The sequence below is a fragment of the Daktulosphaira vitifoliae genome, unplaced genomic scaffold, assembly GCF_025091365.1.
Source record: "Daktulosphaira vitifoliae isolate Bord-2020 unplaced genomic scaffold, ASM2509136v1 Scaffold_2, whole genome shotgun sequence".
In the NCBI taxonomy this organism is placed as follows: Eukaryota; Metazoa; Arthropoda; class Insecta; order Hemiptera; family Phylloxeridae; genus Daktulosphaira; species Daktulosphaira vitifoliae.
The window spans coordinates 23,168,104-23,240,192 of record NW_026099573.1 but is presented as its reverse complement, the minus strand read 5'-3'; the positions used below and the strand labels follow the sequence as shown (position 1 = coordinate 23,240,192).

Below are 72,089 nucleotides of genomic sequence, written 5' to 3'. Positions count from 1 at the left end.
AAAAAAAAAATCTAAGATAGCTATTTTGTAGAGTAGAATTTAAGAAAAATTTTAGTAAAAAAATATCTTATTAATATTCAGTAGTAAATATTCTGTAGCGTTTTGAAGTTTGTGAAAATTTGAATTTTCATGTATTATTTTACGGTATTAAACATTGAAATACGTATTGAGAAAAGGACAGAAGAAAACGCTATCATTTCAATATACTTTTGAATGAGAGTGATAAGTAATAATTGCCTTACAGACAGTAAAGGTGGTAATAATTTAACAAAATAATTTTTAATCAAATTATTATGTTATTAACTATAACCAAGTAATAGCTGTGAATATTAAAAGAAACCCAGCATAGTGGAGTCACGGCACAGTGGGGATGTGGCATAGTGGAGTCAAGTATAATGATATCTGACAGTGATTAAAATCACTATCATAAAAAACGCTTCCATGCAAATCTTTAGATGTTTTTAATTTTAAAAAATTGGTGGATTATTCCAAAAGCTACATGATCTGCTATTTCCTTATTTATATCCTGATTAAGATAAAGTATGTCAAATGAAAGAGGGATATAAATATTATTTCTCATAAAAAATTGTATTGATTTGGTTATTTTTAAAAAAGTTATGGCAGTTTAAATAAAAAAAAAATTCAAAAAATGTCAAAAATTTGCGATTTTTATTTTTTTTTGGAAATTTAACGGGGAAAGAGGGAAATTTTTACAATTTTTTAGGGTAATGTCTTTGACTAGATACGATTTTTGATCTATTGACGTATCGTTTAAAGAAATCGGTTCGGTGAAGTTGAGAAAAAGAGGTAACAGACACAAAAAAAGTAAATAAAAAAAATTAAAAATAAAACACATCATAGTAAAACCAATGCCTTCTTAGATTCGCATTGAAGCTAAAGGTAAGGTGTTCGGACAAATTTCTTTTTTTTTTACTTATTAAATGTAATATAAGCTTTAATTTAAAATATGTTTGAATTCTGGAATATGTCTTGAATATTTTTAATAGTAAAGTAGAAAAGGTTAACTTTTCATGTACAATTTTGAATGCCTCTGTGTAAGCAGGATAAGGATCAAATTTCTAAAAAAAAAGTATATCAAATGAAAAGGAAATACATAAAGTATTTATTAAAAAGATAAAGTATGATTTATTTATTTTCAAAAAGTTATGGCAGTTTTAAGTAAAAAAATCGGATGACAGTATTTAACTTTTAGAAGGTGATGGATTATTTCAAAAGCAATATCAGCTACTATTTCCTTAATTATACCATGATTACAAATTTTATTATTTATATGTATAATATAAATGTATTATTTCTTCATATAAATAAATACTCATTGTAGTATATATATTAAATATACAATTGATAGTTAATAATTTAATTTTCACGGAGAAATTATTAAAAGTTTAAAGTTGTTGTATATTTTGTTACCTCTTATATTTAACAAAATTGATATACAAGAAAGTAGGCTTTCTTAATTTAATTATGCTAATCTTTGTGAGTTAATTGTTTTTTCAATTATAAAATTAAAATTGTAATTAATCAAAAGAAATTGACAGTTAGGACAATTTTAGCATGGACAATCCCTTTCTTTTAATATACATAATGGATTAACACTAAAAGCTACAAAGATATTGCCTAAAAATATTTATAATTAATAGTTAAACCATTATTATTATTATTATTATTATTATTTATTTATTTTTTTTTTTTTTTTTAAATATATAATTGTATATGACTATACTGTTTAATCTAAAATATAGGCACAAATTATTAACAACAAATTTATGTAGAAAATTATATCAATACAAAAAGATGTTATTATTATTCTTTTATTTCAATATATTTTTTCTAAGAGTAATCTAGTAGTCAATGATAAATCAATCATCCTGAAGACTACATAAGTGAAGAAATATTAAAATCAATGAAATTCCAAGGGAACGTTATTTAAAATAATATATGATAGATATGAAAAATTGTTGATTTTCAAAGATTTTGAGAAGTGCTTATTGATACTATGCATCAAAAATATTAACGAATATAATTCACAACTAAATAAGAAAAATAAATAAATGACAACTTGGAGGAAGATCAATTCGACTTTAGAAGGAATAAGAGACTAACATAATAACGACTAACGGTAATAATAAAAATAAAGCTAAGATGTAGACCAAGAACACCTTTTATGAAACGAACTAATGAAGTCTTAGTAAAATCCAAAATTCAAAAAAATGAAAGTAGCTCTGATGGGTAGAAACGAATAGATATCTATTTAAACCACTGAACTAATGTAAATTTTTATAAAATTAAAAATTAATGTTGTATAATTTTATTTATTGATATTATCATCAATGGTATATTACTAATTAATTGAAAAAATTAATATAGATATACACGTTTATACACAATATACACGTTTTATTATTATTGTTACTAGGTGTTATGTATATAACATTTAATTATCAAATTAAATGACCAGACATTTGTAAAAATATAACAATATGCTATAATATAACATATTATTATACATAAATGTATATACAATGTTCATTAAGTAAGAAAACGGGTTTCTTTTGTATTCATTGTTTGTAACAATTGACCTGTTTCATTACTTACTGAATACCTGTATATTACATACTTTTGAATGTTTAAAAATGTACCAATGTAACTTTGTAAAAAAACATTTATTAATTATATAAAATAAACAGGAAATAATAAAAAATATGTAATAGTACTATGTAAGACATAAGGTATCAAATAATGTGTAAAATAATATGGAATACACAGTATAACATTATTCACAAAAATGTAATAAATTATTGCAAACGACTAATAAAGAAATAATAGTCGCGTCGGTGATTACTTCTCGTCTTTGAAAATGCCCCCAAAATTAATATAAAAAGCCCAAATAATTGCTCCGAGTCATTCTCTGTTCACACTTTATCTTGAATTCATTTCTCAAGTGTCAGCAATCAAAATACGTGCAAGAAGTTATCGGCTGCGTTCGTATTAGTCATTTCATAAGAAAAGGAATGTGTATTTATTTTAGAGTACTTTATAGTGATGGGTATTTTCGAATATTTTAAACTATCGAATAACTATTCGAATTGTTTCTATACAACCTAATAATTTATTTTTAGCATAAACTATCAAATATTTAAAAAACTATTGAATAGTTCGATAGTTACTATTCGATATTTCCCATCACACACGACATATCTCTATTCCATGTATCATTGGTAACCATAAATACTTGTGGCATTATTGATATTAAAGAGTGTGACAAATGATTACATTTTATATAAATGAATAATGTTCATTATATTTTTCTATCACTTTTTTATTTTTCTTACAAACTCACGTACTCATACTCCGAGAGATAATATTAATAATAATAATATTATCTCTTGGAGTATAGTTTATTAAAAACAAAAATTAGTACCTCAACCTTTTTATATTTGTATTTTTGAGTTAGTATAATTTATTCTATTTTGTATAAATTATTATTTTTATTGCAGCTAATTTTTTATATTTATATAAATTTTATAACATTTATTTAAATATTTATATAAAATAAAATTTGAAATTAAAAATTTTGAAAAATTAATTAAATAGAAATAGCACATTTTTTTAGAAATTTCTTTAGCTTTACACAATATTAAATTTTTCCGAAATTTTATAATAAATTAGTTAAAGATTCAATATATTTACTAAATGAATTTGTTTCTTACTTATTATATTTAATATAATAAAATGTCCATATTAATTTTTTATAGAGAAAATTATACACAAGTTAAATCTAATTTCATATACCCGATAAAAAAGTTTTAAAAAATAAAAATAAAAAAGTCTAGCTGCTAGACAATTGTAAATATTTGCTAAGGGAAAACTGTTTAGTTGTCTGTAGTTATATACAATTTATTATAAATAGTAATAAACACTTATACACTTCATAAACACTAGGCAGAAGTTAATTTGGCATTTTAACAATATTTCGGATTTTTAGTACTAGCTAGTAAGCTATAAAAATTTATAAAATTCATTATCAGACATTGAACTAGCGATTAATATCATTCAATTTTTGTACATTCTAGACATTATAAGCGATAATATTTTGTAATTTTAGAATCTAAATCAAATCCATGTTTGATAAATTCTGTTTTACTTTGAAAAAGGAATACCTATTTTGACAATCCTTTTTGCTTAAAGCACTGAATATGATATTCAAACAAGTTCGAAACATATATGTGGTTCTTCGAAATCATCAAACAAAATAAATCACTTTGAGTTTCATTGAATGCGTAGAAGGTAAGTTTACTTTGCATAAACATATTTTATTATATACTATATTATAACAATAAACCAACTTAATTATATTGAAAAATGTACAACAATTTGTAGTATCAATTTGAAAATCGTATTAAATAAAAATGTTATTCTTTACTTTTTTTAGCTAAGGTATACCAGGATCAATATTAAGGACAGGTCCAGCTATAACTATTGTAGTTTAGACCTCTAGTACTGAGACTTGGTTGCTCAAGAGCATTTTGATGACATTTTTTTTTGTCATTTTTGAGAAAAAACATTTTGTAGTTCTGGTGCCTGGCTTTGATGACAAGCTCTGTTAAACCACTAAGCATACCACCGCTCTGTAGAGTATAATTAAATTTGAAATTTTAGCACATAATGTATATTGCTGAAAATAAAAAGAACCAACACAGAGGCACATTGGGGTCGGGCCACAACAAACACGTGGCATAGTTGGGTCAAGTATAGATTTGACAGCAATTAAAATCATTACAATAAAAAACTCTTTGATACAAATCTGTAGAAAATGTTGAATTTTTATAAAGAATTATTTAATTATTCAATAAGCAACATCGATTTCTAATTCCTTAATTATATCGTGATTACAAGTTATATGATTTATAAGTACAATACATGAATAAATACATACTATAAAAATTAAATTTAGAATGAAATTGTTATTCAATATTTTTATTGTATTTTTAACTAAATAATTAAATAAAAAATAATCTATTAAAAAAATAAGGGGTCAATAAAAACTTTTAAAATAGTACTCCGGAATGATAAAAATATCATAACACACTTCACTTCTATTTTTAAATAGTTATAACTTTATTTTGACATATGTTTATAGTTAATAGTATTTTAGGAAAATTTTCAAAATTTAAGTTGAAAATAATAACTTTTCATGCAAAAGTCACCATTTTGAATTTATGCTTGTAGGCAGATAAACAGTCAGATTTTTAACAATTTTATACTTAATGAAAGGAAAATACTTAAGAAAATTATTAAAAATTTGTTTTGATTCCTTCATTTTTTTTTCATGAGAGTTTTGACTGTTTTAAGTAAAAAAGATTTATAAATTTCGAAATTTATCGATTTCAAAAACAGTTATTTTTTGGGATTTCTACTATTTACAGAGAATAAGGAATAATTTTTGAGAGTAATATCTGCAACTAAAAACAATCTTTCGATCGTTGAAAAATATGTGAGAGCTGAGAAAAAGTGATGACAGTCAAGTACACATCGTGATAAAATTAATGGCATCTCAGTTTTGCATCGAAGATAAAATTCATAAGTGTACATTTTATTAATAAAATTTTTGCTCAAATTATTTTTACTTTCAAAAATTAAAAGTTATACTTATTATGTTAAAGTTTTTACCAATTAAATAATTATAAACGACAAATATTTATAAAGTCCATTATTATAAATTTTTTTAATATATTTATATATTAATTTATCTTGAGTCAGTTCTGTAAATATTTTACAGATTTTACTTTTCATAAATATTTTTTAAATATTTTTAAACATTTTTCTAGCGCTGTAAATTGTTACCACTAAAATGATAATTAATATTTATTTACCATAATTTTAACACAAGTTAGCCCAATTGATGGTATTATTATTCATTTTTATGCTGGATAAGTTTTTTTTTATAAATTAAGTTATGTTCTTGGAAGAATAAATTAAAATGTATGCACTTATTAAATTAGTTGTTGTGTTTACATAATTAATTTCTTCTTTTTCAGAAATATAATGGTCGACGGGTTGAGCGTTTTAATATTCTCTGGGTTTACATTAATTAGTTAGTCAAAAGCCATGACGTCACCGTATACATCTCTGAAATTTAAAATTATGCTCACAACTTATTAGGTAGTAAATAAGATTTTATCCAAAGAGCTAATGATTATTTATTCTGATATAAAATAAAAATACAAAATTAAATATTTAATTATTTACCCACTATTATCACTAGTTAAATAAAATCTAAACATTACTTTAACAATAATTATATAATCATTTAATGATTAACTAGCAACTAATTAATTTTATAGTGTAATAATTATAGCTCTTACTAATATATATCCTCAGTTTGTATCATTATTTTTAATCAGTAATTTTAAGTTGGACAAAAATTTACAATAATGCTTTATGTTACATTTAAACAACTTAGATAAATTGAATTAAAAAAATTAACCGTATGCCATAAAATCATTTTATTGTGTAACATATTATCAGTTATTATATTGAGTAGTGTAACCCTTAAATATAAAACATTTCTGAAAGAATTAAAATATAATTTTTTTACATCATCACTAATGAAAAAATCAAATTTCAACTTAAAACTTTAATAATAGTAAGTTATTAATGGGTTATAATATTTTGCCATAATATACACTCTCCTTTATAGTACCTATTATCAAAGGGGGACATTAACTAGTTAAAAAATCAATATTAAGTTAAATTATATTATTATAAATATAATTTATTTGATTCTCTACCTGTTTTTTTAAATGTAACTATAGATAATACAGTTAAACCAACACCAAATTGTTCAAATCGATGTTAAGCAACAAAACAAATAAGTATGTTTGTCATAACTAATATTTTTTTTTCTATTTCGTTTCAGAAGTTAAAAATCGATTCCCAGCTTTCCTTAGATTACTAACCATTAAAAAATCGATATAAAGTGATTTGACCAAAAAAATTATTAAGTTCTCAAATAATTAAATAAACTTATTTTAAAATAAGCTAAATTAAAAAATATTATCAATTTAACTTTTAACTTTGCTAGTTAAATTTATAAATTTTTGACTTTTAACTTTTAGATTATCGACGCTGTTTATAGTTAACTAAACTTAACTTGATTAACTGGCCCATTTCTATCATAACCATAAATTAGAAAATAGCGATGTTACACTTTTTTAAACTTTTATTACACCGTTTATAAATTGCGATATTTAACAAAATTAAATAAATTTAATTCCAATATGAGTAATACAAATTAAATGGGTTATCATGTTTTTGAAATATACTTAAATCAAATTTAGTACCAATGATCTTAGAAATTTTACTAAATTTGAACTTGCTACATAGATATTTGTCTGTATACTAGTTTTACGTATTAACTGAGGATTTTTACAGTTCACATTTATTAAACACGGTCTTCGTATTGTCTTTTATTTACTTTGATTAAAATTTATTTTTTAGTAATTATAATTTATAAGGGTAAATAATAATAATAAGAACAATCGATTAAATATAACTTGATAAAAATGGTATAAATTAAAATTAAAAATAACAACATTTAACTTCGAAAAAATAATTTTAAAACAAGAAATGTATTTTTTAACATTGTTATAAATTTTTTAACCTAAGTATTATAGAAATATAAAAAAATAAGTTATATGTGTGTGTCATAAAACTTAATGTCGATTGCAGGTAAGATAGATGTCTCTTTATAAATTCATTATACTATTTTTTCGACTATAATTTACATACTTAAGAAAAAAATTACAAACAATACATTTCTCGTAAGATAAACTCATAATTCAACTGTGTGGTAAGCTTCTTTAAGGTAACTGACGTAATATCGCTTTGCAATACGCATCATATATTTATCAATGAAAAATTTATAATCTGTATTTTATACCACTTGTATACAAACAAATAATTTATTTATCTTTCATAAAATATACACCGTTGTACACTAGTTTTCTATATGTATATACATGTTAAAATGATAATTTTATGCTATGGATATTATCTTAAAATAATAATGGTATTTTGGTATTTTTGAATAATAAACTAAAAATCATTAAAAGCGCCAACGAAAATATCTCAAGATGAAGGTAATTAAGGGTAATATAAAAAGACTTAGTCCTTCTTGCGCATCTGTGAGCAAGCAAGTCGGACTTTTGAAGCTCTGAATTCAATATAGAATTCAGAATTCTCTTGTCCAATTTGTTTTTCTCAACTAGCCACGGCCCCGTGTTGTCGTCGGTACATTTTAATACGATATTGAAATAAAGTTATTTTGCGTCGAGACTATATTTATTTATATAAAATGAAACATTATAGAATTTTCATGTGTGCGAATTAGAACAATTTAAGAAACAGTTTCGTACTTAATATTTTGACTATCGACGACCTTTACGCAAGCAATATAAAAGAAGTAAGTAAATTCACATTAACCTCATTATTTAGAATTAATAATCTAAGCAGAGAACGATAAAGCAATAGATCAATTATTACTTTTAATTTCAAAAGGTACTTTTAATAATTTGTTCACACTTTATACATATACAGGGTTTGGAGAATCGGATTACTGCCCCATGTCTGTAAAGAGTGTAGAATACCTAATGTGTGTCTGATCGTATTAATAGACACTTCGACTGGGTATTTGTGGGTCGGATTATCGCCTTGTTGCCTCAGTGTCCTATTAAAGGTGCTTACCAATTAATTAGTTTTTATTCTTCAATAAAGGGGATCTAAATTTTTTCTTTATATCTACTTGTCTTTATTGTTCTAAAACCCTTGGACTCTACAACCTCATTGCTCACCAATTGACCAAATCCCCAAACAACCAAACTTGGTCAATACACCCACATATACGGATATTTTTTTTCATTACATAACTTATAAGAAAAGAACATTTAAATTTCAACAAGGAAGGGCAAAATAATAAAATAAATTTAAAAAGGAATTAGAGAAGCCATTAGGGATTTTTTTCGATAGAATTATTTCAAACAAATAATCAATTAATTAAATATATGTTTTTTAATCATTCAAAATTTAAGAATCTTTTTTCTTTTAGTACTATATATATTATACAATCTATAAATATAGTTGATTTCTTTTGAAGATTTTAAGTTGTTTAAATTAAAGTTTCAGTTGTAACATTTTTATTACATCAAAGAATATTATCAGTTGTTAAAAGAAACAATTAATATTTGTATGGTAGAAGTGAATTTTGAACAATAAAAATATCGTTACTCACCGATAGAATACACAGCTCCATCCAATTTAAATACTGCATTTACATTGCCTTTAAAAATGTTGTCAATTTTTTTAGCTTCTTTACTCCCACTGTTTTTAGTATCCATTTTAATGATAAACAAAAATAACTAAAAATGTAAAAACAAAGTTATATATTTTTCGTGATATGCGAACGTAAACAATGTATATTTTTATTTTTTTTTTAATATAATGTATATTATATTATAATATAATATAATTTTTATATGAACGTCACAAAAGCCAGATCACGCTTTAACAAAGATTAAATCGCATACAAAACAGTCACGGTAAAAACTACGTCTAACTGGCGACCTATCCACGTGTCGAGTGGTAGGAAACTTGATAAATGCAGAGCCAGCAGCGGAAAACGTGAAAATTACCGGTGATAGACCAAAGGGCGCTAGTAAACGCCATCTTTTCTGCTGTTTGCTTTAAACTTTGCAATATTTGTAAAAACACTAACATTATGGTTAGACAGCGAAAAATCTACCATTATTAATAAAAAGTCAATTGTGACAAATTAGGTGGAATCCTGAAAGTCATTATACTGATATTTGCAAGTTCATAGTTTATACTCAATCAAACACAGAGGTAACAAGTATATTATTAATTACTGAAATAAAAATTGTACTCTCAATAAAATAATTCCTCTACCTAATCATGTTAACATCTTGAAAAATTATTAGATTTGAAAAATATGTATACAGGATAATCAGTTCATGATCCCAAGCATATATACTTGATATAAAATGTAATAGTAAACGGGATAAAAAGTCTACTAAAATAGAAGTTATGTAATATTTATCGATGAATCATGTTTTTGCGTGATAATATATAATATTTATTTTAAATTATATGAAAAATAAATTTCTAAAATCTATTTTGAAACAATTAAAATGAAAACCTACCAATCAATAAAAATTCTCAGGTCATTTTTTGATACCTAATTTTTATTTCATAACTTATTTATAGTAAGCTCAAAAACTGCTAAACCAATATTTTTTGTTAACAAAAATTATTTAATTTATGTAATATTATAAATTTATATAGTTTAAAATATCAAACTTGATAATAATTCCCCAGTTTACAATTGCCCCACTTCATCTTATAATAAAAGCGAAATGAAAATTACAAAAAAATAATCTACATTAGAACTGATTAATAAAGAATTTGATCCACAAACGTATGGGTTCCTCAAAATAGAAATGTATTCATCACTATCGTAATAATTAACTACTTGAGATATTGCTTTAAATGTTGAAGTTCTTTTTATTCGAGGTGATGTAGATATTATTGTTGGACATGTAATAGAAGGGGATTTTTTCATATTGACTACTTTCATGATAGTTTCTACCCAATATCGATATTGCCATAAGTACGTTAACTTTCGATCTTGTCCAACCACAGTACTAATTAATGCTATCAACATTGGTGGTGGTTTTAAACTATTATTATCAAGTGATTCAGACATCGGTGGACTTTTTATAACTGTGGTGTTACTCAATTGTAGACTGGAATTACTAGAACTGGTGGTATTTTGTTGTAATGAACTATTCACTGTCATGCTCTCTGTCAAGTTTGGCGTTACTGATGTTGGAGGCACTATGATGTAACATCATCGTTGAAACATGCTTAACTTTATTATATATACTAAAATTTACTAAGTTACGATATAGTTATATAATGTAATGTATTTTTTTAGTCTAAGATATAATTCTCATAATTCTAAATGGTTTTTGTATTATTACATTTATAGTTATTCTTATATTGTGAATAAAGATATACAAGAAAAAAGACAAATTTTAGACTTAAGAAGTTGATTACTCATAGAAGACTGTACAGGAGTACATTATAAATCTGATATGATTTTACTCATCATCATCTTCTTAATCTCTAACTCAATTATCCGGGCTCTGTTCTACTTAACAATGATTTGAAAGGATTTTTACGCTTTTTGACTGTCGACCTGGTGAAACATTATGGTTAAGGAAACTAGTAATAGGGTAAGGTGTGTGTCACTGTTTCCGTATGGTACCCCATCGGGGAACTAACATCAAGCAGCGCAGATTAACATCAACGCTAAGTTGGCAACTGAATGAATTACTGCTTTTACTACGTCTCATAAAAAAAATTTTAATTTCTTATACGTTTCAATATTTGAGACGTCCTAAAATATTTATAAATAAAATATTTTTTGTAGAAATCATGATTTTTTTCATAGTAGATCAATTGTTAAGACAAATTATTAATATTTGATACGGTCATCGAAAGAGTACCGGAAATCACATAAAAGAACGTGCATAATATTATTAAAAATTAGAAATTAGAACCCTCGACCCAACGCGTCATGGAGGCAAATCTTATGTTTAGATCAACTTGCAATACTGATTCACATCTCAATACATTTCCATAATGGTTGATGACGTAATGCACGATTGAGGGAGATATGGTATCATGTGTAGTCCTTACCAGCAGCACACAGAGGTACTACTATTGATGATAGAGTCTGATCATTATACGCTCTAGGAATAACACTCTCAGAAATGCATAAAAGTTATATGAATTGACAATTAGATCTATTCCATTATGTATAAAATGTCCTATAAGGTTTTGACAAATCCAAATTTTTTATAGTGATTTGGTATAACTCTATAAACTGAGACGTATTTAGAATTTTGACGCCCCAGGTAAAGTTTTATTGCGACCTCTACATACCCTTTATTTTATATATTATGGTTACGAAAAAACTCTGCCCAAAAAAAATTTCCATCCGGGACGATACCACCCACTCGTCCCCTAAATATGTCCCTACCTGTATATTTATATATATCCCTTTTCTTATAGTTCGAATCACAAAAAGTTATTGTTAAGATATATTTTGATAACCTTCTCTATATAACTAAAAGGGTTTTTTTTAATTTATATAAAATATTAGTTCAGTGACCAAAGACTCAAGTATTGTATATTCTTCTTTTTTTTATATCAAAAAATATTAATTTCGTTAATTTTTTATTTTAAAGTTCTGTTAGTATGGGTTTGAATTTAATCTGTTGTATATAAATTACTAAAAAAAAAAATTAATTATGAAAGTTCATTGTACTATAATAAAATCAACCAAAATTCTTAAAACTTTAGTTTCAGCTACTGTTGGGTATATTTAAAAGGAATTTAAAAAATAATAACATCAAAGTTTTCTTTTTCGAAAATTGTAGTTTAAACAAACTAATTTTAATTTGAGTTGCCATTCTTAGACTATTCTAATAATTATGCATAAATTCTCATTTATTTACTTAAAGTTGATAAAATAATATATATTTTTCAATATAAAAAACTTATTTTTTGGACGTTGTAAGGCAAAACATTTGTTATACTAAAATTTAATAGATGTCTATATATTAATATATTTTGTATATACTCAATACTGTATTGATATACGATTTTCATTGAAATTTTAGTAATGGTATAAAAAAAAACTATGAATGAAAATACTCACTTATAGTGGGAAGAGGTTGGGATCTTTGACTATTATCTAAAAATATTACTGGACCCCCTTCATCTTTGTCACATGTATTTGAGGTCTCATTAGCACACAAGAAATATGATAATCTATAAATTGATAATAATCAATAAAATGACTGATTTCGAAAATAATTTCTACTACTTAATTAGTTATTATAAGTTAAATTTAACAAACTGTGGATCTGTTGTACATATTAACAACTGTGCTAGGTCTACTGACATTAATTTTGGATCTGATAATTTTGCTTCCGTTTTATTATTCGTGGAACACCATCCAAACATTTTAGATTTAGTGTTGTTATTTTTATTAAAAAAAATTCGGGGATTTCCATCAATTTTAGGAAATGTGTAATTTTGTGTATCTGGAATCGGATCATCAAAATATAAAAGAGCTATATTATGCTTCAGGTTATGTTTAATTCTTCCAAATGGCGTTGTAAATTCATTTATCCATGTATAGTTTCTTAGCATCCTACTTCCATAAAAAATAGGATTTGGTAAGGTATCAGTGTCTTCTTCTAAATTGAGTTTCACAGAATAAGATGCTGTACTTTCATCATTTGTTGTAAAATTTTTAACGTACACCTCAAAAAAAAAAAAATTTAAGTATAATTTTTGTATAAAATGTCTTAATGGATATATCTTTTTTTACTTTACTGTTATACATTATATATATATACTTATTTTTTCTATTGTTTAGATGGTTAACACCGGCCAATTTTTAATTATTCGACTAGTGTATCTTAGGGTATTATTATTTACAGTGGTTTCCACTAGCCTTCTTTACTAAGAGACATAGTGTTTGCCACAATAGAAATTGACATTAGGTAACCCATCCAAAAACTTATAATGGCAGGTGAAGCTTAACTTCAGAGCTTGACAACTTCTGAAGTGTCCACTGTGCCACATTACGGAACTATTATATATTATAGTTAAATTATAAATTTTACTAAAATTGTATTTAAGTTATCTTGATTAACTTACTTTTATACTGTAAGGATTTATAACACATTGTGCAGAAGTTATAACAAAATGAGAACTAAGCATTGTTCCTCCACATATAACTATGTCAATTCCATCCCGACCATTGTCCAATTCTGATCTTATCCCAACTATATATGGGTAATTATTTTCTCTATCGTCGTTTGTTACTGTCAATCCGTTTACCATTCGTCCTATTCTCTTCAAACTCCATTTCCACTCTATTTCGTCACAAAAACATATTTTTACAATTATAATTATACATAAAAAAAGTGAGAGATGAAGCGAAAACATACTAACAAAAGTATTAAAAATTGTTAAATAAAAAAAACTATTATTTTAAATTAAATGACATTGTTGTTATGGAAATATTTACACAAACGCACTAGGCCATAGCTGGAACCAATTTTTAGAAGGGGGTGATTAAATCAAACATAGATTGGTAAGAAGGACAATTTTTTGATATGCTAAATTTAATTTTTCCCCTTTCGAAAATTAATTTTTATAAAACAATTCATAAAATTTAGTGAAATTTAGTCAAATTTCTGGGGAGCTATATTGTAAATTAAAGAGGCTGAATACTCCTTCTAGTCGTGCATATAAACTTCACATAATAAACAACAACATTCAATCAGGATTCGTGTTTGTATAAAAAAGTTTTGTAAATATAATTTTTCAACTTTAAAATCATTTTGGACGAAGCCTTGCAATCACGTCAAAACTAAATATAACGGTCATTGATATTATGAATGTTTTAAAGTTTAAGTGAAATCTCTAATTAGTTTACCATATAAATATTATACTTTTCTACAATAATATAATATTTGTTAAAAATAAATTATAAATAATTAATTATCTAAAATAATATTTCATAATAGATTTTATACAATAAAAAAATTATAAGACGAAAATAATTTATTAAATTTCTAATTGATTTTTTTTTTTTTGAAAACTGAAATCAATTGTTCAACACTATGGCTTTTTTAATTTTGGTATAATATTATTTAGAATGGATAAATTGAAAATCTTACTAAATAGTCAAAATACGATTTATTTATTTATATTTGCAGATGGTATACTATAAAAATTAAAATATTAAAAACATTGTTTATATTAGTCCGCAAACCTTATTTAAGCATAGCTTGTATTAAAAATAATAATTTCTTATTATTAATTATAATTATATAATACTATAGTTTTTAAAAAGATTTAACTGACAACTGATATAACTTAAGATCTACATTAGATTTTATACTTTTTTTTTAAATCAATCACAAGGTTTGAAAGTTTTCAGAATAGGGTTTTTTGATACATTAGTGGTTGTGTACCTCAACAAAATTGACCAACACAAAGAAATTGGAAGAATACCTTTGCTTCAATAAGTATGTCATTTTAATCTAGTGACCGGAAGGTTAAACCAACCAATTTGAGCCTAATCGGTAGTTGTGTGTTTAATCTAACACATTAAGGTGATAACTAGTCTATGATTTTCATTAAAACTAAAAACTCTGTCGTAATCGGAAAGTTATTCTTTCCGATTACGAAAGTTATTCTTTCTCAGTGGACAGCCACTGAGGATACTTGATAATTTGAATTGGATATTTCCATGACTGGAGTAGATGAATGACTTTTGGACAAAACCAATTTGTTTACTAGCCAGCAAATATAAAATTACATTGTGAATCGTTATCAAATAATAATCGAACTTGACTAAATGAGTTACATAGTCGTTGACAAGTATGACAGCTGTTGGCAATAATATAGGGGATGGTTTTACAACCAGGAATTTGATTAATATGATTGTGATTTCTGAACATGTGAATCTGTTCCAGATATTCTTACAGTAGTCATAGATGGATTTCGATGTAATAGTTTATAATGCTCACCCTTGCATTTTGGACACTAAGCTGCCTCACAGTGGACCATGGAGCAATACCCAAGAGCTAAACAATTGAAGCACAGTTGTTTCTCCATTACCAATCATTTGCATGCCCACTGGTCTATACTTAAAAACCATTTGCAACTGGTCATTGGATGTTCTTGATTGCAGACCACGCTTCCATTAATCTTTCTGACGGAAGCGCTATCGCATGGAACCACTCGAAACTTTGAATCACGTATAGTGGGTTCTTCCTTCGATAACGTTTATTTTTTTTAAGCCATATATTATAATTATGACTGTACATGAACCAATGCTTTTTTAGCTTAAAATCCATTTATAAAATGCATTAGGACACTAATTTATCAAAATCAATGACTTTTAACTCTTCATACATAAATTTAGTTTATGAATTCAAGGTACTCTCAAAATAAATTTGATGGTCGTATTAATAGTGTAATATTATGTTATTATTTATAATATTAGGATGTTATATGATATTATCTTTTGTACATGTATATAACATATTAAGAATATAAAAGATCACCAAAACAGGGTTCCCTTCTTTAAAACACAAAATAACCAGTTAACTAGGGAATTAAATCTGATTATTGTAAAGATTTAAAGTAAGGCTTATACGTAGGTTCTCAATTAAGTCCAGCCAATCGAATTTAACAATTAATTAACATCTACAGCTTCCAAGATCACGCTAGGGATCGCTAGACTACCCCTTCTGACTATAAAAAGCCATTTTTCCCCATCAAAACCAGTTCTTTCGGTAATTTCAAAATACACTAAATCTACGATACTACTCAAAATACTCACTCTCTGAAACTTAGTTTTTTTTTTATTTTAATACTTAATATTTTTAAATTTAAAAACATTTAGTTTTATTTTTGAAAATTTTAAATAAATAGAATAAATATAAAGTGAGTTTTGTTGTGGTGAATATTTTATTTTAAATTTCTTTGTTCATTAAATAATAATGTTTTATTTTTCTTATTATAGAAATAAATGACAATTATTATCTTAAACCTCAAACATTTTAAAATTATTTTATTTTTATAATGAACCCAGACCAACTTTAATTCTTCATTTAATGGTAATATTTATTGTGAATATATTGGGTAGCTAGTCACGTTGCTAATGTCTTTGTTTTAACGAACATCGCACCGGCAGACTACCCAAAGAAACTTAGGAATATAATTTAAGTGTTTAATTTTTGTCTTGGAGATTATCGTGCCGCATCCTTTCAATGCGTCAGCACCGACACATTGGTCATCACAATACCGCCTTGATAAAATTATTACATAGATATAAATATACTTGAAACTTGTTTTGGCCAGGCCAGAGGAAGCTTTAAAAAGTGTGTCGATTTCTCAATAAAATATACTCTCTTAAAAGGATACTTATTCAAAAAAAAATTAAATAAGAGTAAATTATTAAATTATATTTATAATCAAAAATACAGACTGTATAGAATCTATTACATATAAATTAGTGAATAATTTTGTGTAATAAAATCGTATTATTTTAAATTAAATCGTTTTCGTACATTGACTATACAACGTGTAATGTATACACATTGCATTTAATACACAGAACCAACGTTATATTACTTAAAATATTATTACGTGATATAGAATATAAGGTAAGTACAATTTTAATCCAAACTTTCAAATCATAAATAATCTATAACGTCATAAACCATTAAGATAAATGATAAATCTTTAAAAGATATTTAGCATAATTTGTTCAGTATTGTTGACCCCTAATATCAATCTACTATTTTGTCATAAACATTTGTGTTTACTTTATTTATTTGACCATTACCCTTATGTGCTTAGCTACCCTTTACTCACTTTTCTAAAACTCCTTTTTATTTATATCATTACACCATTCACACCCTTATATATTCTTCTGTCATACATTATTCAACCACATATTATTCCATTATATTTTATTTTATATTAATTTATTATATTCTAATATATATTATTTTTATTCCCTTTAATTCTTTTCGGGTTATAACAAAAGTTATTTTTATTTTATTTCAATGAATACCATAAATATTATCTAATATTTTTATACCATATGTTATCATTGATTGCTTCAAATAATATAAATTACTGTTAATTCTCTGAATATATTAAAATAATTTAAAGAAATTAAATTTAGATTTACTAAATTATCAATATTTTTTATATTTTAAATGAATTATATTCAATCACAGTTGTATTCAATGAAATACATATTATATATGTTATTTATTAAGTTTTTTAATTTAAATAAAATGGGTATTTATTCAATTTTTTTATAAATTATGTTCATTAGTTACTACTATATCTAATAAATAATTGAAAATTATGTAAATTTTATTTTATTTTGAAAAATAGGATTTTTATTTAAGGTATTTAAAAAAATTGAGCTCAAATAATCAAATAAATGTCTATTCATCGCCATCTTATGGATAACTTTAAAACTATCTTATCAGTTTATTTTACAAAAATAATACTTCTAGATTGCGTTGTTTATACTGGATATAACTTTATTAATGAGGATTCATCTGTGTAGCATTAGCAAGGAAATAGACAAAATGTTTTTGAGACAATTTATCATTTTTATGTAAATATGATTATCTAAAAAAATAATATGAAGCTGTACATCCTCTACTTTATAATCTATATGTTAGTTTTCTTATAATGAAGGGGTTTTAACAAAAACTTATGATATTATAAGATTTACTGTAAAGCGCTAATTAATTAATTTAATAATTTAATTTTACTAGCAAACGAGGTACATCCATTACTCACTGTATGAAAATAATTTTATAAAAGTACCACCATATAATTCATATGTTAAAATATGTTTCCTAAAGTACAGTGTGATTGTAGGAAAATAAATTTAAAGATTATTTAAAGATTCCCTGAACGGATGAAAAAAAAATTTAAATACATATTGTTTTACAGATTTTTAAACCTAATATTTTATATCTTTACAAAAATTAAAAATGTTCAATAGTTTCTGATGAAATAAGTATCTTATTAGACTTTGATCACCTTATATGTGTTAAATAATTTAATTAATTATTATATGCTAAACTCAACTAGTCTTTAAAAAGTTAAAGCGGTGAAAACATGAAAATATAATTATAGTTTATTAAATTAAGGAATATCAACAAGCTTTATAGGCTATGTGTTGGAAATAGCAAAAATAACAAATGCAAGAATATTTTTGTGATTAGAGTTAAGAAATATATAGAGGTAATTAGAACGTTGATTTCTTATTCCTATAGAAATTCATATATCTAAAAATCCAGTAAGACTATTGATAATTAGAAGGTATTATCAATGATCTACTATTAGTATTTAACAATGTGTTTTAATGATAATTTTTCAATCATAATTTATTAATCTATATATCAAATTATTTACCACAGTACAGCATAGAATTTTATGTTTTTCATAAATGAACATTAATTCTTATTTTATTTTATTTTATTTTTTAAATTAAAATAAATAACGAAATATTTTTAGTTTTCAATCTTGAAGGAAATAATTTTATAATATTTTCCACATATGGAATGTTTGATTTAGCTTAAAGTTTCTCTCAGTATAAAATGTTATTATATGAAAGAAAGGAAAATGACTATTTAACTCAAATGTGTAATTTATAAGTTGATTTATGTGTTTTTTATATTGATTTTGATTTAAATCTGTGTTTTTTTTAACAACTGACATATTAGTAAACATTAATGAAGCTCGAGCCTGAAATGTATCTACGCCTAGTTCCAGAAAATCTTCCATTATAATTTTTTTCAGATCTTCATTAATTTCTTTCAATTGATTGTAAAATTTATCATTAAATCTAGAATCATTAATTTCAATATGAAATATTTCTATAACATTACAGAACACGGTATCTATTAAACCATATTTTTTGATAAAATTTTTCAAGGGTTGTCTGAGTAAACTATAGAATTTTTGTATAGTAGGATTAGTGACGGAATAATAATAAATACTTTTTTCTAGTATTATCAAATGTTTTAAAACTAAATAGAGGACATTTACTTTAACAACGCGAATCAAAACATGATAGTAATTCACTGAATCATAAGGCTGATTGATAGTTTTATTTCTTTCTATTCGTAACAATGATATTGCGTTGTTCCAATTAACGCCAATATCTATAAAATACAAACTTTCATCTATATTAGGTACCAAAAAATCAACTGCTAATTTACTGTCAAAAAAACTCATATCTAGTAAATTTAAACTAACCCAACTATCACTAAAAAGTCTGTAAGAAAGTAACAATTGATACTGAATAAGTATTTCATCAATTTTTATAGATGATTCAATATCATAATTTTTCGGTAAATATTTGTACAATTTACAAAGTCTTAAATGTTGTGTTAAATCTTCTAAAAAGTAATTGTCTATTTTAAATTCATTTAATTTAATTAAACGCTGATATATATTTTGATATTTACGAGTCATTACTAAAGAATAAGATGTCCAAAGCCATCTATGAGCAGGTACTTTAAGTGTATACAGCAACGAAATCATGGTAGCTAATAATATCTCAATATTTTTAATAAACTTATCTGATTCAATTTCAGTAAATGAATCATCTGAAAACAAGATATTAGCAGATTTCACTTGGCTTTTTATTATTGCCGCGTTCATGCATTGCATAGCTTCGACTTTTTTTCTATATTTGTCAATACAAATCGATTTATTCTTTAAACAAATAGCAGAGTCATAGCATTTTCCTGTCAAATACTTAATATCTTCAATACTAAATCGATCAGCTTTTACAACTTTTAAGATTGGGTTGAAGTCTGCCATAGTTTCTATCTCATTCAAAAGTTTCAAAATATTTACATTATAAATTGGTTCAACTCTGAAATGTGATATCCATTGAATTACCTAAAGAAAAATATGAAAAAAACAAGAATATGTATCAATTTCTAATACGATGTTTAATAGAAACTAGTCTAAGCTTAAACGTTATTAACATTTATTATTGATTTCTCTTCTAGGCTAAGCTTAGTTTATAGTAATAAATAATAATATTTATAAGTTAAAAAACATAACAAAATAATTTTTAGTCAAATTATTACATTATTAACTATAACCAAGTAATAGCTGTGAATATTAAAATAAACCCAGCACTGTGGAGTCACGGCACAGTGGGGATGTGGCATAGTTGGGTCAAGTATAATGATACCTGAAAGTGATTAAAATCACTATCATAAAAAACGCTTCGATGCAAATCTATAGATAAAGTTTAATTAAAAATAATAAAAAATTTCTTCTCGCGAGTGGCGACTACAGTGATGGGATCCTTGATCTTTAATGAAGTTATTGAATCTAAATGAGATAAAAATTAAAGCAGTTGATATTTATTCTAACTTAAAAAGAATTAAGAAAAATTTTCTTGGCATACGCGGATTGGAACCTTGTACCCCAAGCAAATAAAACAAATATTTTACCGACACGGCAACTGTACGTCGTTACCATTGCTTGAAAAAAATGGCTATTTAAGCTATTTCAAATTTCAAAGTTAATTTTCTCGACTTCAAAAAGCAAAAAAATTTAGATAAGTTTAACTTTCTATGCTACATTAATTTTTTATTTATATAATATTTATAAAAATCTGTACTCTCCTTGTCAGGTATTTTAAAATAAAATAAAATACAAACCCCAGAATTTTAACACAAAAATAGATTATTTTTGAATACGGTAGTGATTTTTACCATGAAGACCAATCCAGAGGTCAAATTTTTTATTTCCAAATTAAAGTAATTTATATAAGCTTTAATTTAAGATATATATAAAAGTGTCAGTCTTTCCGGAACATTTTCAAAAATTAAGTTGAAAAGTTCCACTATCTATACGCATTTTTAAAGGGTTAGATTAATAAAAAATATATGCCAAATGGTAGGTAAAGTCATCATGCATCTATTAAAAAAAAAAATTAACTGATAGCAATATAAATTTAATAATATAACATATAAAATCGAAAATTTTTCACGGAAATCGTACGTTTTTCTTTAACTTTAATGTCCGTTTTCACTATGAAGACAATTCCAGAGGTCAAATTTTTTTTTTTAAATTAAATTATATTACATAAGTTTTAATTTAAGTTATATATAAAAGTGTCAGTCTTTCCGGAACATTTTCAAAAGTTAAGTTGAAAAAGTTCTACTTTCTATATGCATTTTAAAAGGGTTAGATTTATAAAAAATATATGCTAAATGATAGGTAAAGTCATCAAGCATCTATGAAAAAAAAAAAATTAACTAATTCATACATTTTCCGAAAACTTATAGTATTATAGAGATCGCAAAAAAAGAATTTGCATATTTAGTGGAACAGGGCATATGCCGACCTTCAAATAGTCCGTGGGCCAGCCCATTAAAACTAGTAAAAAAGAACAACGGTGAATGGAGACCGTGCGGCGACTACCATAGGTTAAACGTCAGGCGCTCAATATACAAAAAATATGGCATAAAGCACCCACGCTTTTTTTCACAATAATACTAGTATTTTTCGTTCATTATTGTTTTAAGTTAATTTTAAAAATTATTTTTAACTTTTTAGTTCGATGTGCTTTAAAAGCGTGTTTTTTAGTTTTTTTAAACTATATTTATTACTATCTAAACATCACAGTTTAAAAGGGACTGAAACCGTTTAATATGTTTGATGTTTCGTTTTATGTCTTGGTTTTGAAAAATAATTGGTATCAGTTTAGAAACCGATTCTTGGTTATATATGGTATTGGTTTCAATCTCGGTTTGAAAAACCAGATAACATCTATATAGCTAGTTCTTAGAAAACCGGTATCAGGTTGATTATTAAATAAGAAGTAGTATTTATATACATCTTTTATTCGACATACTGTTTTTTTAAATCGGATCATTTGCCTATATTTGAGGGGGGTTCAAATCTAAAAAATGCATGTAGAAAGTAGAACTTTTTCAACTTAACTTTTGAAAGTGTTCCGGAAAGTCTGACACTTTTAGGTTAGCAGCGTAGATGACGACGGTGCGCGAGTGCGGATCAGTTTGTTGACGATGTCACTTTGAAAACAGGAAAAAGACTACGATATCATTAGCGGCGGGACGTCGTCGGCCGTGCGGCACTTGCTGGACTTTGCACCGCGGCGTAAAACAACGCGGGGCTGTGTCAATTACAATAAAAATTTGTTATATAATATATATATAATTGATGATAAGCGCGCGTCTACGGGTTGGAAAATATTGTTCTCTACGAGTGGTGAGCGGGGTGGGGCGAATGCGTTACAACAGTATAGTCTCAAGGTCATACACGACGGGATACGCGACATAATAACACGTGCCGCGTGGAGTTACAAACTTACAAACGACAAACAACAAACAACATACACGTGTAACTAATATAAGCGTGTTAAAAATATGAATATTCTAATTTACTACACTATTAATATTATAAATTTTAATAAGTAATAGTTTTAAGATTATTAAGCATCGTCCTGGACTAGTGGGTAAAAACATGTTTTGGCTCACGGGGTCCCAGGTTCTATTCTCAGAGTGCCAACGAGATTTTTCTTGTGATTTTCTCATTGATACCCGTCCTGTTCATCATTGGCTTAGCCAAGAACCATCTTTGACTCCCTAACGCCTTCTGTAGCATGTTAAGTTCAGGAAATAGAAGAATGTAAAACGGATCATTATTTATTATTAATGACTTTAAGATTATTATTTACCACGTTATAATATTACACTTTGTAATTAAAAAAAAATCCTCAATAGATTTTTATAAAATCATACTATAATGATACAAATTAATAACAAAATATAAAATTCAAATTTATATGTATATAGTTATTTTATATAAAATGTGTTGATATGTTATAAATATTATATTAATTTAATCACAAAATAAATATTTTAGTTGTAATAGTTTAAAACAAATTTATTAAATTAAAATATTTTTTTCTTTATTATACTCACATTTCCATTCGTGTTTTGAAAAAAGTACAAAATAATAAAATTTATAAAAAATATTATATTTCGGTTTGATTTAAGAAATCTAATCATGATAATTTTTACAAATTACAAAATTATGATATTATAAGTTTTATATAGTTTAATAATGTTATTTGAAATATAAAATACGTAATAATATAATTTTCGATTTGATTTTATCTTTTTGAGTAATACAACTTTTTTTTTAATAATACCTTCATGACGTATTGAGAAACGAAAAACAAATTTTTACAAAAACCAAAATACATATTTTACTTTAATATACCTTGTGTAATAATTTAATAATTATTATGCCAGTTTAATAGTATTTTGATTTATACCCAACCAGATGTTTATTAGTGCTTTGAAAGTTATTTTGAATACAATTATTATATCTGTTAGAAAATTTATTATAATTGTAAAAATCATGATATTTACAAAAAAGTAATTTGTAAGTTAGTTTGGTATAATAAAATAAAATTTATATTCTAGTGACTATTAAAATAACAAAATTGTGACTTCTGCTCAAAAAATTATATATGAAAGATCTATATAATACTTTAAATTACTTGTAAAATCCATGGCTCGTAGTGACCTATGAAAAAAATTAAATAGTTCTCAAATTTTTTAATAGATAGACAGGTAGAATTCAGTTTGGTGGAAACAATAATCTCCCTCCAAAATTACTGGTTCTAAAATTGTTATCGACCAGTCATTTTCTTTGTTGGGACAATTTTCTATTATATGAATTAGTTAAATATGTATGTTGCTTGTATTAACACATTTTTAATACATGTAATAAATAGTATATATACTCAATAAAAAAATGTTCTCTCGTTGGCAAGTTAAAAAAAATTATTAATACCCTTTTACAAAAAATTCAACTAGCCTCTTATGCATTCCATAGAACCCCACAAAAATATTCTATAACTTAACCAATCAAATCCAGTAAAATATATTTAAAAAATCTTACTAGAGATCACTAAATTACTTTTTCGGATTATTAAACAATATTTTTTCCTTATCAAAAATTAAAAATTTTCAATAGTTATCGAGAGAATGAGTGTCTTATCCTTAATGAATCACCCTGCATAATAGGCTTCGTCTAGCTGGGGCTCCATCTCAGATCCAGCTCCCTGGGGACCTCACATACATTTTGGGTTAAAAACTTAAACTTTAATTTCCTTTGACGGCAACCACTATTTTTAGTTTAATGACAGGATAGGAAAACAAATGAATAAACACCGTTTATAATTTATAAATTATTATAAACAGATAGTATAAAAACAGATTATTGATATCTCCGGAATTAACAAAATCAAATTAATTATGAATTTCCATTTTAAATACAAATTGTTAAATGTTTTTTAAATGCAAATGATTGACGAGATAATAGAAGAATGGTTTATCAAATAAAAAATATTATTATAGTTTGAAATTTTTTTCTTTCACGTTATTCAACTTAAAATAAGAGTTTCCATAAAAAAATTTAAGNTCTTTCACGTTATTCAACTTAAAATAAGAGTTTCCATAAAAAAAATTAAGTTTCAGTTTTTTAAGCCAGAAGTAACAAAAAAAAATTACATCATATTATTGTAGATTTTTTGTTCAAACTTTTTTTCCATTACAAAAATAAAATTTTTCAGTAATTTTCAAGAAATTGAGTGTTTAATCTTATTTTATCATCTTGTATATTGAAAAAAAAAACAATGTAGTATCACATTTTAATACATGTAATAATTAATACTTATACTTAATAAAATATATCATCAAATCAGTGTTCTTCCGTTGATAATATGAATGAAATAATAATACCCTTACACAAGATTTAACTACCCTCGTACGCATTCCATAAAACGCACACGTAAAAGATCACATTAACCAATCAAATACAACAAAAAATATTTCAAGAATCTCACCAGAGATTGCTAAACCAGTTTTGCGGGCTATAAGTAGTCCATTTTCCCCCAAATTCGGGTGGTTATGTAGGGTGGTTCTGAACATCCCTTTCGCTGATACTGGGACGCTCTGCCACTCTGCCTCTGCGTCTCTAAGGCTCTCTGGAATTCTCAATCAAGATATACGAATGGAATGTGCGTAAGTGTATGTTTTGCTCTTAGTTACAATTCCATATCAAATCTCCACAATTTTTATATTCCTCTCGTGTTCACTGGGATTTACAAGAAATATTATACATCTTATTTTCGGTCGAATACTTTTGGTGATACAAATATTCTAACACATATAAAATATTGGTATTTATTTTTTTTTTATCTATATATATATATATACACTTAAAAAAATACATGACTAGATTGCATTGTGTTCTATTACTTATTGAAGCGCCACAACCTGGCTGGACAGAGTACTAGCACAATGACATCATAGTTAACATTTCAACTAATTATAAGCGTTCTCCAAAGTGTCTCTCCACTTGTCGACTAGCCAATCTGATCTCTGCCACTGTGCGGGTCATCGGAGTGTAGGACACTTACATAATTTATAACGCATTACTTACTCATATTTTTTTTTATTATACACATTACACATTCTAAGATATTTAATTAGATTGAATTGTATCTATTACTTATTGAAGGGCCATAGCCTGGCTAGACAAGGTACCAGTACAATAATATCGTAATTAAACTTTTAGCTAACCATAAGATTTCTCCAAAGTGTCTCTCCACTTGTCGACCAGCCAGTCTGATCTCTGCCACAGTGCGGGCCATCGGAGTGTAGGACACTCGTATAATCTATTGTGCAAAGAACCGAAATTGAGGTAGCATCTACCCTAAATCACTCTGTGGATGGCTGAAAAGACGTAGGCCACTTGGAAATAGTTCATTGCACAGGACAGTCATGTTGTTTAGAATTTCTTTATTTGTTTTATAAATTATTGAATTTTAAATACATTAGTGTAAAACACCACACATAAGGTTAAAGACTATACCATATAAATATACAAAAGGGTTTTACATAAAATACCAGAGGTACAATAAATTTAGGTTTCACCTTTAGTAGATTTTATATAGAATTGTACTAGAAGAGTAGCTACACGCCAGTTAATAATAACATAAATCGTATAATTTCAAATGCGTACACCGACGCATATACGTATATATCGATAATTGTGACATCAACTACACGATTCATCTCAAGAAAATATCTGTCTTATCAGGATAATCAGAGGTAAGTGAAAACATTTATTTATATAATAAGTGTGTAATAAACCCTTTACTGAAGAATTTTTAGTAATAAACAATTAAAGTAAGATAGGTCATCGAGAATAAACTAAAATACTTTTACAAAGAAATACGATATTTGTGACTCGCCAGAAATTTGTGTACGCGTTTCTGTGCATGTAGAGACCCTTCGTTGTAATTCCATCTTAGTCATATATTAGACGTGTTCACGCAATCATACATACCCCGAGATTTCTTTTTAATTTTATTATAGTCACTGCCCGGTACCTATAGCCACTCTTACTTTCCATTGATGCCCATCCTTCTTTATACTACGCCCGCTACGGCTCTTATTTCCTCATTGGCCACCTGCGTTACATCTCTTTTCCTTCCCTACTCCAAACATCTGTATTACTTTTTGTTTACTACAAGCGTCCCTCCCTACCCTTCTCCTCCTACCGTCTTATCTATTATTCTTTTTGTTTATTACAACAATTAGAATATTAAAGATATATAAAATATAAAAAATGCTATTTACATATTGAAATCGCTAATTCAAATCAAGTCAAAAAAAATGTTTACTACACATCGATATAGCTGTAAATAGAGGTTCGATAAGTACCAAGATTATTATTACTTAAGAAATGTTTTTTGCTTAAAAATTGTATTATTTCTCAATTAAAATATGTATTTTAAATGATATGTATGACATGTATTAAATTCATACAAGTAAAAATAAAGTTTAACTATCAATCGATAATTAAGCTTTTAACAAACTTTTGAGTAAAATGTATTTCTAAAGTTAGAATTACCGTTATAGAAAAATTTAATGAAATAATAATTAATAGGTTCTAAAGACATTTGAACATTGTCAAGGTATATGACAACATAGTTTATACGTTCATTTATTAATTTCTGAGTTCTTTTGTCTGACGACCTCCGAAAGATATATGTGACTCTTTCAATTGAATTGAGTTGTTTTTGTAAATCGTTTTTATTTAAACCCAATAAGTCTGAATGGTTTAAAATTACATTTTGTGTCATCTTCATCATTTGATCAATAATAAACTCTACATTTTGGTCAACTATAACGATATTTTGGCTAAAACGTCGAACTAAACTCCACAATAGTTTATCATCTGTATTTAAGTATAAAGTAGCAGCTTTCAATGGCGTGTAAAAATCATTATACAATTTTGTCATAGTATCTAACAAAGTCTTCAAATTAATGTTAGCCATTACAAATTTTATATTTTCTTTGAATGTTTTTAAATGTAACCAAATGTAAAAATACACTTTAAATTGTACTAAAGAGTTTATAATTTGTTGATATTCAATGAACTTAAATGGATCCCGAATCCATTCATATTTTGACATATTCAGTCGTAATTGCATTTTAGCCTTGGATAACTTCTGTTTTGTCACCTCGTCCCAATTAAACATTAATCCATCAGGCTCACCAAAAATAGTGTTTTCATCACTTTCTATTATACTTCTCAATACAAAATTATCAACTTGGAACAATCTAGAATATTTAAATACTTCTTCTTTCAGATAATCTGAACTCATAGATACATCTTGTCCATAGAACTTCTCTGAACAATTATCGATTATTGGACCGATGTATTTTTTGACATCAATTTCTGATTCGTTAAGAGTTTTCGGTAGATAATCATTATCTTGGCACATTTTTAAATAATCTATTAGCTCACTATTAAGAAATTCATCATTAAAATGATCATCTTGCATATTGTCATAATATTGTATCCAATTTTCAGCTGCTAACGTTCTAAAATAAGCTATCCACATCCAGTTGTGAGCACTCGTCCTGCCAATATATAATATAGATAGCATCCTTGCCATTACCAGTCTTGAATTGTAAAAAGCATTTTCACCATAAAAATTTGAATTTCTCTTTCTAAAAAAAATAATATTTAGAGATTTCATAAAGAACTGTATGATAATACCATTGAGGCATTGTAACGCTTCCATTTTCATTCTGTATTTTGATATTGAATTCCATTTTAATTCCAAGCATTCATTGTTATTTTTACATTCTTGTGTCAAGTTAGTTATATCATGTTCTTCGAGATGTGTTAATTCTTTTGATGTTTCCAAAGTTTCTATTTGATTTAATAATTTTAAAAAGTCTACACTAAAAGTGGCATCATAATTTTTTTCAGACAGCCATATATTCTCCTGTATATTTATAAACAAAAAATTAGTACTCTGGACAAATTATATTAAGTACTATTGGAAGTTTTCAATACGGTAACTTTTATAAAAGTTTTTAATTCTAATATGATTATTCTAAACAATAAATTTGCGCTATTTTTTATAATATTTTAATGTGAAAACCACATATTATTTATAATATTATTTAATTTATTTGATAAACAAGATTTTTCTTGAAAAGTTATATTTTTCAATCAAATTTGTAGATTTATAAAACTTCTAATAAGTTGCTGAAAGTTGGTCAAATATATTCTTAGGCTAATATATCATACTAAACAATTCAATTAGCAACTAAATAAACCAAAACAAATGTAAGTGTAACTACACATATTGGTAGTATTAAAAATAGACTACGAAAAAGAGATCAAGCTTGTAATGTATTTTTATATTTAAATAATTTTTCACCTAAACCTTTATGCTTAATGTTGAATTTCACAATAAAAATAATTAACGTGAAATGTATGGTAAGTTTTACGTTAATTTACATAAAATTAAGTAAGTTGATGAATCTCGCTTAAAATTCTATTTTTCTTAACAATATAAATTATTATTTCAGTTCTAGTTAATTATCAATGTATAATAAATAATTTATAATCCACACTTTCTAAAGTAGACAAAAAAAAAATGTTTTATTAAAAATTACTTAAATTATGTAACTCAAATGTTTAAGCAAAAGGCAGTACAGTAGAAATAAGTATAGGTAATATAACACAGTGATTAAAGTTACTATTATAAAAAACACTACTATGCGAACCGGGGATAATGTTTAATTTATAAAAGAAATTGTTGAAATATTCCAAAAGCAACATCAACGCCTATTTTTTAAATTATATTTTGAATACCAAGTCTATGATTTACAAATATCATACAAGAATAAATAGAATATAGAAAAAAATTGAATTTAGTGTGAAATTTATATTCAATATTTTGTGCTATATATGCACGAAAAAATTATACTAAATTATAGAATAGTTTCATACTCCGTCATCTTTATGGCAAACGTGTATCAAAATTGTAAATTTGGATTTATCAAAAAGAAAAAAGAAAGTTAACTTTCTTAATTTGATTATTTAAATTTTATGAATCAAATAAATTATACAGATGTATTATTTAATCATATAAATAAATACTCATTGAAGTAAATAAATAAAGCTGTAAAATAATGTTCAATAATTTAATATTATATTTTTTATGGAGAAATTATAAAAAGTTTAAAGTAGTTGTATATTTTGTCACCATTTATGTCCATCAAAAAAAAAAAATAGTGAACTTTCTTAATTATATTATTCCGATCTTCGTTAGTTAATTACTATTTTAGTCATAAAATTGAAATTGTAATTAACCATAAGCCATTGGCAATTAGAATTTTTTTTTTTTTGTTATAAACACCGCCTTCCTTTTAATATAAAAATTGGATTAACATTAAAATGTGCAAAAATTCTCTATGAATATAGTTATAACTAACACTTGCATTTTTTTATTATTAATAGATAATTATTATTTCTAAAAGATTTTTAAAAATGGAAATAGAAAGTTATAATAATACAATAAACAGTGATTTTTCATACGAAAATAACATTTTTTAAAAAAAACTTCAGCCTTCGAAAATACGTTGTCGAGACAAATTTTTTTTTAAACTTATATTATGTAACAAAAGCTTATATTTTGCTCCACAAGAAAACTATATCGACTAACATTTCATAAGCTCATGTTATTATCGATAGCTAAAATATAGCTTTTTCTAATGATAGTACACATTATTACTTTGCTTGATAAAAATATTTTAATTTTCTTTTAAAATTTGATTAAATTTTAAAACATGCAACTCCGATTATTATTTTTATATCTACTAGTCATCGTTGGATGACTAGAAACCTTCGGAATCCTCAACACCGATAGAACCTCGTTGCTCACAATTTGATCTAATCCCCAAATATCCAACCTTGGCAAAATACCCATACAACCTTTACAAATATTTTTATCATGTATTTTTATTTTGTTATTTTATTATAACAATATTTCATTTTAAACATTGATTTTTACATAAAAATAAATTTTTTTGATTTTAAATTTTAAATATGACGACCATTTTCTTATAGGAGAAAAGGTGAAAGGACAATTTTTTTTTTTTTTGAACTTATAGTGTGATTTGTAAACTTTAATTTGACATATATTTAAATGACGCAGTATTTCCGAAACATATTCAAAATTAAAGTTGAAAAAGTTCCACTTTTTATACGTATGTTTTAAGTTTTAAACCCCCTCTGTATAAAAAAAAATGGTCCAATTAAAAAAAAAAGTATGTCAAATAAAAGAAGTATATATAATGTAATTAGAAAAAAAAATTTATGTTGATATATACATTATTCAAAATGTTATAGCAATTTAAAGTTGAAAATTTTAACACAAAAATAGCATATTTATTTAAAATATGCTATTTTTATACCATAAAATAAGTCGTCACGACAAATTTTTTTTTTCATTTTATAGTACATAACATAAACTTTAATGTGATCCAATTATCATTTTGTTGACACATTTCTTTTTAAATAATAATTGTCTCTTTGGATTACATCAAAAGAATATTTTTTATTTATTATTTACATTAATAAGATGATTACTTAATTGATTGATTACTAATATTGATAACGGCTCATCAAAATTTTTTTAAAATTTAAACTTTTAATTTTTTATTAATGATAAAAAGTACATTATATAATAAATAGATGTTCATGTTAGTTTTTTGTGACACTAAATAGTATATATAGCTACTTTCTAAAACAAAAAATATTCCTGTAGTACTAAGTGCACTAATAATAATGTTTAACGGACTTTTGTACATTAGAAATGATTCAAAATAGTGTATACAATTTTCTACGTTAATGTACACATATGATTATAAATACACTTATACTTAATAAAATAATCTTATTTATATCGAAATTTTTTGTTGGAAAAGGTTAAAATATAGCTATTTTAAGTTTTTTTTCTTTTAATTTTGTTTCTTATTAGTGATACATATTAAAAATATACTTTGAACGTAGTCTAAGATGGAAATAATTAAAAAAAAAATCAAAATAACAGTTGGATCTAGAGTATTAGATTTTCAGTATATCTTTGTAATTCGTTCTATATACATAAATACACAAAGTTGGGTAAAATATTAGCTAATTACATTTAGAAAATAAAACTTAATGGCCCCTTATTTAAATTATTATTTCAAACTATAAATTAAAATTATAGATAATTTTAAATATTAATCTAAATCTTAAATATTAATGAAACAAATAGAAAAATTTCATACTTACAAAGTTCTCCGAACTTCCATTATAGATTAATAAAGCAAGGGAATAATATGAAAGTAATACAAAAATTAATAAATTCATTTTTAAGTAGTAATGATTTAATCAAACAATGAGTACATATAATATGTCAACAGATTTTGAAATAAGTTATTACGCTCATTTGAATAAATATTCTTTATGAATATAAAAACAACACCATTTCTTTAACTTATAAAGTATTTTTTGTGTACTTGTAGTGTTTTTAGGCTCATGACTTTTATGAAATATGAAATTATAAAAAAAATTGCGTTGTGATGACGCAATTTTCTGTACATTTAAAATTTGCATGCAAAAATATTGTTTTAACACTTGTTAAACAATTTTTAACGACTATCTTCAAAGAGTTGTTAGTAATATAACACAATTTTGACGCGTAGTATTAAAAAAAAATTATTTTACTTTAACATGTCTATATAACAAAATCTTAATAAGTTTTGTGGTATATGTTTGAACATTTATTACTTTTTCACACATATTTATAAAATAAGTGCTTTGCGCGTATGAATTATTTAGAAATTCGTACATTAAGTAAATTTTATCCCATGTGTTAATATATGACATTTTTTAGCTTCGATGCTAAACTGAAAAAGTATTTTACTTTAGTGTGGTTTTTTTTTTTTTTTTTGTCTGTTGCCACATATTCTCAGCTCTCACTGGACCAATTTCTTTCAACGATACGTCAAAAGATCAAAAATCGTATCTAGTTGAAGACATTACATTTGGAAAAATTTCCCTCGTTCTCCTTAAATGGGAGAAATCTCCAAAAAAATTACAATTTCAAAAATCAGTAATTTTCGACATTTTTTTTCTTAAAAACATTATAAATTTTTGAAATATTAACAAATCAAAATAATATTTTTTATATTGAAACCTTAGGTTTTTTCCTTTTATTTGATATAAATTTTTTTTAAATTTGAACATTTACTTACCCACATGAGGGATTCGAAATAGTAAATTGCTTCCGTATTTAAAGTACATTTTTTTTTTGTTCACAATTAGTTTTTTTTCTTTATTCTAAAATACCTTACAAGGGTTAGCATTAGTACTGAGTCCATCAATTTTTTATAAAAGTTACATGAGTCTAACTTCGATTCAATATAAATTCAAACTTATTTTGATTATTTTTCTACCTCAAAGTTAAGAAAAGCGACTTTGAATTTTTAATTTAGTTTAAATAATTCTTTTTATCTATACGTATACGTAATGTACGGTGGCTGCATAGTATATTTTACAGTCTTGTACGCTCGAGGAACCCCTCCAGTTGAAATAACTATTTTTGAATTTTTAATTAATTCTTTTTTAAGTTAGAAAAAGAATTCAAAATTAATAATAGTGAATAACATTCAATAAAAATATTCAATGGATATTGAAGATCCTATCACTTTATTTAGTCTCCCCTTTTGAGAAGGATTTTCTTATACATATTAAAATATATTACTATATGGTTTATTATCATGTCAGTCATTAAATTTTCTCAGTTCATACTTGACCAATATAATGACCAATACGTTAAAAGAACACGATTTTAATCTTGTTGAATTTATTATCCCCAAATATTAGAAAGAAATCCTTTAATTTTAGAAATTCAAACAAATATATCAAAATTACTCTATTGTAAAAAATAGCAACTTCAAAAAAACTTTTTTTAATTAAATATCTTACAATTAATAGGAGTTAATAATTCGTTTTTATACCGAATTACACAGCAAAATACATTTTTTTTTTTTTGATTATAGACCAATACATATATATTATTAAACCAAATTTTTATGCTGATTTCAAATCTAAAATTAGATTTTTTCTTTAAACTCTTTTTTAAGATTATTACTTATTAGATCCATATAAAAATGAATTTAAAACAATTTTTTATTATCAAGTTATTATTGATTTTTAATATGTAAATAATCCATGCAAAATTTTAATTCAAAATGGCATTTAACTTATTATTTTGATCCGTTAAAGTTGATTTTTATAAATGTTTATAATTTAAAAATGTTAAATTTTAAACATGATTTTAGCTCATTTTTTAGAATTTATGTCATTAAATAGAAAATTCTATGTGGAATAGTATATGCTATTTTTTAGATTGATATGTGATTAGAAACTTATATAATTACTATTAACAGTAAATTTATCAGGAAAACTCAACATTTTATTGTATTTTTATTGTAATAAATCATTTAAATAGAAAAGTGTATTTTAATTACTGATGAAAATTCTTGTAGACCAATAAATTCATTTATAAATAACTAACAATTTTTTTTTTTGAGTACAACGTATTCGTTATAAAAGTGATATCTACTTGATAATTTTTTATAAAATCTCCGTAAAAATTACAATACTAAATTATTAAATATCAAATTCATACTTTATTAAATTGCTATAATAAATATTTATTCATACATTATACTTCTAAATCTAAGAACTACTAATCGGGATATAAGAGTTAATTTTGCTTTTTGAATAATCAATTTTTAAAAATTAAACACTAGCTACAGATTTGCATCGAAGCGTTTCTTATGATAGTTTTTTTAATCACTGTCATATATTATTTATAATTGTCCTAAGTATGCCACATTCACGCTGTACCGCAACCCCACTATGATACCGTTTCTTTTACTTAAAACTACCATAACTTTTTCAAAATTGTATGGATTAAAACATATTTTTTATTGTGTGTGTATCTGTCACTACTTTATCTCAGGTCTCACTGGACTGATTATGTTTAATGATACGTTAAAAGATTACAAACTGTATCAAGCTGAAGACATTACTTTCAAAAATTAAATTTTTTTTTCAAGTTTCCATAAATCTCCAAAAAAAATTACGATTTTTAAAATCAGTCCATTTCNAATTTGTCCCGACGATCTATCTTCTATACGCAAACGGCTACCGTATTCAAAAATATGCTATTTTAACAAATTTTTTTTTAAAATGAAATACTATCTACAGATTTGCATCGAAGCGTTTCTTATGATAGTGATTTAAATCACTGTCAAATATCATCTATACTTGTCCCATCTATGCCTTGTCTACACTGTGCCTCGACCCCACTGTGCTACCGTTTTTTTACTTTATACTAACTATTAGTTAGTCATAACTACTTAAAAATGAATGAATCAATAACTAGTTACTTAAGTATTTTTTATTTAATGACCTACTTGCTAATAGATTTGATAGTATGTAATAAACAAAAAAAAAGATAAAAAGATAAAGGAGGTAAAGATGAAGTAGTATCTCGGGGTCGAACTATATTTATTTATTAAATAATAAAATATCCCTACCTCACTTATTCCTATTCTTGTTTATTACGTGATTTTTTAGAAGTAAGGCATGCAAATAAATATTCGCACTTACCTTTATATCCTTTTGTAATTGACTGAGTTGGTTTTATGGTGATTTCTTCCTTCAGTGTCAACAGTCGTTTATTCTGTCTTGCGTTTATTTTTTTACTACCACTTAAGTTATTTTTCTTTCATTTGGTATATTTTTATGGAAAATTTAAACCTTTACCTGCTCACAACTGGAGTTTCAAAATCGAAATTTTTGCACAAAAAGTTATTTTTTGAAAATATTTCAGAAATACTTCAAATTTATGTTAAATTAAAACTTATTTTACATTCATATTTAAATAGGTTGAAATTTTCAAAAAATATTATATTTAAAAAAAAAAATTACCACTTTTCATATACAATATTTAATTCTAATTTTTTTTTTCAATATATCATGATTATATATGTAATATAGTCTATTATCTTTGAAGCTGGAAGTAAAACATTTTTGTAATATTTTGTATAATTGTAATTTCCTGATCTATTGTTAGAAGTGGGAAGTAAATATTTATAAACATTTTTGAAAGTGGTTGTATTATTAACTTTGTATTCGTAAAAAGAAAAACAAAATTTTTAGTATATAAGAAGAAATGGAATGAATTGTAAAGAGGAGAGTACCACGGAAACCTCATGGGTAATCTCTTTTCATGTTGTACGTTTTTGACAATAAGTCTTTTCTTTTATGTATTGGTTTATTATACTTTAAAAGTATCTTTGTTTTGTTCGTTTCATATTGTTTAATTATATCTTTAATAATTACGTTTGTGTTATTATTGAACTTTTATAACTATAAGGCTTAAGGAGTGTCTCTAAAAATACAGCTGGGTCTCTAAACGACACGTCTTTGGTAATGATCTAAAGAGTAATTTGTGCTGGTTATATTTAAGTACCCTTCGTCTTATTACTCTATTGGGTTACGGTTGACAGTCTACTTCTACTAACTACTTCATTTGATTTTTTTTACTATAATTCATTTGTGTTTGCGCAGTGTTTAAATTTAAATGCCATTACTATCCTGTCTACTCTTTTCCCTTTCATCATCGAATGTTGGACGGTTATAGTCACCATATCAAAACGTAATTTTATATGATGGCCGACCTTGTATACAAAATAATAATATAGACATTTTTTTTGTGGATATAGTATAGCATAAAATTTAGCAAGTTTTCTTTTATTTAAGTGTTTAAATAATATTTTTTTGCCAATTAGAAATCTGAATTATAAAGTTTACAGTTAAAAAACATAATTGATCATGAATAATTAACATTACCAAAATCATTATTATTTACATTTTATAGTTTGTTTTCCCTATAAAATTTGTGTGACACAAGCAATACGAAAATTGTCAATTTAGTATTAAAATTTTTTATTTTAGTCCATAAGTTCCTATTTCAATAGTTATGATTTATTTGTTTGGCCGCCGATCATTTGTAGCGCCACTTGTATACAACCGGTAAACGCGATCGAAATTGTTGCGCGTCGTGGCGTCCGGCGAGTATGTGTTTGGCACCTATGCTGGGACGATCCTATGACGGACGGTGAGTGCCTCAACTTGAAAGCCCACAACTAGAGTTCCGTGATCGTCACTTAAATATCAAAGGTGGATTTGGATGCCCATCCACGAGTTTATGGTGTGGAGAAGCGTGTCTGGTCTTGGTCTACGGGGAATTTGAAGTAACCAGGTTGCATACAAACCAGTTAACTATAGTTTGTGTAATATTGTATTTCGTTGTAATAAAATTTACATTTGTGTTGTCAGAATATTGTGTCCTTTGTTTAAGTAAAAGCAAGTCGTGTCCACTTAGGCGAAAATACTGGGTACCCCGACCATTGAGGTGTTTTCGAATCGGTGGTTTATCATTATTATTGATATAATTGTTGCTTGATAAATGTACATGTAGCGTATTATTTCAAATACAGTTAGTTAATTAGTAAGTTTTCAGTCACACGTTTGATATTAGTTTGTATTCAATTATTGTTGATTTATAATTAAAAATTTGGATTTGTATATTTGTGCTAAAAAAGCGTGTTGAACTATACGCATTTATATTGATTTAATGATATTTGATTTACTAATACATTAATACAGAATATTTAATTGTGAGCCAACAACTGTATTATTCCTTTTTATGTTAAGATACTTTGAATAAAAAATATAGTAGTTATTATGATTTTTTTTTACTTAAGTTTTTGCCATATTTGTAGCGATAATGTCAATTAAAAGTGAAGGAAAAACAATATTCTAGTATTTTTTTTATTCCATTTTCTATCGATATTATGACTAACAAAACATCAATATGAATAAAAAAAACAAAGATGTAGACGATTTAGCTTAATCTTTTTTAAAAATAATCTAGAACTCTACATCAATAGTCTATATTTAAGGAGAAACGTTAAGATTGATTCCAACATTTCCACCAATCATCATTATATTACCAATAATATATTTAAGGAAGATAAGAAATTATTTTTTAAGAAAAGACAAGTACTGTTATTTTTATTACTAAAAATTACTCGGCCTCAATCTTCCTCCTGCCTAAACTTCTAAAATATTAGACAAAAGTTGTTATCGACTAGCCTTTTATTTTAATTAGCCCATTATCTATTCAGTAATTTTAAAAAATAAGTCGATACACTTATAAAGTATAAAGAATAAATATAAAAATTATTTCATTATTGATAAATTTAAAAAAACATGTACCTTAAAAAGACCAACATTTTTTTTTATATTCAGATTACATAATTGATTCGTGATAAAATCTTGAATTTGATATCGTGGCCTAAAATAATCGGTTTAGGCCCAGCGGTAATATTCTAAAATCATTTTCTACTCTGTTCTATTTTATAATGGAAAAATAAATAAATAATGTCATTTTTATTTATTGTATAATTTATTTTTATTTATATACGAAATTATGTTAGTATACATGGTACATAAGATATAATAATTAAAAAAGAATTGAATGAATCTCAATTAGATTAAAATACTATTAAATAATATTTGTACTAAGACAATAATACAATATTTTTCTAGAATTTAACAGTTATTTTTAAGCATCATCACTTTATGTAAATGGGAAGAGTAATATATAAAATAAAATTTTCAGTTTTAAAGAAGTATATTGAAAGACATTTAAAAACTTTTTTGTGTTATATATACATAAAGAATGTTTTCTCTAGAGAGGAATATCCATTTATAAAATATTCCAACAGAGGAAAAGATGGAAAAACTAATTTGATTCCATTTAAATACTCATCAAGTTGGTCAAGGTGTTCTGAATATTGTGATGTGTTTAAATCAGTTTGGCTAACAATAAATGGCAATGTTTTAATATTTAACAAAGCTTGGGCCTGATAAGTTGATATTTCAAGATTTAATAAATCTTCTAAAATTATATTTTTTAAATCTCTATTCATCCATTCTAATTTTCTATTAAAAATTTTATTAAAATCCAAGTCTGCAATTTCTACCATAAGAATATGATAAATATTATTTAGTACAACATCTTCGACACCCAAAATTTCAAAAATTGTATTCATTGATTTTTTTAGAGAATTTTTAAACAATGAAATTTTTCGACATGAATGAATAAAAGCAGGGTCTTCAAAAGATCGCTCAAGACTCTTTTGCACGATTACAAAATGTCTCCAGATCAAGTATAATACATTAACTTTGACTACCTGAGCCAAAATTTTATAATATCCTTCAATACCATACAATTGATTAATAATTGTTGATTTTTCTGTATTCAACATCAGTTTCGTAGTTTCCCAATTCAAATCAATTTTTTCAATTTTTTTAAACAAAAAGCCTTTGTGTTCATTTACATTAGACAATGCAAAGTTGCGTGTTTGTAATTGATCAACTCCTGAATATATACTTAATAAATACGCGTCATCACTACTATTGTTATTATATATTTGTCGACAGAGTCTTTTTAGTTTATCTTTTTCAAATTTTAATTCACCAGCTTCTTTTCCCAAGTTTACTGATAAATATTTATATGTGCGACAATAATCTAAATGCTTAATAAGATCGTCTTGAAGACGTATTTCGGGGAAATATTTATCAAGACCTGGTAACTCTCTACCATTATTTGGCTCCATTCGTAAATAGAAAGACCACAGCCAGTTATGAGCTGGAATCTTGGCATTGTATAACAAAGACAACATTCGCGCTGTTATGTTATGATAACTAGTATTACCTTTTTTTAAATACTGTATATTTGTAAACGTATAGTTTACTATTGCTGCGTTCAAACATTGTAGTGATTCCAATTTTTTATTATACTTTACTAATGACTTGTATTTCTTATTCATACAATCAGCGTCTTCTCCGCATCTTTTAGTCAAAAGTTCAAAATCTTCAGTTTCAAAGTAATAACCTTTCCTTTCATTATTTTCGATTTGTTCCATTGTTTCAATGTTATTTAATAATTTCAGCATATCATTACTGTATACACACTCGTTGTGTTGCTTTAGAATCCATTCAATCCCCTAAGCACAAAAATGAGATTACATCTATTATTGATGTGCAAAATTTCATAAAATTTACTCATTATCATTAACACAAAATTACATGTTACTCCATAGAGCGAATGTGTTGAAATAAAGAATGGAATTGAGTTCTCATGCATTGTGTTATATGATTTGTATCTGAGGTGTATTAGTTATGTTATTCGAATTAGCTAGTGTAAAATATTCAAAATACTCACATTTTTTTTAATTAAAGAATTTATTTTTATTTAAAGTTAAGTTTAATACTTAATTATAATAAATAAAATGTATATTGTAAAAATTAAAATAAATTTACAAGTGTGTAAACTAAACTCATAATTATTAGCCTAACTTCAACAAAAACCCCGAAAGGGTTAACCATGGACCAAAAAATAATTTATACTATTAATATTTTTAAATATTTAATATATTACTTGAATTTTATTTTCTTCTTGTGTTCCAGCTGATGCGAAATTTAAAAAAATTGTGACCAGTAATGTAAACTTTACATTAATGAATATAGGACTAGTAAGCTTTTTTATAGAATTCATTGCAAAAATGAAAAATAAAAATATGTAAAATTATCACAAGTTAAAACAAAATCTATAAGTAATACTTTTTATACATTAATATGTTGTTTATTTAGTTATTGTTTAGTCAAACCAAAAGACAGTTTTGGGTGTAAATATCTTATGACACAATCAATATGTTATAAATTTTAAAAAATATATCTTTATACAAAAACACAACTTCTTACAATAATATTTAAATATCCTGTAACATGGTCAAAAAATACAAGTAAATACTATAAGTAAAGCTTATTAATGAAAAATAATAAAGTTTTTATTTAAAGTGTATGATATTAGTAGGAATTAAGTTAAAATTATTAATAAAATGTTGTAAAACGAAGAAATTAATTATTTACTAAAATATTGTCTTAAAGCATTTATTTAAAAAACAAGTAATATTTATTGACACACCATTATGTAATAACAATAAATTATCTGAGACGCTCAAAAAATATCTTACATATTTGTAATAAGAATACAAATTAATATTCAATAAAAACTATTTGATAATCATTAAATGAATAATATCATAAACATTTTATTAATCAGAAATATATATTTTATTATTTTAAAGTTAACTTAATTCTAAATTTTAGTAAACTTAAATTTGTTTTTTTTATACATATTTCTATAATTACTGGTAGAGTTCTGAATCGAACCCTTATGAAGAACGAAAAAAAAAATGAACCAAACTATTATATGAAATTAAAAATTGAACCAGATACTATAAAAACGTAGACCATAATAAATCAAGCAGGAACATTAATTTAAATAAACTTTGGCACTGGACCGGACCGGACCTTTTACAAAAAACGAAAATTGTAGCTGACTAAACAGTCTTGATTGAAATTTTCTGAAACTTTATATATTACAAAACTTTAGACATTATACATTTATAGAATATTTTTTAGCTTCGATGCGAAGCTGAGAAGATATTAGTTTTACTATGATGTGTTTTTTTTTGTGTCTGTTATCACTTTTATTCAGCTTTCACCAAACCAATTTCTTTCAACGTTACGTCAAAAGATCACAAATTGTATATAGTCGAAGACATTATACTCAAAAATTGAACAAATTCCCTCGTTCCTCGTAAATTGGGGAAATCTCTAAAAAAATTACAAATTTAAAAATTGAAAATTTTCTGTATATGGCATTTGAATTTTTAATAAAAATTAATTTGTTTATTAGATATAAACATTTAAAGTTTCAAATTTTTGAGTTAATATACACAAGAAATTACAAATGCATGTAGTAATTAAGCATGTAATTGGTTTTTTATGACATTGCTGTCACAGTCACGGATTGTTCATTACCAATTATGACTATCAATATATATACTTTTTGTATTGTCAGTTAGTGTATTTATAAACGCACAACAATGTGCCTTACTACCATTGATAATAACAATGTTATGTACCTGCAAATATCGATGTCATAAAAAACAAAGTTGACACCCTTACAAGGTATAAGGGATGAACTAAAAAAGTATTATATAGTTAATAATTTAAAAATAATGTATGACTAATGATAACCAAAAAAAAAAAATGTTTTAATTATATTTATTCTGTAAGTCAATGAATGAATTATGATAAAAATCACTGTATACTTATATATTTTATATTTGATTTCTTTTAATTACATACATTTTTTTATTTATAAGCTAATAATTACTTTTTTTAAATAATATTTTTTGACAAATAGGGATGTCAGCTTAATTTTTTTGAATGGCTACATACATATTTAATTAATTTATAAATAAGGAAATTATATAATAATTATATAATTAATTATTAAGTAAATTACTGATTGATAGCAACTTTTGGATCAGTATTTCAGAAGCTACTAACAATGTAATGTATTGAGTGGAGGTGAGGAGTAGGTGTTACTATTTTTATCACTAGACATTAATCGGCCGTACACTTCGTCCCCATTTAGATGTACAAATGATAATAACATCCAAAGTACTTGCTAAATTACTCCTTAAATAAGTTTTACTACCTAAAGGAGAAACCTTAGTTGCGATATTTTTTATTTATTAAATCAATAAACCGATAGAAAAATTACATAAAATTTATGTATTATTAAATGTAAATGTATTTATTTATTCAAAGTGTCTTTTTTTTAAGATTAACAACTTTTATTTTATTAAAATAGATTTTTATTTTCTTAAATGCACAAAATTTAAATTAAACCTTATGTAGCTATCAAATAGAATATGTTGCCGACATTTCTTATAATTTTCTTAATTTTGTCTTACCATTAATAAGTTATCAGTACTCAAATTAAAATATTTTAGGACATATAAAAAGTTATTTATTATACACAACAAATAATGTGTTACTGTTATTTAATACATGAAAAATGTTTCAACTAATTTTGATTTTCCATTAATAAATAATTCTAAAACATAAAAATTAATAGGCTCTAAAATTTTTTTAACGGTTTCTCCATAGCTTAAGAGTTGATCTATATGTTCCCGATATTGCGGTAAATTCAAATTTGTCATTTGATCAATATTAGATGGTATGTTATTGGGTCTGAACAAAACCTCGATCTGATGGGGCTTCACGTCAAGTTCTATCAAATCTTCTACTATAATATTTTTTAGATTGTTGTTCATTTCTTCTAAATTCTTACACAACTTTCGGTTAATCAATATATTTCCTTGTATCTTCTGCTTTAAATTATGCAAAATATTTATGAACAAAAGATCATTTAAAAGACCTATATTTTGGATAGCCAAATCAAATCCATACAATATTGCATTTTGAAACTCTGATATTTTGCGATTTGTCAAGTTCATTGCTGGATCAAAAAAGGTTCGCTTAAGACTAACATAAAATATATTACTATGCTTCCACAATAAATAAAGTATATTTAACTTAATTATACGCATGATCAATGAATACGATGTTGAGTCAGTTGGCCTCAATTTAACTTTATTTAACAGTAATTTTGTTTCCTCCCAGCTAACTTCAACGTTGCCAAGCTTATGAAACAACAAGTTTTGATTATTGTAAACGTTAGACAACATTAAATTTTTTAAGTTAAAATATTTAGCTTCAGAGTATATTTTCTTCAGGTATAATAAATTTGTGTTTTCGTCTTTATAAAAATATTGACGAATCCTCATAAGTTTATCTTTTTCATATTTTTCTTCGGCTACGTTATTTCCAAAGTCTGGTGGTAAATATTTATAAGACCGACAAAGTTCCAAATGTTGTATGATTTCATCTTGAAGACGCCTTTCAGGATAATATTTATCGACTTCTAGCGTTTTATAATCATCTGGTGATCCCATTCTAAAATAAAATGACCATAACCAGTTATGAGCTGTAATTTTCGCATTGTATAATAAAGACAACATTCGCGCTGCTGTCTTTTGGTAATCAATGTTTCCTTGTTTAAAAAGAAAATAATTCATGTTGAGAAGAGCAGTGTATACTATAGCTGCATTCACACATTGTAATGCTTCTATTTTTCTCTTATATTTTGTTATGGCAGTTTCCTTCTCATTCACACATGATCTGTTCGAACATTTTTTTGTCAATAAATTAATATCACGCTCTTCAAAACGTAATCTCATGATTCCTTCCTGATTGACAGGTTCTAAAGTTTCCATATTGTTTAGTAATTCCAACATATCTTTTTCATAAACGGGATCATTTTGTGTTTGCGTCATCCATTTTATATTCTGAAATAAATATATAAATATCTAATATAAAGATTTTTGAAAAAAAATATATGTATGGTTACTTTTCATAAGTTAAATTGTTAATTTTTTCCAAAAAGTAAAAAAAAAAATAATAATTTTAATTGTAATTAATACAAAAGTTTTTAAATATACAAATGAACTCTTACGATGGAAATTTTTAATTTATTTTTTGTCACAATAAACAATATAAAAACATTAAAGTGTTTATGTGTTTATTTAAGTGAATCATTTTGTATAAAAACTGTTATGATTTTATTAATATTACTTAAATAATAATATTACTAATAATTAACTGCATGAAAAAATATTTATTGAAATTAATATAACATATATATGAGCTTTCTATTATGCAGAACGTTTCTGTCAAGTATGTAGTGCATTCTTTAATGTTTATTGTACTTGCCTGCCATCATTATACTATTTGTACTTTGGTCAAAAATATTATAATTATATATCTAAATAATTATTTTACAGTTAAACAAAATAATTTAAATATTTACTTGTACTCCGTTATCATCATATACTGCTACTGTTTTTCGCGAAAACAAACAAACAAAAAATAAAAAGATAATTTGACAGCTTCCCGTTAATTTTAAAATTAAATTCATTTTAATGATGTCTAAAGGATAATTCCAAAACTAGTGTAAATACATTAATAATCACTATTTAAAAAAATTAATTATATTTTAATTTTTGGTTAAGCAGTGTTTATATATTCACTTTTTAAAACATTAAAAGAAATTTGTAAAATTATAATTTATTAACAGATGTGCTATGACGCACTTATAAAAAATTACTATAAATGGAATATAAGTTTATAGTTTTTATCAAAATGAGATCATTTTATTTAAAATTATTTATTTATTTATTTCAAATCTAATATACATTTCTAAGTTTATAAATGAAATTTTATTAAAAAATTAGAGATAATAATCTTAACTTACTTTTGAAAATAAAATACTTTTATAATTTTTCATTTTTAAGTAGCAAGTAATAAACTGATTCATATCTTATGTGAAAAATGAATTTAAAATTAGTGTTCTCTATGTTAGAATTGTAAGCTAATATTGTTAAAATATGCTCGTCAAATATTTTATCATGTCAAGCTTATTTAAATAACCAAATTTTTTTTAATAGTTTTCGTTGTAACGTTTAACAACCAAAATAAAATTAATTAGCACCTTTTTACAGAAGTATAATATTATTAATATACACACTAATTTTATATATAAATAGCGATATCTTAACAAAAAATTGCCATAATCAATATGCAAATAAACAATTTTTATCACCAATATCAAACATTTCCTATACGTATCATCTTACTATTAAAATTTGGATTTTTTTTCAATGGATTGATTTTTTTATGCTTTAAAACGAAATAAATTAAATTAAATTCCTTCTTTTGTAGTTTAATAGGTCATCTTGAATGGGGTAAATTGGAATTAATATTATACTTCTATTATAATATAGAAGTATTTAATGTTAAATAATCATGAAAGTGTTGTATTTAGAGTACAACTTTAGAGAAAAACTTTTGTACTTTGGAAAAATTATACTACTATAGCAGTATAATTATTATACATATTTAATTATGTACATACTATTTTATGTATTAAAAATATTGTACACCTAAGATAATTCTTTAATTATTCCTTACAAGAGCCTTAACCTATAAAAAAACCTAACCTTACTTGACTAGCCTAACCTAAAAAAATCGAAAGAAAAGTGCTAATTAACAGACCATGTTTACTATATGCTTTTGGAGTCACTAAATCCGATTCTAAGGTTTCTTGACACCGTCACATCAGGATTCTTCATAACCTCAAAAAATGTGCTTAAAAATCAAGTAATATTACTCGACTAATTCAACAGGGCAATTTCTATACCAATACAACTTCCCACACCTAATATAGTATTAGCACTGAAGTATTGTGTGGTTATATTACTTATATTATGCCAAAAGTACTTTCAGTGTAACCTGTAAATAATAGATCAGGCTAGTCCCAGTAAGGTTAGGCTTTTTTATACGTTATAGCTCTGCGTACAGCAGATTTTGATTAAAAATAGCCTGTATTACTTCCTAATGAATATGTTAGTTCTTAGGAATATTTTTTGATGTGATGAAAATCCCTGACGTGATGGAGTCAAATGAACCTCAGATTCAAATACAGCGACCCCAAAAACATAAAGTAAACATGGTCTGATTTCGATTTTTCTGTGGAACTGTGTTATAATCCCTTTCAAACCCGGTTTAGACTAACTAAATCAGAGTTATCTCTTTCGTCTTACACCATTGTAAACCTGTTCTTAACCTAAATTATCCTTTTCAACGTTTGTTTAAAAAAAATATATCCGACTTACTTCTTTATCAGATAAATCAAATTCCTCCACCTCATTATCCATTTAATGAATCAAATTCAACATAGCATATTTGGGGTAGTTGTAATCTTTTATTTCAGCCTGTATGTTATAATTCATAATAATAATTTAATTATAATTTATTATAGTAGGTGTTCTTATCATAAAAACTATATGGCTGGGCATCAGTTCATTAAGTACCTCTAAATTCACCTTTATTTTTATCCTAATTTTATCTTCACCTTTATTTAAAATTCAGTGAATAAAACCTACATCGTTGACGCTCCAAAATAAACAACCCTCTTAAGAATAACTTTTTTATATAATTTTTTTAATAACTTTTTTTAATAACTGAGAGAAGTACTATTGCAGTATAAATGACGATATGTGAACGTAAAAGTGACAAAAATAATTCTGTGGCTCATACCATACTAAATATGAAACTTACAAAAATAGGTTTTTAAAATTTGTATAGAAAAGGACATGGATTAATGTGGAGAAAAATACTCAAAGAGCCTCAATTCATAATATCTTTTAATATGATCTACGTAGCTATAAATGTTCTGACCAGAGGTAGCTGTATAAGATAAGCTATTTCATTTAAATTTGAAAAGCAATTAAAGTGCAGCATTCCCGAAAAAAATATTTATCTTCATTTTACAATTTAAATGCTTAAAAAAAATTGCGCCTACCCAATTGCTTATTTTTTTTATCTCTTTCTTAACCGACAGGACCTAAAAGTTCTGCTAAAAAGTTAAATTTTTTTAATTTATTTTCAAAAGTATCCATGATAGAACAGTATTGATTCGTAAGTAGAATAGAGAATGATAACGCTCATAATTTCTTGTAATTATAGAGACCTGTTATCATAATTATTAAAGATACAGGTAAAATTAAAAAATGAATTTTATTAAATTTTTAACTGCAAATTTTTTTCATGATAATATGGAAAAAGTATTTTTCAGTTTAGGATAGCAATAGAAGCTTTGGGCAGAAAGGGTTATAACTATATGATAGCTTCACCAATGAATAAACACTTCAGAGTTTTTCAACTTTTATAGTTCTTTATTAATTTATATTTTTAAATAACACCCACAAAATGAATATTCGTCTTTGCAAATTATATTATATATATAAATAATTTTAAAATATTTATTGCACAAAAATTTTAATTCATTGTTAAATTCTGAAAATTTGAATTTTCTAGCAAGGCTAAAAACAAAAATTAATTCGGTTTTTGAAAATTTAACTATATTTAGTATTTTACTTGACCTGTATCGACTTTTTTTAAAAAATTTATAAGGTTAATAATTATAAATACCAAAAGCATTATGAAATAACTTTTAAAACTATAACCAATCTTAAAATTTAACTTTATAAAATTCAGAAAAGGAAATTAACTAAAATTTTTTCTTTGGTTTTTAAACTTTATTTAAGTTACATTTAAAGTCCATTTTAGGTTTTAAAGGCTCATAATAATTTTTAATTCCTCTTATCTTTAGATAGTATTTTCTTTAGAAAGTATATTGCATCAAAAATAGTAATATTTTAATAAGACTTAACTAAAATGTTTTCTTTGTCATAACCATAAAAACTTCTAGCAACAACTTATTATAATAAGATTTTAATAAGATTATACAATATTTTATAACTCAGTGATATTCTCTCACTGATAGTATTTGTTACTGACGATGTTACCCCACACAATGTAATAACTAAATTTCCTACAATATCAAATAAAATATGAATACAATAAACATTGAAGATAGATCACCTATGCTACGTGTAACGCAAAAAATAAAAAGTATTTAAACGCACATTTAGATTAATGGTATTTTAATTCTTAAATGTCAGTTTAAATTACAATAAACGTAATAATAAACAATATTTAGTTATAAGTTATAACTGATTAACGTATATGATAAATGATAACATAATTTTACGTAAGAAAATAATTAGTTCATTGCAACTATAAAATAATATAATTTGTTTTTTAATTTAATAAAACCAATTGTATATGATTTAATATGTTTTCAACTATAACATTTATGATTATTTTTTATTCAAAAAGTTAGTCATATATGTACACAACTGGCAAAAAGTGTTAATCCTCAATAAATTTCTGCGAAAATCCTAAATATCAATAAATGTTTTATGTTAGTAAACAAATAATAATGATTTGTAGCACTATTTTGGCTGTTTGTTGTAATTTTACAATTCTGACTAAATAGAATGGTCATAAATTTAACAATATTTTGCGTATACTTGTATTTGTTCATATGATATTTTCCTATACTTAAATTTTCAGAAAAATAATTTTTTTTTCTATATTGTTTTTATACATGTATAATATGTAACATGTACATGTATATTACTAATACGTTTTATTCTAGAAAAAAATAACCATATTTTATCATTTGTTTACCAAAACGTCATTATCAATTTTAGTAAATTTTTTTTCTCATTTTAAATCTACCACAAACATTATTTTTAATTCTTATTTGTGAGACATTATCATATAATTTAATAACTATAATTAATATTGAAAAATTAATGAGACTGTTTCGATCTTCCATTTTTAGCTTTATTATGAAGCTGAGTAGATATAAAATTTACCATTATGTTTTTCTTTTTGTGTCTATCTATAAAAGTTCTTATTTTTTACTTAATTAATTTTACTGATCAATAATATCTTGTTTAAAAATTGAAAAAATCCTCTCAGTCTTAAATATTAAATAAACAATTTCAAAATCAGGCAGTCGTTTATTATAAGAAAAACTAAAAAATTTTCTGTATTTTATAATTACAATAACTTTTTAAAACAATTTTATCTTTATACAATTTTAAGAATACTAAAAACAATAATCTTTCTTTTGGTATGCAAACGCCTATGCTCGTTTCTGCTACTGTATGGCCATATTTTATTATTTGTTTGTTGCTCTCTTGTGATCAAAGCTCCCGTTCTCTTGTACACCTTCAGTAATTGAGCCCTGATCATCATTGATGAACTTTACTTCCGTAGTCGATTTTTGTCATATATTGTGAAGCCAAAGTCAGTTATCATCAAGTATTATCACAATATCTCATATAGTTTGATCACCAATGATTATATACAGTCAAGTTTTTAATTAATTTTAAATTTCTGTCTTATACCGCTTCGCCAGCTATTAGTATTTAAGAGCTCTTGTTACTCCTTAAACTTAAATTTAAGATACTCATTGTAAAACCTTTAATATAAGTGTTTATTTGTTATTTAACTATTATTTTTGCGTCATTAATTGAATGTTCGGTTAACTGGCATCCAACTAGGAGACTACAATCATCTGCTCCTTTAGCGATCATAAACAGGCTTGAGTTAAGACGGCAACCTTGTGTACAACTAGCACACTATTATAAAACAGAGTATTTTATAATAGTAATATAAATTTCTGTCAGATATTAATCTATACTGGAGTATATTACATTGACTATGCTGTTTTTTATTTTTATATATATATATGTCTATAGGATGTTAAGTAAGTAGGGAAACAGATCAATTGTTACAAATAATAAGAACAATAAAAACCCATTCCTTTATTTACAAAACATTCTGTAAAATTTTGTATGTATCAATTTTTTAATTAATTTATCTTGAATTTTTAAATATTTTAAACAGAGTATATTATAGAGCATATCTATTGAAATGAAGAGTGATTTATCGTGTGTTGGGTATTAGAACAATGAAAACATTGTTCTAAATCATAGAGAATGATGTTTTCTATTTAATTATATGGGTATGAATTTTTTAATACAATTTTTTATTAAAGTTATTAAAACTAATAATTTTAGTTCTTATGCTTATAAAAAGATTTTAGCTTCGATGCAAAATTAAGCAAGTATTAATTTTATTTGATGTGTTCTTTTTTTGTATGTGTATATTGCCATTTATTCTCAGCTCTCACTGAACCAACATTGATGAACAATACATCAAATGTTCACAAATCATATATAGTCAAAGACTTTGCTCTCAAACATTAAAAAATTTTCTGACTTAATATTATCATAAAAAGTAAGAGCTGCATCTTGCAAAATAGCTATTAAATAAAAAGATTTATCTCTTTCTGACCAACCATTGATTTCTGCTGCCTTTTTGAATGATTTTAAAAATACGTCTATTCTCTCATTTCTGCCGCCCGAAAAGGTTGGTGGATTATAGAATAAATTTCCACACATCTCCATGATATATATTTATTTATAATTAAAAAAAAACATTTTCTTATATAAAACTCCTTTCAAAAATACTCACCAAGTACATTTTATTAAACTTTTCATTTTAATATTAATTTATTCTTTAAATTAAAATTTAAACAAATTATATAACTCAGTTCACCCGAGTCCTTTGTATACTCTACAGCTTTCATTTGTTCTTCAGTTGCATCTTCTAAAATAATTTCACCTACTTCCTCAATGATAGAGTTGTTTTCATTATTTCTTTATGATATATGAATATGTATTTTTATTTTTAATAATAGTTTAATTGAAAGAATTTTAGTATGCAATAAGATTTTTTTACACAGAAATTGTTTTTCGTACGCTTAAAGACATTTAACTTATTATTTTTTTTTTATTGAGATTCTCTCTGTTTCAAATTATTATCTTCTAACTCTTTCTTTTTTTTTTTTTTCAAATTCTCTAATTTATTCTTTATTCTTTTAACTATATCTCTTTGAGCTGTTTCAATCGACTTTGCTTTCATGCGTCTCTCTATGCACTAAAAATTTTGTTTTCACTTGCCTATAGTTTGTAAAAGTGTAATGTGTAACAATTGTTATATATTTTACTAAATTATGAAATGGTAAAGAAGACCCTTAGTTAAAAAAAACTAAGCTTATAGTTGGGCGCCACTTTGTCGTATACCAAAAAATATGGTAAAGGGGGGAAATCGAATATAAATAACTATTCTTGATATTTTACACGGAGTGTGTTGTTCGAGAGTCTATGTTTGTTAATATTAATTTGCAAGCCAAGCTTGAATGTTCTTACCTGAGCTTTTATTTATCCTTTAGGCGTGTAGAATAATGATAAAAAGAACGCAAAGCCAGATAGTTGTTGATGATAAAATAATATAATTAATATAACTTTACATATGATTATATAAAATAATTGTAATAATTAGAAGGTAATTACATCACGTGAAGGTTTTTTTTTTAAATAGCCTTTATTTTAAATCACGTGAAGGTTCGGTAGAGATATTGTTCTTAGTTAATAAACACAAACTTATATATTGATAAATATATTTATAATTATTCTGCGGTGTTAAATTAAGGAAGCTCTGAGAACCAGACGATGAATACAACGTGTTCGTCTTAGAGTTCGATCGAAACAGGTCGAGCGCGTCCATCCCTCGGTCTCTCCTTGTGTCCTTCTGTAACCCCTTCCAGAGACGCACATATTCATCATCCGGCTTTCATTTGCTTCACATTTTTTTTAGGAATTTCATGATTTTGTTTATACTTTGAAAAAGGGTTCTTTAACTGAAAATAATAAATAGAAGCATTTGATTTTTGAAGGGTGCACGTGCGGTAAAAAGAAAAGCGGATACCTATGGCATGGTTGTGTCAACTATGTGTTTGGCTGTGATTAAGAACAGAAAATAATGATCGTGTATAGTATTTGTTGTGAGAAGTATTGTGTAATAGGATAGAATCTTTGTTTGTGTTGAGAGAAAAGTGAAGAGAACGAAATAGTGTTTTTATGTAACGGGCCTATTACAACAGAAAAATAAGGTACCACAATCCCTCACCAAAAATAACTAATTGGAAACATTCTTTGTGCACAATTATTTTTTCAATTTCAATTTTACTCTGTTACTAATTTTTATTTAACTTACATTAAATATACAGTTAAACTTATTATAAGAGTTGATTCTCAATACACATATGATTTAATTAATTTATTATAGTATGTTTTCATAATAATTTTACCATTAATATTATTGAATTATTACAAAGAAAAAATACACATTGTCTTTTAACAAAAGATACTAGAAATAAAATTATAACATATTTATAACAATATTAAAATAGCTTTTTGATCATCACGTATATGTTTTCAATGGAAAATTTTAAAATAAAATAATAATATTTGAAGCCTGACTTGCAGTATAATTCTTTTCTTAGTAGTATTAACAAAAAAAATATATGTATGTTTGTACATTTTTCTATTTATCAAACGTGAAATAATCTTTGTTTTTTACCTTTATACCTCATAAATGTGTCATATTTATTTTCTTAAATAGCAGCATACTCTTATCTAGTGGGATAATAATCTAATTAAGAATGTTATTGGTCGATACATTTTTTTTTACCAGTATTTTAGAAATGATTTACCTTGTTTTATCTAGATGAGAGGAGGAGTGATAAAAATAACGGCAACCGTTGACACGGCCCGCGTCGCTTCGTTATACACGATGCCCCGCGACTCGTGCCACCTTTATCAGCCGTCGCCCTATTTTATGAGTATTTGACTGACCAACACCGCGTGCCATACGCCACGGTGCAAAGTCCAGCAAATGCCGCACGGCCGACGAGGACCCGCCGCAAATGGTGCGAGAGTCTTCTTCCCGTTGTGAAAGCGACAACGTCGACCAACCGATCCGCACCCGCCCACCGTCGCCTACAACGCTGCTAACCTTTTGTCGCCCGAGGATTACGCCGGACATCGTGTCGTCGACGCCATCGAAAGTGCCGCGATATTATGCGAAGATTATTATTACTGTGTTTATCTTTTCGGTTTGTTTTATTTTTTGTTAAAATAATCTGTTGTCGCTCATTTAATAAACGGCCCACGGGTTTCTACCCTCAAAACCAGTGTCGACCACATTTTTGCGACGTAAGTCGTTCCACCGTGTCTCACCTTCTTTCGTTATTTCAAATTTTTGTCCATTAAAAAAATTAAGTTTACACATTTAATTGAAGACATTTAAAAAATTAGGGTTTTTACTTCCAAAATAACGATATAATAGAAAATAAAAAAAATATTTTATTTTTGTTTCTTGATTAATGAAGTGGTCTATGATAAATAAATCACTCAGTATTCAAACATGTAGATAAAATGATGAAATCAAAAATTCGCATAGGAAAAGTAGCATAACATTCTTAACTTAAATAATTCGTGTAATTTAAACATTATACTCATAATTTTTATTATAGATCAGAGTTAAAAAATATATATCTACATAATTTATGATATAGAGATGTAACGTATTAAACATACAATTTTTAAAACACTACAATTTTAATATTTGTATTGGTATAAAGAACATTATAAACGTTTTAAATTGTTTACTTATGTTTTAACGGGTTTTTTTAAGACGTGTTTTTTAAAAACCCTGTTTATTAATTTGAAATCTTCTTAACATGTTTTCAGATTTTGGAATAAAAATGTCCATTATAAATAAATAATAGAATGATGATATAATAATAGATGATTAAGAAATTAAGATGCCTTGAAATTGCCATGTCTATGTATACACTAAGATGACTACAGCGTATAATAAAAAGAAAATAAATAAAATGCAGAATAATATTCTGCATTTTATTATTATTTTTTTTTATAAGATATATTATATCCTATAACTATACTAGGTTTAACCAGTCTAAAATTTTCTATATTTATAAGTATCTAGAACACATATTCATTAATTGAACATAACATGTTGACCAACTGTTTACAAGTCTAATAGTGGAATTTTTTTAAAGGATGATAAATCATCACCCCAGTTGAATATATTTCTACAAAAATGCATATTATACATTCCTCTCAAATAAAAGTCTTTGAATTTAATTAACTTTAATTTAAATTTAGTGATATTAAATATATTAGCAAATCGAATCAATCTTGTAAAGTTCTGATTTTTTATAAAAAAAAATATACTTATTATTATTTAAATTATTGATAATTATCACGTTAAAATAAAAAATATTTATTTTTGATTCATAACTTAACAGCTATTGTTTTACTCTACCGTGTTTTATTTTGTCTATACACCAAATTGACAAACTTCTACTGGACCAATATTACTAATATTTTGGATATGTCATTCTAAATTATTTCCAATTAAAGCTTGTTTAATGTATATAATTAAAAATTATATATTAAAAAAAAAGAATGTTACAGTGATTTATCCATCACGAGAAGTAAAACTCTAATGGCATGTCAAAAAACATATAATTTTTGGTAGATATGCTACATTTTTTTTAAGCGAAATTTCATAAAAAATATGGTAACGAAATAAATAATTTTTTTAGTTGTTTATTTTTTACTATTTTCATATCAACATTACCCTAATATACGGTATTTAGATCCTGATATTTTCTATCCACTTGTACTACACAATTTAAATCAAAATTTAACCTTAGTATACAGAAAATAAAACCATACATTTTTTTGTAATATTACATTTTATATTATACATTTTATATAATACATTTTATCGTAATTAAGTATAATATTTAATTAGCAAACAATAGTAATAGATTGAATAACATATATGTTAAAAATTTAAATTAACAAAAGTGCAGCTTTTCAATTTTACATAAATTTTATTTTACAATCAGAAATTTAATTTTTATATAAAATTCAATTCAAAATTTAATATTATCATACTTAAAATTTATTTTATATATTATCTAAATCGGTGTGGATAAATTTATTTGATGGATACTTTTGGCTGGATTAATATGTCTTCGTTCATTAAATTTTTCAGCTTGATAATGTCCTAAAAGCTCTTGTACTAAAAAGTTATACCATCTATCCTGTAAATTTTATTTAAAGATTTTTAGTAAGTAAAGTATATGTTTCAAATAAATGTTTCAAGTAAATTTACCTCGGCGCTTACAACAGATGTTATAAAAATAGTTTTTTCAAGTAAGTTTATTGCCTTTTCATGTTGATTTTTATTCCAATAAGCTTCAGCCAGAAGTTTATTCTTATCAATGACATTAATATATGGAGATACAACATTATCTAATTTTTCCATTTGTTTTATACAAGAATTCAAATATTTATTTTGTTCTTTTTTTTCAGATTTAAAATTCCACCCAACATTGGATACTATATCAGTGCCATCAGGATTTAAACTAGTCTAAAATAATATTTTTGTTAAGCTTATAATATATATTATTTTATATATATATATTATACATATAAAATAATCACCTATCCGTAGATCAAATTTTATCATAGTAAAAATAGTACTAAAACAAATTTCTTTATTACCTGACATACGTATTTTCCATACAAGTAAGTTAAATGTGGATCGGTATTATCAGAATCTAATAAAATAGCATTTTTAAGATTTGTTCTTAATTCCAGATTAGCTCTACTCTTTGATGCATTGTAGCATTTTGCTCCCGATAGCACTGTTAACCACTTGTAATAATCACGTGAAGGGGCAAGGTGTTCAATCTTTTTTAATGCGCTAATGCCTAAAAATATTTTTAATTACTTCATTTTTCCATTTGTTTTATTAATTTACTTATTCAATTTTCACCTTCATTTATCAAATCTTCAGTAGCACTATTTGGATTTTGTTCATTAATGTACATTGAATTATAAAGCGTCACTGTCCTAACAAAGTCATATATTGCTTGTGGATTAAAATTTTCCTAAAAAATATCACAAAATATAAAATATTGATAATTTTAGTTTATGAATTACACAATTTATATTTTAATTATTATAATAATATTATATAATGACTAGTTGATACAAATTTTAAACTGTATCATTTCAAAAATTCCTAACAAATCGTAATGATAAATTAACTATAAAATTTCAATTAATTCTTTTACGCTTACTTTTTTTAATAAACTAGGCCAAAAATTACTATAATTTTTTATTATTTTAGTATCAAGTCTACTGAACACTTGATTTTCTATAAAATATAAATCATGTTATTTAGTTTTTACAAAAAATAAAAAATAAATAATTGAAAATATTGTGTGAACAATGTTAAATCAACAAATGAATTAACATATTGTTGTTATTTCTACAATATAACGTATCTTCAACAACAACGATATTTAATCAATTTTATTTAATATAACTGTATAATATATTTTTATATTCATACATAAAATATGTTATTAAAACATAAAACATCGTTTTGTTATAATTTTATTGATAGAAAATTATCAAACTAAAAACTAATAAAACATACCATAATCTGAATATCTCTCACTGGCTGAAAAATTTACTTTCAGTTAAATAATTATTATAATTGAATTATTTTTGTGAACTATTTATCGTTAATAAATTAAATCAATATTATTGTTTTTTTATTTTTACTATATAGTTTGTCTACATAAATTTATAAAAATCCCCAATACATCAAAATTAAATTTTTCTTATTATATATTGTCAAAATAGCTTTAAAATTAAGAATTAAAAAAAAAAAGCTATAAAATAACATTAATATAATCCCCATCTGAGTTTTACTTTTTTCAAATATGTAACAATTATTAAAAAATAATATTTTTTAAACATTTATTATTTCTTAATGTTCAGAAATTTTCCTTAAAAGTCTTCATAACTTTGTGTACTCATTTATACAAATAGATAAAAAGTATAATTTTTTTTTATTATTTTTACTATAATCTATTAACTGTGCTAAAGTAAACAAAAAATTGTCTTTCTACAAAACTAAAAAAAAGATTTCTGAAAATTGAATTTGTTTGTGTAGTATTTTTAGGTAGCTTTGAAATATTTTAGTTTAAAATAAAAATTATAATGTAAATTAATTCAAACTTACTAGGCCAAAAATCTGAATCTATAAAATAAATTTAAAATAATCATAAAACCAAGTAATACACGCGTAAAAGAAGCATGTAAAAATTAGTATTGCGATAGTATATAAATTTATAGAGCAAGGGTTACGCGAATTAAGACCCGCGCAAAATAAGTAAATAACTAAACATAGTACTTGTTTTCTTAATTAAAAATTTTTAGAGTCCTGATAAATTGTTTTGCAAGAAACCTCACGATTTCTAATGCCAACTTTGTTTATGGTTTTGTACTACGATTAGTATTAATTATTAATTAACCTATGGAATTATTTTAAATTAAATTTATTCTTTTATACTAAAAATTATCTAAAGTTATACTAAATGGAAATAATATTACATAAAATAAAAATTACTTACAGAATCTCTCAAATGTTTTCTTTACTTCATAGTTAATTGCTCTGTCCTAAAAAAATATAATTTTATACTTTAAGATTATAAATGCAAAAAAAGTTTTACTCAAAAGAATAAAATATTAATATTAGTATTTAATTCAATATGTCTTTCGATGTAAACTTTTTCAAGTTTAAACAATTAAATTTAAATAAATGTTATAATAGTTCTTTAATTTACTTAATTACAAAAGTCAGTTAGAGGAGTCCCGCCTCTTTACAAGTTATTGTTTTTCAAAATTACTTGAATATGCTAATTTTTTTTTTCAAATAATTTTATTTATTGAAGACATTATTTTACTTTTAATATACTGGTATTTTCATAAAATGTATGTTATACACATTAAAATCTCAATGTAATTACCTGACTATTCTTTACGGGTGACTTAATTGCTTTTAGGAACCATTTTTTAGCTTCTGCTTTTTTACCTATTTTCATCTCAATATTTCCTAAAATGAATCGACTTTCAATAAGATTGTTTGCTTCGGGTAGTGTATCATAATTTCTTAATGATTTTATTCCTTTATCAATATTATCTGTTATACTCTCTAGTGAATAGTGAAGAGCCAATGGCAAATGCGCATCAACAGACTAAAATTTTATTCGAAAAATTAATAACTATAGAAGAATTAAACATTTTTTTTTTTTAACTTTTGAATCTTAGAAGTCTAGAAATATAATAAAAGTTTTAATTTATGATAAAATACTTTTTGTTAAATATTCCATTTACCTTAAGTAATTCTTTTCCGATTAAAAATTCCATATTACCATCCAATTTCGAGTTTGGTTCTGATAAATAATGTTCATACAACTCTACAGCTTTTTGGTAATTTTCGTTTCTACGACCATCTATGTAACTAATAGATTCGTGATAATTTTCAAGTTCTTGTACAATTTGAATTTGACTGTCTCTCAAATATGCCAGCCACATACTAAGTTCATATGAAGTAAAGTCTTCTCCTGGCAAATGTTCTATTTTATGAATAGCTGAAAAAATCGTAATATTAATCAATTCCAATTATATTTTTCAATTTTTATATTAATAAGTTTGATAAATTTTTACCTTCATTGATGAACAATAATCCTTTTTTATAATTGTACTGTCTGTAATAATATTTTGAAACTACATAGCTTGCTTCCGCATACAAAATGTAAAGGGATTTGCTTTGATCCTACAAATACCAATAAAATTGGTGAAAGATAAATCAGCATAATATATAAAATTACGTGAATTATTAGTTTTATAAATAAACCAATTAAAAAATAGTAAAAATCTAAAATATACCTTAAGAAGATCGTTATTTATCATTTCATAGGCATTTAGCTGCATTAAATCCACTCCAAAAGAAACATAATACTTCAAAAGGTTATATTTTTCTAAATAATAACGTTAAAATAAATACTAAAAATATTAAAAAGATATAAAAAAATATTTCAAAAACTTACGTTCTTTAACTGTTGTGGGATCTAAAAAGTAGAGTTTCTAAATTAAATTTAAGTTATACTTTAAAGGTTTTAACTTTTAATTTTATTTTTATTTTTAGAAAGTTCAACTCATTTTAAGTAAAAATATAGAACTGAATATAATTAAATATTCAAAAATGTATCATATAGTTAAGAGAATTTTTTGTATATTACATTTTTAGTTTATTGAGTTAAATATTTTATTTATATAATCGTTTTATTTGTACAAATAGTAATCCGCGACTATTATAAATAGATAAATCTATTTAAAATAAATCTCAGTAATAAAACAGTCTATTATGTTACTTCGATTTTTTTTTAATAACCAATAAAATAAAAATTTAATTTTAAACACTTTAATTAACCGTTCTAAAACGTAGTGAATATTGAGCTATGACCTTCATCTTAAAGGTACGGCATATTTTAGCAAGATATTTAAACACTTATGTACTAAATGCATTTTTGTAACTTATACATATTCATTAAGGTGTCCCTTATTTTGAAAATGTTGGAAATTCTTTGGGCTCACCCCCCAAATTTGTGTGTATACACATAAAACGTGGGTACAAAAAATTTCAGGCCGATCAGATAAGTTTAACCCGTGCCGATTTGGGGTTGAAAATCGGCCAAAAGGGGTACTTTTTTAGTTTTTAGAAATTAACTCGTAAATTAGCGCTCTCACAAAAAAAAATATAGCAACTAAATTGTAGATATAATTGTTTTGTATAAATTAAGTGCTTACAGTTTTTCATTTAAATCCATTAGTTTTCTAGAAAAATGTCAAAATACATAATATTTCGTAAAATTGCCGAAATTAGTATATTTACGAATATTTAATCATATATTACGAACCATATATGATACGACCTAATGTTTCATACAAAAATTGTTTAAAATTAAATTTTACGAAATATAAGTAATAAGTACAAATTTCATTGAATCGATCGTTTTATTGCTATAGCTGAAATAACTCGATCATATTACGATTTTTACTAAATATATGAATTTTAATGCTAGATTCTGTTAGTTATCATCTGGTTCATTACAACACTTATCGTACAAGTACTGCGATAATACTATGGTATGACTGGATTAATGTATTGTTATTATTTTTAAATTATAAATAACTCTGGAAATAGTAAATTTATTACAAATTGCTTATTGCTAAAAACTAAAAAAGTACCCCTTTTGGCCGATTTTCAACCCCAAGTCGGCACGAGTTAAACTTATCTGATCGGCTTGAAATTTTTTGTAGCCCCTTTTTATGTGTATATACACAAATTTGGGGGGTGAGCCCAAAGAATTTCCAAAATTTTCAAAATAAGGGACACCCTAATATTCATAATGTTCTAAAGAATCCCTTTTTGATTCAAATTGTTTTAATAGGAAATGAGCAATAATACAGAATTTATTTCATAGCGAATATTAATCATTGAACAATTTAAAAAATTAAAAAATTACGTACTTTTGAATAACTCCTGGGTGAAAAATGTCGATACTCCTGCAAAAGTTTAATATACAACATATTTTACATTATATTTTACAATTATAAGTAATTTAAATGAAATATAATCGAAACATAAGTGCGGCAACAAAAAATATACTCTAAATATAATATATTCATTAATATAATGAAGCAATATTTTTCTAATGACAATATTAGCAATTTGAGGGAACTAATAGCTTAGCGAATTTGAAATCAATAGGAACTAATAGCGCTTATCAAAGGCGAGTAGGGATAAAGGCCAAATTAATCTGAATCGAAGATAATAGTTGAAGGTTGAGTGACTATCTAAGAAATAGTCATTATTAAACTCAATAAATTTTAATATTAAAAAGTTTTATTTTTAGGAATTTTTTAAAATATTCATTAATTTTATTTTATTACATGAAAATTGTACTTTGTTTTAAAATTAAGAAATATTTACAATAAATCTTACCATCGAAAAATCCTGGAGGCTTTGCTAGATTTCAGATGATAGACATAAAAAATACAAGAAATTAAAATACACTATTATTTTTTTAATATTAGCTTTATTAATGAAAAAAATGTTAAAATTTCTGTTGACAACTCGTCAATGTGTATTAAGCATAACAAAAAATTGTAAATTTTACTATGTTATAATGACGTAGATATTTCATTTTTTTGCAAACTCTTAAAAATTAACAATTTTTACCAAAAATTTTATAATTTTTAACTAATAGACAAAATTTCAAAAAATTAAGATTTTAGATAATTTTTTTTATCTTTAAGTGCATTGTATTTGCTTTAATTTAATGTAGATGTAAAAAAATCAGTATTTTTTACATTATAAAAAATTGAAAATAATTTATTTGGTTTGATGGGTATACCCACACAGTACCCCTGTTAATGACTTGACTTTCATAAAAAATATGTCATCAGTAAAGAAAATGTCTAATGTATTAACAACAAAAATTTTATAATAAACCGTCTAATTTTCAAAAAATAATCTCAATATAAAAAAGAAATCTAAAAATATCAACATTGATTGTTTATAACCATTTTTATTAAATTTAATAATTTATAATTTTAATTTATTCCTTTATTAACAAATCTAATGAGAATTTTCAATATGGTACTGATAGTATTAATTAGATACATTTTGTGACCTATTTTTGAGCAAAATTGGCCCCGTAGAAGTGAAGTAATTGTATGTAATGAAAAAACACGACAATGTAAAACTAAAAGCTTCTCGTTACTACCAAAATAATGATCTTCTAATACCAATAACTACTGATTTTAATAACACACGAATATTATGTATGAGGACCCTTTTTTTAATGAATTAATTTATATTCATTTTAGCTAACATTTTCTATAATAAACTTTTAATTTTGAGTGAGAGTGTAATTTTTAAAAAAAAGAAGCTAAAAGAAAACTTTTAATTATTTTTATATAGTAAGATTAAGAATTGGCTAAAAATTTGGATTGATTACTTATAAATTTAAAATATTACTAAAAATATTTACACTTGATTATTAGATATAAGTTTGATAAAAATAATACTATATAGCCCGATTCACTTATATATGCACACATATGATTATGTATCAAGAAAAACTTGATCAATGTTAGTCATTTTAAAACAGAAATAATTAAAACTAATTAAACTAATATAATTTTAAAGTAAAACAATTTTGTTTTAATATAAAATCCATTAATTATTAAAAAAATTAAAACAAAAGTTTACTGCGTTTTAAATTAATAAAAATAAATTTTAAATTTTATTTATTTAAATCTTAATGTCATCTAAAAAAAACCACTTTGAAAATTCAAAACCATTTATATTTTATGAATAATATATATTTAATGTTTATCAATAACTTACCAATTGTAGTCAATTTTTCTATCATAAATTTAAAAAAAATTCTATGTTATTTGTGTTTATGTAATATAAAAATTATACAGAAAATTGATTATAAATAAATAGAAAACTAAGTTGAATTATACATTAAATATTAATGTATATTTTATATGTGTTATGCTTACCTGCAAAATTTCCAGTGTAAGACACTAAAAGTATAAATACTTGTTAAGTTTTCCATTTTTATCACATTAAATAAATATAATATTATGGTACTCCTAAATACCTTTATTCCATTCATTGCAGGAGTTCTCTGTAGTACCGGCTAAACATTATATTATTCTTTATTAAATACATTTTAATTAATATGTAAATAGACTTACCTGGACCGCAACATCGATATTCATTAATACTGACAAAAACAATTGAAGCTAGTATTATGTAGATCATCGTATTCACTTTTATTAAATAATTAATTTAAAAGAATTTCGCTTCAAAAAAATAGACAATATTAAAAATTTCTTTGATTAACTATATAAAATTAGTGGACTGACTTATACTATTAAAATCTATTTTAATTTATTAAATATTTTATACAATATCGGTACACTAAGTAAATAATACATTATTTAGTTACAGAAACATAAATTATATGACTTATGACTTTTTTTCACATGTTTTGTAAAAAAAAATTTAATAAATACCTTATTATTTATTGATTGAATGCATAAATAATTATTTATAAATTTACTAATGTTGAGAATATTTACGAACTTAATTCATATATGAAAAGTATGTGCGTCATAGGCTACATTTCTTATACTTATTACTTGTATATTTGCCATAAAAAGCACATTACTTTAGTACAATTTATATCTTATGACTCTATATTTTCAATGTTTATAAATAAATATATGATACTGTTCATCATATGATAAAACATCCATAACTATTTCATAATGGTTACAATATAATAAAAATACATATAAATATTTATGACTTGTGCCAATAAGATTGGTAATAATTTTTTGTAATAGATAACTTATAATGAATAAAGTAAAAAAATACGTAGAGTAATCCGTTTATCATATACATTCAATTACTCACAAAATAAATACAGTATTAAGAAAAATACATTGGTTTTATTTAGTTACATATTATTATGTACAAATCAGCTAGACCGTAGGACAGCTAGTTGTGCATTGCACCGAATTCCGTCATATCATAAACTTGTTAACGATCGCCTGATGAGCGGGTAAGAGGAGTCACCTTCGTAGATGCCTGAAATCATACATCTAATTAATGATACAAAAATAATAATTAAACAGCAAATTAACACTTATATTAAAAGTTCTTCAATAAGTATCTTAATTTTAAGGGGCAACATTTATATTTAATATTAAATACTAATGGATAGCAAAGCCGTATAAGATAAAATAGTTGAAAATAAATAGATAAATTACCAACTCAAAACAATTATACTTAACAGAACCGTTTGTCTTCGCTGATGCTGATAAATATACTATAAAAAAATGTAAATGATGACGTGATCAATGGCAAGGTTTAGGTAATATATCATGTATATTAAAAATATCGTACTGATGTATGGAAATTTTTTAATCATTTCTTACATTGTATAAGATTTGGATCTGATTCACTTTGTATAGTGTTCGGTACCCCAAAAACAACATTGTCACTAAGCTTATTTTATAGACGCTAGTACATCAACATAAAATTTGTTGATCGATATAACGATTAAATATTAATACTGTTTGTTAACTGACACGGATTGAAAACTTTATTTCATAACAGAATAAAAAATAATTGATAAGAAGAATATATTTTAAGTATTGAATGAATGGCCAACATTGTACATTCAATCAGCGATATCTATTATAGTTTATTTTCGCACATGGCACGTATATTACACATCAAATAAAACTTAAACCTTACTTTCATTTTATACATTAATATTACTTTATCTTTTTTCTAAGATAAATACAATTGAATATTTACTTCTAAAACATTTCTTTAAGAGAGAAAATGTAATAAAAAACCAATTTTTAATATTAAAAAGAAAAAAAGTCATGTATTTTCCAAACTATGAAATATATATATATATATATATTTATATAATAAGTTTTTTAAAGAAGTAGAACTAGTAAAAATATGATAAAGAACGCTATACTGTACACTTAAAAAAATGACACCACTTTTAATTTTTGGATTTTTGCACAAAAATAAATAAAAACACTAAATTTTAAGCAGGTAAGTGTTCATTGATTTATCTTTATTATTATCACTTCAAATTTTCACGAGATAGTAATTTGAAGTTAAATTGTATAAACTTGATAACCCACTTTGTCTCTTCAGTAAAAATTGTTATTTTTTTTTTAGTTATGAGACTATTTATGAGTTGTTATGCAGATTCAAGATGTTTTAACATTTACTTACTATATAAGGCTATCGATTATCAAAAGTTATAATTTTCTGCTTAAACAAAAATAATTCAATCAAAATTTAAATTTTAGCTTATCTTTTACTGCGAAACTTTTCAATTTTCAGTAATTAGTCATTAAAACCTCATTTTTAGATGAATTTAAGTGAAAAATAAATAGTCATTAATTATGTACTACAATATATAATATTTGAATATTAGTTGAAAATTGTCAAACAATTATCAAAGGAAAATATCTAAAATTTTATTTATAAAACTTTTTTATAGTTGGTTATATAAAATTTAATTTAGGCCCACAAAATCAATAAGTTTAACAAAGCTCTAAAACTTTAATGATTTTTTGCGATTACAAAGTACAACAAAATACAACAAAAAAATTTTACTAACAAAAATATATTTTTTAGCTTTATACTTTTTATGTATGTATTAATTAATTTATATTTATAATACTTAAAATTTTAGTCTTTCTCAATATTTTTTTTTTCTAAAGATGACATCTGCTTAAATTTGCTATAAATTTTATATGATGTTAAAGCAATTTATTTATGAATAAATCATAAAGAAAAAAAATTCCCTTTTACGTCATAACATTAAAATGGAAACACATAACTTATTATGTTATGAACTTAAATAAAAAATATACAAAGTGTTAATATGCATAATTTACATAAACTATAACACTTTCTTAAAGAATTATTATTACGACACAGATTCATAAATCATAATAAATTACTTTTTTTGACATTTAAATCAAGAATGATTATTTACTAATGTTACAATGATTTATTATTGACTAATAGATTTCTCATAAAATAAATATATGTTATTTTCTTTGCTTTGTTGAGTAATATCTATTTCTTGATTTCAATTGGAACAACATTTTTTAAGCCAATCCATTATTCCTTATAAGTGTGTTCGCTTAATTTTTTTATATAGTAACATACAAATTTAATTGTTTTAAACTTTAGAATATTGTCAAATTAAAAAAATGACTAGCCAATAACACCTTTTGAACCTGTAATTCAGGAATTATGATTATTTTTATACCTGAGCAGGAAGAATAATGTGAGAAAAAAATATTTAACAATGAAAATAACATAAATCATACTATAATACCAATATAATAAAGTTTTTATAACTTCTAAAATAATGGCTCAAAAACTGTTATTAATCAATCATTTCATTGGTTAAATTATTTTCTATTATATGAACTAGTTAAACATCAATGTTGCTATATAAAAAAATTAAATTAGAACTCTTATAAACATAACCTGCCCACTGGAGGGAATTCAATATTGTTACTTTTTCATACATTTTTCAACTTAACTTTTGAAAATCTTCAGGAAATACTTCACCTTTTAAACATATATTAAGTTAAAGCTTATATTATGTTCAAAAAGTTAAAAAAAAATCGTTCCCAAAATTTATCTTTCATGTACATATGTCTGGTATGGTTAAAAAACATACTATTTTTGTTTACATACATATTTAACTAACTTACAAAAAATTAAAGAATCTAATAATAAAAATTACTGGTTGTTAACATTTTTTGACCAATTTTCCAAATTTTATGTTTTAAATAGTTATAACTTATAATTATTTAAAACATAGAGTAGTGGTGAGATGTGATATATTATTTATATTTATCTCATTTTTTTATTTCAAAAGTTGTTATTGATCTGCCATTTCCTTAATAAGATAATTTTTAGCTTCGATGCGAAGCTGAGAAAGTATTAATTTTACTATGTGTTTTTTTTTTTAGTCTATTACCACTTTTTTCAGCCTACCCAAGCCGATTTCTTTCAACGATACATCAGAAGATCGCAAATAGATGAAAACAATATCCTCAAAAATTTTAATATTTCCTTCGTTCCACACTAATTAGGGAAATTTTCAAAAAAATTACAAATTTAAAAATTGCTAATATTTGACATTTTTTCAATTTTTCTTACTTTAAATTGCCATAACTTTTGAAAAATGTATGGATCAATACAATTTTTTTTTATAGATACATGAGGCATCATTTCGTATATTTTTTTTAATCTGTTCCTTTACCTGCCTACAACAGGAAATTCAAAATGACTTTTCAACTTAACTTTTAAAAGTATTCCGGAAATACGGACACTTAAATTAAAGCTTATGTAATATGAAAAAAAAACTACGCTGTCTTCATGATAAAAATGCCTATTGTATTCAAAAATATGTTATTTTTAAATATGAATGAAAGAGTTCTTTCGGTGTTGTAGATTATATGGGACACTGTGGCAATAAATGATGGTGACCTTTTTACAAATACCCAGTCGAAGTGTCTAATAAGCTAACTGATAAGCAACTTACATAGTATACTGAGACAACGAAGCAGTTATGACCTTCTCTCGAATATCTAATCGAGAGTCTATTAATAAGGCACAAACTAATCTCTAATAGTTAAATGTAAAATTGATTTAATGTATTGCTTTATCGCTCTTTATTGAAATTATTAATACCAATAATAGGTTTAATGTAAATTCACTTAATTCGTATTTTGCTCTAAGGTACAATGACTTTGCCAAAGAGGTTCAATAAAAATCGAACTGAATTCTATGTTGAATCCAAAACTCGCTCTGGCGCAAAGCAGAACTAAGACTTTTATTTACCATCATTAATTACTCCTCATTTTGGGTTATCGTTGTCAGCGCTATTAATGAATATTTGTTTATTGTATTAAATTGAACATTAAATGATTATTATATTAAGAAAACATTTATAGTTTAAACATAAATGAGTGTATAATAAGTAGTGTACAACAGTACTAATATTATGATAGATTAATTAATTATATGTATGCATATAACTAATAGCTTATCAAAGTTTTATAAGATATGTAATGCAACGTAATTGAGTTATCACGACAATAACTATCCCAAATTTTGACAATCTTTGAAAAGGTCAAATCATGATATGTTTCAATTTAACATTGCAATTCAATTTGTTTGAATTAGTGGATCTTAAAGTAATTTTTATCAGTAATATTTAAGGCTAAAACTTTTTTTATATATATATACTTTTTATGAAAATTCGACTAAAAATTTAAATACAGTAAGTTTTGAACACAACAATAAATAATAATAACGTCACGATAGTTTATCTTCTATGAGTCATTGTTATATAAATTTTTAAATTTCCATTAACTCTTTAAGTTATTACCTTATACACAATTAACTTGTAACGTTTTATAAAAGTAATGCTAATCATCGTCATTTATCAATCTATACTGAGTTATTCTATGTTGGGTATCAACTTTACTAAATTGTTAATATTAAGCTGCAGTATAACTGCATAAAATAATCAATCACATTGCAACGGTCCCATGGTGTAATGGTTAGCACTCTGGACTTTGAATCCAGCGATCCGAGTTCAAATCTCGGTGGGACCTAATATTATTTATATAATTAATTTTATTTTAAAAAATAATCATTTTTATTATATTTAATGTGGAATAATTGTCTAATTATTCTTTTTAGCTTCGATGCGAAGCTGAGAAGTTATTGGTTTTATTACGATGTGTTTTTTTTTTTTTATATCTGTTACCACTTTTTCTGAGCTCTCACCGAACCGATTTCTTTCAACGATACATCAAAAGGTCAAAAATCGTATCTAGTCGAAGACTTTACCTTCAAAAATTGAAAAAATTTCCCTCGTTCCGCGTAAATGAAGGAAATCTCCAAAAAAATTACAAATTTAAAAATTTCTAATTTTCAACATTTTTCAATTTTTTTTACTTAAAACTGCCATAAATTTTTCAAAATTGAACAAATCAATATATATATTTTTTTAATAGATGCATAATGTCCTTACCTATCATTTTATATATATTTTTTATAAATTTGACCCTTTACTTGCCCACAGGGATGATCCAAAATGAAAACTGTTTCACATAAAAATAACTTTTTCAACTTAACATTTGAAAATGTTCCGGAAAGTCTGACACTTATATATATATATATTAAATTAAAGCTAATAAAATGTACTTTATTATGGAAAAAAAAATTTCGTACTTTATTTTGTCTTCACGATGACAATAGTTACCAAATTCTATTTTTGTATGTAAATTCTCGTTTTTATTTTTTACATTTTTAACTTTATAATGCTATAACTTTTTTTATTGAAAAGTGTATGGATCAACACAATTTTTTTATGAGAAATAATATTTATATCCCTTTTTTATTCGACATACTTTATCTTAATCAGGATATAAATAAGGAAATAGGAGATCTTGTAGCCTTTGGAATAATCCACCAATTTTTTAAAATTAAATACTATCTAAAGATTTGCATCGAAGCGTTTATTTTAATAGTGATTTTAGTCACTGTCAGATATCATTATACTTGATCCAACTATTCCAAGTCACCACTGTGCCACGACCTCCCTGTGCTGGGTTTTTTTACTTCAATTGCCATAACTTTTTTAGCTACTTTTCAAGTCAATTAATACAAATTTGCACTGGAGGGTATTGTGGAAAGAATAATTTTACAAAATTTATAAATGAATATAATTTTTTGATCACTAAAAAGAAAATGAATTTTTTAAAAAATTTGATGAGTCGATAATAGTAATAGAACAAGTATATAACAAATTAAAAACTTTTTAATACATACAATGGATACCTACCTAACCCAGGTAAGTGCATCGAGTACTTGTGTACGTATACTCCGCCCACCAGCCAAAACCACTCTACGTATTAAAATGCTTGTAACTCAATGAATACTTGTTCTAAAATTGTTGTTGAACCATCAAAATTATTTGTAAAAAAAAAGACTAAAAAAAGTTGTTTTTAGCTTCGATGCGAAGCTGAAAAGATATTAATATTACTATGATGTATATTTTTGTAGTATCTGTTACCACTTTTTCTCAGCTCTCACCGAACCGATTTCTTTAAAAAATATAATTATTATACATGCAGTTTATGCATTTATATTTCTATTATTAAGAGCGCTGGAAATATAAAAATAATAAATAGAAAATATTTGTAGTTATATATCATTAAAGAAATTATTTATTTTGTATGAACTTTAAAAATGTTTTACGAAAATACATTCAATTTTAAAATATAAAATAAGATTTAATGTAATAATATATCAATAAATGAAACTACTACTTTGGGTATATATACATATCTCATTTATATTATGTGAGTACGAAATCGTCAACATTTATGAGAAGTAAAAATTAATGTACTTATAAATATTGCAAATATGTTTTATACGTTCCGAACGTGTTCGTGAACAACGTTCGCCATATAAACCTATATAAAATAAAATCTGAACGTATTCATTCATGAACGAACGATTCAAAAATAAAACCCCAGATTAGTCTGTTAGATGAAGAACGCAAGAAGAGATAGATAGAGACCACGGATAATTACATTTCACACTTTCTAGCAGAAAAGGCTGGAGTCTCCTATTGAAACTGGGGGACGCGTAACCTTTGTATACTGAGAGTGAAGTATCGCCGAACTATGTTTCAAATATCCTTTACAAAACCTCAAACATAAAACCTAATAAGTATGAAAAAACGAAGATTAAGTACGAATACAAAACAATACTCAATAGTTGTGTCGAAAGATCGGAAATAATTCAAGACTTTAATGTTGCAGACATAGAAATTGCCCTGAGTCTTTTAAAGAATGGTAAAGCTGCTGGGGTAGATGGGATATTAACAGAGTTCATTAAACACATAGGCCCAAAGGGTAAAATGTGGTTCACCAATATTTTCTCGTACGTCAAAAACACAACTTCTTTACCTAAATTGTGGTGTGAAGCAAAGATGATTGCAATCCTGAAATCCGGTAAATCAAGAAGCGATCCTAAAAACTACAGACCAATCTCCTTGTTGTGCATTGTATATAAGCTGTTTGAAAGGGTCCTCCTGGCGAGGATACAAATGAAAATTGAAGACACCCTACCTGAGGAGCAGGCGGGTTTCAGACAAAGTAGAAGTTGCTGTGAACAAGTATTGTCAATGGGGACACATGTTGAAAATAGTTTTCAGGAAAGACAGAAATCGAGAGTAGTATGCTTAGATTTTACCTGTACATACGACACAGTCTGGAAACGTGGGATATTCCTGAAGTTAGCAAACATCTTGAATTGCAAAATGACCCTCAGACTCATTGAATCTATGTTAGCTGACAGGAAATTTTGAGTACACTTAAACGGAAATGTGATTAAATATAAATACCTCCAAAATGGTCTCCCTCGGGGCTTTGTCCTTTTTCCAATTTTACTCAATGCCTATACAGCCGATATAACAAGAAATATATCAAGAAAATTTATATACGCGAACGACGTGGGTTTAGTAGCCCAAGTGGAAACATTTGAAGAGGTGGAAATAGTATTGAACCAGAACTTAGCTAAAGTACACACTTTCTTTAAACCCTGGCATCTTACTCTTAACCCGGATAAGTCAGCCTCCATTGTTTTCCACCTAAGCAACAGAGAAGCTAACAGGAAAATAAATCTGGTAGTGAATGGTAATTCTATACCGACCGAAAATGCACCAAAGTACCTAGGCATTAATCTAATCAGATCATTAACTTTTAAATAGCACCAAGAAGGGGTAGCAGACAAGTTGAAACACAAAATAATATAATCAGCCAATTGACCGGAACAAGCTGAGGATGTAGGGC

The 72,089-nt window shown here is 25.0% G+C and overlaps 6 protein-coding genes, 1 long non-coding RNA gene and 1 other non-coding gene across 10 annotated transcripts in view; 1 reads left to right on the top strand and 7 right to left on the bottom strand.

The window, feature by feature from the left end:
• The window catches only part of LOC126900012 (dual specificity calcium/calmodulin-dependent 3',5'-cyclic nucleotide phosphodiesterase 1-like), a 196,000-nt gene extending 182,010 nt beyond the window's left edge, over positions 1-13,990 (bottom strand). Inside the window, exons 1-4 of one of the 2 annotated variants that reach the window (XM_050675354.1) lie at positions 13,834-13,990; positions 13,025-13,434; positions 12,824-12,936; positions 9,311-9,437 (exon numbers count right to left, since the gene is read on the bottom strand). In XM_050675354.1, coding sequence (XP_050531311.1) covers positions 9,311-9,416 — 106 coding nt within the window. In that variant the 5' untranslated portion in view covers positions 9,417-9,437; positions 12,824-12,936; positions 13,025-13,434; positions 13,834-13,990. Of the gene's footprint in view, positions 1-9,310; positions 9,438-12,823; positions 12,937-13,024; positions 13,435-13,833 lie in introns of those variants that run through there. The other variant, XM_050675351.1, reaches the window with a different exon arrangement.
• Positions 13,991-19,148: 5,158 nt separating this feature from the next.
• On the bottom strand, positions 19,149-23,934 carry LOC126900013 (uncharacterized). The gene is made up of 2 exons (XM_050675356.1): positions 23,709-23,934; positions 19,149-20,640 (listed from the first exon to the last, which is right to left on the bottom strand). Exons 1-2 carry the CDS (start codon positions 23,793-23,795, stop codon positions 19,270-19,272), a joined length of 1,458 nt encoding a protein of 485 aa, XP_050531313.1. The 5' UTR covers positions 23,796-23,934; the 3' UTR covers positions 19,149-19,269.
• A 3,642-nt stretch (positions 23,935-27,576) lies between these two features.
• Positions 27,577-32,632, bottom strand: LOC126898389 (uncharacterized). The gene is made up of 2 exons (XM_050672364.1): positions 32,449-32,632; positions 27,577-29,104 (listed from the first exon to the last, which is right to left on the bottom strand). Exons 1-2 carry the CDS (start codon positions 32,524-32,526, stop codon positions 27,674-27,676), a joined length of 1,509 nt encoding a protein of 502 aa, XP_050528321.1. The 5' UTR covers positions 32,527-32,632; the 3' UTR covers positions 27,577-27,673.
• A 6,109-nt stretch (positions 32,633-38,741) lies between these two features.
• On the bottom strand, positions 38,742-41,005 carry LOC126898770 (uncharacterized). Its single transcript, XM_050673090.1, has 2 exons — positions 40,748-41,005; positions 38,742-40,313 (listed from the first exon to the last, which is right to left on the bottom strand). The coding sequence occupies exons 1-2, from the start codon at positions 40,862-40,864 to the stop codon at positions 38,967-38,969; spliced, it is 1,464 nt and encodes a 487-aa protein (XP_050529047.1). The 5' UTR covers positions 40,865-41,005; the 3' UTR covers positions 38,742-38,966.
• A 2,023-nt stretch (positions 41,006-43,028) lies between these two features.
• LOC126898504 (uncharacterized) lies at positions 43,029-45,279 on the bottom strand. Its single transcript, XM_050672582.1, has 2 exons — positions 45,098-45,279; positions 43,029-44,576 (listed from the first exon to the last, which is right to left on the bottom strand). Exons 1-2 carry the CDS (start codon positions 45,203-45,205, stop codon positions 43,230-43,232), a joined length of 1,455 nt encoding a protein of 484 aa, XP_050528539.1. The 5' UTR covers positions 45,206-45,279; the 3' UTR covers positions 43,029-43,229.
• Positions 45,280-49,717: 4,438 nt separating this feature from the next.
• Positions 49,718-53,379, bottom strand: LOC126897826 (uncharacterized). Its single transcript, XR_007702211.1, has 3 exons — positions 53,327-53,379; positions 53,194-53,249; positions 49,718-50,345 (listed from the first exon to the last, which is right to left on the bottom strand). It is a non-coding gene; the product is annotated as an uncharacterized LOC126897826 (long non-coding RNA).
• Positions 53,380-55,453: 2,074 nt separating this feature from the next.
• Positions 55,454-63,529, bottom strand: LOC126897825 (uncharacterized). 2 transcript variants are annotated; one of them, XM_050671717.1, is made up of 19 exons: positions 63,348-63,529; positions 63,251-63,289; positions 63,150-63,173; positions 62,989-63,006; positions 61,579-61,602; positions 61,104-61,139; positions 59,621-59,641; positions 59,460-59,551; positions 59,238-59,346; positions 58,905-59,161; positions 58,538-58,765; positions 58,142-58,187; positions 57,751-57,768; positions 57,160-57,183; positions 56,798-56,874; positions 56,491-56,605; positions 56,217-56,425; positions 55,825-56,082; positions 55,455-55,753 (listed from the first exon to the last, which is right to left on the bottom strand). In XM_050671717.1, the coding sequence occupies exons 1-19, from the start codon at positions 63,412-63,414 to the stop codon at positions 55,628-55,630; spliced, it is 1,788 nt and encodes a 595-aa protein (XP_050527674.1). In that variant the 5' UTR covers positions 63,415-63,529; the 3' UTR covers positions 55,455-55,627. The 2 variants fall into 2 exon arrangements, with proteins under 2 accessions (XP_050527675.1, XP_050527674.1); XM_050671718.1 differs by lacking the exon at positions 59,621-59,641 and having other exon boundaries at positions 55,454-55,753.
• A 5,236-nt stretch (positions 63,530-68,765) lies between these two features.
• On the top strand, positions 68,766-68,837 carry Trnaq-uug (transfer RNA glutamine (anticodon UUG)). Its single transcript has one exon. It is a non-coding gene; the product is annotated as a tRNA-Gln (tRNA).
• The last annotated feature ends 3,252 nt before the right edge of the window (positions 68,838-72,089 follow it).

Coding starts and splice junctions, on each gene's coding strand:
- LOC126900013 (XM_050675356.1), bottom strand. CDS start 23,795: ATGATTAGATTTCTTAAATCAAACCGAAATATAATATTTTTTATAAAT. Junction 20,641..23,708: donor TTCAAAACACGAATGGAAAT/GTGAGTATAATA, acceptor ATTTTTCTTTAG/GTAATTCAATGGATATCACA.
- LOC126898389 (XM_050672364.1), bottom strand. CDS start 32,526: ATGAATTTATTAATTTTTGTATTACTTTCATATTATTCCCTTGCTTTA. Junction 29,105..32,448: donor ATGGAAGTTCGGAGAACTTT/GTAAGTATGAAA, acceptor ATAAATATACAG/GAGAATATATGGCTGTCTGA.
- LOC126898770 (XM_050673090.1), bottom strand. CDS start 40,864: ATGAATTCTATAAAAAAGCTTACTAGTCCTATATTCATTAATGTAAAG. Junction 40,314..40,747: donor AAGAAGAAAATAAAATTCAA/GTAATATATTAA, acceptor TTTTGTGCTTAG/GGGATTGAATGGATTCTAAA.
- LOC126898504 (XM_050672582.1), bottom strand. CDS start 45,205: ATGAATTTAATTTTAAAATTAACGGGAAGCTGTCAAATTATCTTTTTA. Junction 44,577..45,097: donor ATGATGATAACGGAGTACAA/GTAAATATTTAA, acceptor TATTTATTTCAG/AATATAAAATGGATGACGCA.
- LOC126897825 (XM_050671717.1), bottom strand. CDS start 63,414: ATGATCTACATAATACTAGCTTCAATTGTTTTTGTCAGTATTAATGAA. Junction 63,290..63,347: donor ATATCGATGTTGCGGTCCAG/GTAAGTCTATTT, acceptor TATAATGTTTAG/CCGGTACTACAGAGAACTCC. Junction 63,174..63,250: donor CTGCAATGAATGGAATAAAG/GTATTTAGGAGT, acceptor TTATACTTTTAG/TGTCTTACACTGGAAATTTT.